A 72,089-nucleotide genomic window follows, 5' to 3' on the forward strand; every position below is an offset into this window, starting at 1 on the left:
AGAGACGAGAGAAGGATAGAGGGAGAAGAGATGAGTCTTTCTCCCCTCCTTCCAGAATGCCGGTAATACCTGACGCTGACAGTATCTCTCCTCACGGACGGTTCAGCAGGGAAGCGGCGCCTCTTCTTTTCGAAGCTCAACACTCTGACTCCGCCGGGGACTTTTCCTCTGATGTCCCATCTAGATAAACAAATGACTCTCTATTATTGTAAGGACAGAGGTGGTGCTAGCCCTGAATCAATTTCTCCATATGTGTGATCCTTTTTAGTGTAACTGCGTGCTGACAGGAGACATAATGGTAGCCTTTGTCAGACAGACTGATCACAGATGACTAATAACGGCTCGGTTTCAATATTTCAGAAAACTCTTACCTTGTATTGGATTAATTGTACAGAGATGTAGCCTTTTCTATGTAATTAAGCTGGGTTTGTAGGCCAGCTACACCTAATATACAAGGTTTTGACAACATAAACGTTAATATACAACATATTTGTAAAAAAGTTTAAATGTAACGTAGAGCTCATGAGACTGGATAGCCAGGACGATGGGTACAGACTGTTAGCCTGTTTCTTCTCTTCAAGATTATAGACTTGGCTGATTTATAGTATATTAGAATCATAGATTATATTACAGTGCACGGTACAGTGCAGTGTATTATTTGTAGGCCCTACTTACACAAATAATGTACTGCAGTACAACACAAAACAGGATTGGCTCATTTGAGTGATTCATCAAACCTAACTTGTTTAGTTGTGAGGTACATCCGTACATCTAATTAACAATACAATTCCCCTCTGTAGGACTGTATGTCTAACAAAAACATGGGTCCTGGCTTTATTTCACAGTCCTGTTTCAGCTTCCACTTGTTTAGTACAGTATTTACAACGAAATTGTGACAATGGATACTTTTTTAGCACTTCTCAAAAAATGAACTCGGGGCTCTATTAAATCTGTAATGCTGAAGCAGTACACATTCCGCAGTAGAAATGTGAAGGTCATTTCCGATTGAATTGACATATGCAGCGTCAGCTGTGAATGCAGTCTCCGCTAAAGCAGGAACATTGCCTTTACATTTCAATCACGCTGTAAAGCTGAACTTCCGCGATGCGGATTGAATACAGCCCTCCTGGTACCAAATTGCAGGCCTACATACTGATGTTGTAGTGCTTTCTTCTAATGAGTGATCAATCAAATGTATTTATAAAGCCCTTTTTACATCAGCCGATGTCACAAAGTGCTACACAGAAACCCAGCCTAAAACCCCAAACGACAAGCAATGCAGATGTAGAAGCACAGTGGCTAGGAAAAACTCCCTAGAAAGGCAGGAACCTAGGAAGAAACCTAGAGAGGAACCAGGCTCTGATGTGTGTGTAACTCTGTATTTCGCAGTCCAGTTTTAGATGGTTTCTGTAGGTTACAACTTGGATAGTAGTCAGTATTTTCTTTCAAGCATTGACTCAAGCTGTGTTAAACTCACATTCACACTGGATGAAAACAAGTCAAATTGTTCTGTTTTTGACCCTCAACATATAATCCTATCAACATAACTTTCACCACTACCAACGATTTGTATTGTAGTACATGTACTACAAATAGTAGTGGTGGTGGTAGCTAATAATAGTACAAATAACCTCATCAGGGAACATTCCAGAACACGTGGATTACAACCCATATAAAACATACCTATGTGACATTTTTACTCTTCACCCAAACACAGCAAACTTTAACCTCTAGGCCTCTGACTCCTGCTTGACCTTTGATCTTTCTCTCTCATGAAACCTGTCTTGAATTCCACTGAGGGGTTGACTAAGCTAGTATGCTCCACTCAGAAGGTACAGAACCACGGTACTGCTGTCAGAGCTGTAGCACTGGCTGGCTGATGGGTGCCTGATTAATGTTGGTGAATCTGCAGCCACCCCTATATTCCTCCCCCAGCCCTCATCCTACACCATCATACTTCAAGAGGTTTTGTTTACAAACAGTGGGATAGAGATATGCCATGCTTAAAAGCAGGTGCCAGGTTATCTCTCCAACCATATAGCGCTTCAAAGGGATCCAAAAGCCACTCAGAAGTGGGACGATGCCTTTGACTGTTGAACACATTATGGGCCTTGGCAAGCATTGCAAACAACGAGGGTTGCAGTGCCCAGTACAGAACATGTATATTGGGAAAACTCAAGTAACTTAAAGGGCCAATCTGCAGTTTATACATCCATTTTTGGACTTATACATTAATGATATGTACTCGTTGATTCTTGAAGAATTTAATTTATAAATGCCTCATGAGCTTAGTTCAACTGCTGTACCCGATCCAAAACCAAAATATAAGCTTGCTTACCTCCAATGTAAACAAAGTAAATGTAAACAATCACTATATAGCCTCAAAACATGGTTACATTTTTTTTAAATTAGAATACGTCCTTGCATCCATAGTTCTATAAATTTGAGAGTGGTTACATTTCTCCAGCCCCATCCCTCAGCTTTTTACATAAATTGCACATTTCTGCTTTAAAGCTGGTAAACACAGACTACCAGTAGGAAAGCATTGTATTGTACCTTCATGGTTCAATTTTCACTTTCAAAAGCAACAAACATTTGCTTTCTGCATTGACATGTCTCTTTTTTACCATTGCACATTTTCAACATTTCTCCCCAAAGAATGGGGCTTTGAGTATTTTTCCAAAAAGCATTCCTGTGAAAATGAAGATGGAAGGTCCCAGGTGGTGGGCCCACTGAACCAGCCTTCCAACAGCTTGAGCGACAGCCTTTTACGCTCCTCAACAGACCCTCTACTACTTTTACATTAGCAGCTGAGCGGTGGTGGTAGTGATAGTGGTAGTGGTACACAGCACAGGCAGGCTAGGTGCTCTCTAGCTCTGTAGGCCTCTCTCTCTCTACAGGTCACTCAGGCTGATTAGTGCAGGGCCTCAGCTGCTCCTGGCCAGAAAAATAGGCCATTTATACAGCCCTTTTTCTCTCTGTCTGAGTGTACCTCACACGCACACACACACTGATGGGCGCATAAAACACACACACACACACACACACACTGATGGGCGCATAAACATTTTGTGGACCAACAATCGATTCCCAATCAACATATTATTTTCCCTAACTGCCTAATCCATAAGCCTAAATTAGCCTTTTTACAAGTGAGGACTTCTGGTACTCACAAGTATAGTAAAGCGTGTACACACACACACGGCCTCAAATGCTGAGCCTTTCAGCTTTTCTGATCCCTTTAAGTGAGAACCATTGAGTGACTTCTATACAGTTTGCTCTTGAAGAGCCCAGAAACACATTCTGTTCCACCTATAGATTACACAAAGCTGATTCATCAGACCACAGCTACCTCCAGTCAAATCCAGACATAAATGCAGATGAAACTGATCTGTGACACAATAATAATTAACTAAAAACTCATCAATCTCCGACAAGTTAAGTCTCTCACTGTTTTTTTAGCTTCTTCTTCAAACAACAACAGTCAACGACAATCATGCCACGGTTCACACATCTGGTCTTCAGACACGTACTGTAAGTCTGCTAGCCTAGGAAGCTGTCGCACCTGATGGATTCTGTTGTTTTGCCCTTAGCCGTGAACCGAAGCAAGAATCTCAGGCATGCCAGTCTGAAGATGTCACATAATTGTTAAGAATAGATGGTTAGGGACAGGTTATTCTTTATACCAGGCCTCGATATCTCTGCCTGAAAGGCTGCTGGAATGCAGGTGCTTTGCTGAATGCGGCGGCCATGTATCATTAACATAAATCAACTGAAACCGATTCTAAAGGGCGCTGAGCGCTAGAGTCCATGTCACCACAACGCCTGCAAAAACAAAACCTGTGCCTATTGTTTCCCTTTAAACCTTCATCTGCCGCATTGGACTGTAATATCAATAACTGCTGTTGACAGCAGACAGCCCAGTCTGGCAGCTTAAGTGTTGTGTAATTTGTAAGAGTGCAGAGCATGTCCGATGTACATGCCAGTATTTAACATCTCCACTAGGGCCCCCCAAAAGGGGTTGAAATGGTCAATGGGAAATGGATACAACTTATTGTATTGTCACTTGAATGACTGTCACTACAATATAAGCTATATCTGTTTTTGAGTAATATCTAAAATGTGGATGGAACACAGTACACTCTTAGACTAGGTTTCCAAATGGGTTCTTCGTCCCCATAGGACAGGGGTCACCAACAGGTTGATAGCAATTGATTGGTCGATCTCCAAGGCATTTCTAGTCGATCGCCAAAGATTTCAATAAAAAGCCCAACGATAAAGCCTTCCTATTTTTTTTTCTTATGCGGTAGGCACATCCGATTCAGCAGCCCTGCGTGGCGGGTAGGTGAAGTGTTCCCATTTTGAACCATTTCATGTGCCTGAAGGTACAACCTCTCCCTTCCTGGCGGGCCCAGAGAGCAATTCAAGTGCACTATAGGCCAGTGGGGCTCCTCAGTGAATTTAATCATATAAAACAACTGTGAAACATTAAAGTTATCCTTTTTAGATAAAACTATACTTAATATATACACATCATCAAATAATTGAGTAAAACATTTTGCAATGAAGGTCTACAGTAGCCTCAGCAGAACTCTGTAGCATAGCACCATGGTATATGCGGAGGACAACTAGCTTCTGTCCTCCTCTGCGTACATTGATTTCAATACAAATCCTAGGAGGCTCATGGTTCTCACCCCCTTCCATATACTTATACAGTAATTATGACAACTTCCGGAGGACGTCTTCCAACCTGTCAGAGCTCTTGCAGCATGAACTGACATGTTGTCCACCCAATCAAAGGATCAGAGAATTAATATAGTACTGAAAGTATAAGCTACAGCTAGCTAGCACTGCAGTGTATAAAATGTGGTGAGTAGTTGACTCAAAGAGAGAAAGAAAATAGTTTAACAGTTTTTGAACAAATTAGTTTGTTCCAAAATTAAGGAGAAGTGAGAGAGAGCTAGCTATATATACACTGCTCAAAAAAAATAAAGGGAACACTTAAACAACACAATGTAACTCCAAGTCAATCACACTTTGTGAAATCAAACTGTCCACTTAGGAAGCAACACTGATTGACAATACATTTCACATGCTGTTGTGCAAATGGAATAGACAACAGGTGGAAATTATAGGCAATTAGCAAGACACCCCCAATAAAGGAGGGGTTCTGCAAGTGGTGACCACAGACCACTTCTCAGTTCCTATGCTTCCTGGCTGATGTTTTGGTCACTTTTGAATACTGGCGGTGCTTTCACTCTATTGGTAGCATGAGACGGAGTCTACAACCCACACAAGTGGCTCAGGTAGTGCCGCTCATCCAGGATGGCACATCAATGTGAGCTGTGGCAAGAAGGTTTGCTGTGTCTGTCAGCGTAGTGTCAAGAGCATGGAGGCGCTACCAGGAGACAGGCCAGTACATCAGGAGACGTGGAGGAGGCCGTAGGAGGGCAACAACCCAGCAGCAGGACCGCTACCTCCGCCTTTGTGTGGAGGAGCAGGAGGAGCACAGCCAGAGCCCTGCAAAATAACCTCCAGCAGGCCACAAATGTGCATGTGTCTGTTCAAACGATCAGAAACAGACTCCATGAGAGTGGTATGAGGACCCAACGTCCACAGGTGGGGGTTGTGCTTACAGCCCAACACCATGCAGGACGTTTGGCATTTGCCAGAGAACACCAAGATTGGCAAATTCGCCACTGCGCCCTGTGCTCTTCACAGATGAAAGCAGGTTCACACTGAGCACATGTGAATGATGTGACAGAGTCTGGAGACGGCGTGGAGAACGTTCTGCTGCCTGCAACATCCTCCAGCATTACCGGTTTGGCGGTGGGTCAGTCATGGTGTGGGGTGGCATTTCTTTGGGGGGCCGCACAGCCCTCCATGTGCTCGCCAGAGGTAGCCTGACTGCCATTAGGTACCGAGATGAGATCCTCAAACCCCTTGTGAAACCATATGCTGGTGCGGTTGGCCCTGGGTTCCTCCTAATGCAAGACAATGCTAGACCTCATGTGGCTGGCGTGTGTCAGCAGTTCCTGCAAGAGGAAGGCATTGATGCTATGGACTGGCCCGCCCGTTCCCCAGACCTGAATCCAATTGAGCACATCTGGGACATCATGTCTCGCTCCATCCACCAACGCCATGTTGCACCACAGACTGTCCAGGAGTTGGTGGATGCTTTAGTCCAGGTCTGGGAGGAGATCCCTCAGGAAACCCTCCGCCACCTCATCAGAAGCATGCCCAGGCGTTGGGAGGTCATACAGGCACGTGGAGGCCACACACACTACTGAGCCTCATTTTGACTTGCTTTAACCTCTTGGAACTCCCCATCCCGGATCCGGGATCGTGACTAAAGCCTCAGGCTCATTAGCATAACGCAACGTTAACGATTTCTGAAAATCGCAAATAAAATGAAAATAATGCGTCTGCTCTCAAGCTTAGCCTTTTCTTAACAACACTGTCATCTCAGATTTTCAAAATATGCTTTTGAACCATAGAAATTGACTAATTTGTGTAAGAGTATGCAAAGCTAGCATAGCATTTTGAGTAGCATTTAGCACGCAACATTTTCACAAAAACCAGATAACCAAATAAATAAAATCATTTACCTTTGAAGAGCTTCTGATGTTTTCAATGAGGAGACTCTCAGTTACATACCAAATGCGTTCCGTTCCGTTTTCTACATTGCGTCTGGCTACCGAAACGAACCGAAAATTCAGTCACCTACAACGTAAAACTTTTTCCGGATTAACTACATAATATCGACCGAAACATGGCAAACGTTGTTTGGAATCAATCCTCAAGGTGTTTTTTCACATATCTCTTCATTGATATGCAGTTCGTGGAAGCTTGCTTTCCTCTCTGTATCCCATGGAAAAATACTGGCAGCTGTCTTTTGCGCACCAATTTCGGCGCAGGACACCGGGCGGACACCTGGTAAATGTGGTCTCTTATGGTCAATCTTCCAATGATCTGCCTACAAATACGTCACAATGCTGCAGACACCTTGGGGAAACGACAGAAAGGGCAGGCTCATTCCTCTCGCATTCACAGCCATATAAGGAGACAATGGAAAACAGAGCCTCAAAAATCCTGCTCATTTCCTGGATGCCGTCTCATCTTGGTTTTGCCTGAAGCTCACGCTCTAGGGCACGCACAGAAAATATCTTGGTAGTTCTGGACACGTCAGAGTGTTTTCTTTCGAAAGCTATCAATTATATGCATAGTCGAGCATCTTTTTGTGACAAAATATCTTGTTTAAAACGGGAACGTTTTTCATCCAAAAATGAAATAGCGCCCCCAGAGCATCAACAGGTTAAGGACATTACATCAAAGTTGGATCAGCCTGTAGTGTGGTTTTCCACTTTAATTTTGAGTGTGACTCCAAATCCAGACCTCCATGGGTTGATCAATTTGATTGATTGATAATTGATAATTTTTGTGTGATTTTGTTGTCAGCACATTCAACTATGTAAAGAAAAAAGTATTTAATAAGAATATTTCATTAATTCAGATCTAGGATGTGTTATTTTAGTGTTCCCTTTATTGTTTTAGCAGTGTATATTTTTTGTTTAATTTTCACTTTCAATTAGCTGGCGAATGCAGCTAGCTAGTTTACCCTACACTCGGTTCAAACAGAGAGGGATGATATTGTAGCTAGCTGGCTATGGCTATCCAACACTGGAACTCTTCCAAGGTAAGCTTTTCGTTTTATTCATTTATTGCCACCGGGCCCCGCCGATGTAACTGCTAAACTGCTTTCTCACTGTACTGCATGATTGTAGCAGGCTTACTAATGCATTGGTTCTAGTAGCTATGTTGACTATGACGTGACAACGATGTAGGCTGTGTGTAGCGGTTAGCGTCATGATATGAAGGTTTGGCTTGGAAATGCTTTTAGCCTGGCCACAGACAGCTGATGTGTTGTGTCCACTGCAGTCCACAAGCGAAGGAAAAAAATGAGAGGATAAAAGCGCGTAGATAGTTGTGAGAAATAATTATATGTATAACGAGAAACACTCGCTACACTCGCATTAACATCTGCTAACCATGTGTATGTGACAAATAAATTTAGATTTGATTTGATTTGATTTTGAAAAGTGATCAAGCTGTTTTTATGTGGCTGCTATGAAAGTGAAGTGTGTGATCAAGGGTGTATTCATTCCGCCAAATCTGCTGAAAAATATATCTTAAACAGAAGCAAATGGAATGAAACAGGGATAAACATAACTGAATTTGTCGAATAGAAACTCTAGTTTGCAACTGTTGGACTAATGTTGGACTAGATCAGCTAGATGCATGCAAGAGTGTGCAAGGCAGTATTGAATGTGTCACTGTCTGTCACCTTGATTACTCAAAATGTTCTCTACCTGTGCACCTATGTTGTACACTTTCATTCATAGGCTAGGTTGTGACGGGTATAGGGGAAATGTGAGTGTCATGCAGTTGCCTAAACCTATCTATGTTTCATTGAGCTGAGTGAATAGAATATGAATGACAGTCATCCAATATGCTGTAATAAAAATAAGACCATGTCCATAAAAAAAGTAATCCTCCCTCATCTTAAACGGCACCAACCGTCACTGCTATAGGCCTATCGCTGGCCAATCAGATGGCTCAGATTCCCGTGTCTGCAGTAACATATCAGGCGTAAAAGAAAGCTACAGCAAAGTTGATACTGTGAGATTTCAAAACTTTTAAAACCATGACTAGAGGGAGACTTGTCAACGAATACAGCAAAGATCTGCAGTTTTTATGAGTGAGTTTTTATAAGTTCTTACTCAGCACTGTCAACACACAAAATGTGCGTTCTCCCTACTTCCAGTCACGCTACAACTGCCATATGAGAACCCTTTTTGGTTCCAGGTAAAACTTTTTTTGAATTCAGGATAGAACTATTTTAGGTTCCATATAGAGCCCTATGTAGAAAGGGTTCTACATGGAACCCAAAATGGTTATATCTGGAACCCAAAAAAGTTTTTACCTGGAACCAGAAAGAGTTCTCATATGGCAGTCATCAAACAGTCAAAATGAAAGCCAAGATCTACCGCTCACATTTCTTTAAAACATGACTTAAAAAACATAAGCCTATGCAACACTAACCTATTAATAACATTACTGTAGCCATTGTTTTTGCAGTAGGCTATAGTCCCAATACATTATCACTGCATATTGGCTTTACTTTAATTGACCTTCCAATGCACTGTTGTTCAGACCATTTTTTTGAGGTAGGCTATATGATCACACCAGAACTAAACGGGTTCTACCTGGAACCAACCAAGGGTTCTTCAAAGGGTTCTCATATGGGGACAGCCGAAGAACCCTTTAATATTCTAGATAGCATCTTTTTTGTAGTTATCACAATGAATTCCCTGTTTCGGTTGTCTGACAGATTCAACTCAAGTCCCCCTCCCTTCATCCAGTATGAACGCATCTATCAAACTCTTCCGGATCTCTTCTCTACCTTTGCCAAAGATTTTGATGGAACCATTAAGTCTTCCAGAGAGCTGAGAGCCCCTTGAAGGCAAGGGGATGGAGGAAAAATAAGTTTGATTAAGGACAAAGCAGACGGCCATGCTCGGTTTGCTCCATCGGGGCTGGGAGTAAACCAGCCGCGGCCTCAGATCTCCCCTCTCACAGCTCCCCTGAACCCCAACTGAGCCTTCCAGCACGGGGAAAGATTAGCACCTGCAGTACCGAGGATTGTACGTATTCTCCTCCCCCCCACACCCCACACCTGTCGGAATATAAATGCCCTGACGGATGAGTCCAAAGAGGCCAAGAGAGAAATGCGGTACAGGTATCTGTAAAATCCATGTGTCAATTTGTTTTTATTGGCTGAACAATGGCAGAGAGAGTTTAAATCTCCATCTAACTGTAACAAAGTAGCCCAACAGTGAAATATTTGTTAATGGATCTCGTATAGGGCCATGTGGATGGATTTCTGAAGGTATTCCGAGACCTCACACTCAAAAGTGTCAAAGGAGAATTTGGACGTCCATGTCAATGACTGTGTAAGTATGGAAAAAGAATCCTTAATAATTCTGACCCCCCCCCCCCCCCCTCCCCTCCATTATCGGGTCTTAACAAGAGGACCCATAATGTAAAGCTATCATTTATAGTATAAACTGCCAGAGGAAGATGTCCAACAGGTATCATCACCATCTATTCTTGGGATCTGGGCAGAGTCAGGATCTGTTGTTTGTCTGTAAACCAATGACTGGAGCCAATGATCTCAAACAGGCACCAGGAACTAACTCAAAATAGACTAGAGAAGGGAAGGGCTTCAAAATGGGGCCTATTTTCACAGGTAAGGTAAGAGCAGACGGACGTGGGAAAGATATGGCCTGTGCAGAGTAAGGATTGGTTGTTTGTCTATAAACCAATGACTTGGGCCAAAGATCCTGCCGAGCCCTGAAAAAAGATTCCAGAAGGAAATACCATCGAAAAGGAGCCCATTTTCCCAGGTAAGGTTAAATAGTCGTTTTTATTTTAGCCAACCAATTTGTGGCTTTGTATTAGTTACCATAATACATGGCATGGGGCTAAAGCTACCATTCATAACAGTTTGTCAACTAATTTACTGGCCCTCTTTACATCAATTATCTTATAAACTGCTACCAGACAAGGTGGTTGGGCACTAGCTAACAGTGACAATGCCTGCATAGGGTATTCTATGAGGCAGCACTTATTTAGATCATAGAGCATGGAGCATTTACAGTAACACCCTGAGGTGTCTAAATAATGGCTTTCCTCATGTCTCAGAACATAAACACGGCCCTCATTTCCAAATGACTGAACTAATCCCTAATCCCCATTAAGTTACATTTCCTGTGTTTACTAATTTAGCATTAGCGATAAACAGTCAAACGTATGAATATGGTCCCAGATTGTATCAGCGTAAACCAGTGATTTGCATCAACACAGTGTTTGATTAGTACATGTAGCTAACCAATGATGTATGAATTTAAGTATGGGATAGATCGTTGACCAGTATCATACAAACAAAAGACTATGGGACCTGGACATGTCAATCAAAAACTCAACCTGGTTTCTAGGAACAAATTAAATTTTATGCAGTAGTTCAAATATTCTTTCATACAGTGGTTAACAGCGTATGAAATAGGGCTCTATGCACATATGTGCTATGTACAGATGTAGGATCTTAATTTGATCCCCCGGTTGAAGGAGAACCTTCCTGCAATATATGTAATATTTGCTGTGCATTTGCGGTTTAAAAAGGCTTCTAAAGTTTGTCACTTCCACAAATGTATGACTTGAATTTCCTTCACGAAAAATGAATTAACCCCTACAAAATGTCTATTTATAATCCACATAATAATTCACATTTCCTGTTGCTGCAGGATTATTTTCCTGATGTAGCAAACTGGCTCAAATTAAGATCCTACATATGTATGCGCCTTATGTACTGTAACTATGATTTCAAAATCTGAATCCTATAACAAACTTGTACATCCAATTAATGAGTTTCATATTATACACGTGCCGAACTTACAGTACAATTGACATTGAGAATACAATGCTTGAAAAAAATCCATCAATGACCTAATGACTCTGAAAATCCTTTTTGGTTGAGACGTGACCAAACACTTTCCTGTATCCGAGCATCAAGAACGTCTGTTCTGCTTCATTTCACTTGTGTACTGTCTCGGGGTCAGCGATCAGTCATCCGATCCTTATCATGAGTTTAGAGGGATGATTAAATGTTTTACCAGAATATGTTGCAGACATTAGACCTAGACTGCTGCTGCACCTACAACCAACACATGAAGGGTTTCATTCCAAAATGCTATATATCCAGTTTCATAAACGTTGGTAAATTAGCTTTTATTGTTTAAAGAAATTATGAAAAAGATCTGTGTTTTTTTAACTATCTTATTATGGCATGTTCAATGACAGACGTATTTGTTTAAAATCTATCACTTGATGGTTTAATTCCAGAGACACAAATAATCAACCTTTTTTTTTTGCAAAATGCTGTATATCTGCCTCTCAGAGAAATAAGTAGCACTGCTAGGTTTTACAGTCAAATGTAACAAATAACTACATTTTTTATAAAGGACTGTACGAATTATACATTTGTGACATCAATATAAATAAGATAATAACATAATAATAATTCAATACAGTAATATGAGATCTGTATGTAAAACATTAACATTTTACATTTAAGTAATTTAGCAGATGCTCTTATCCAGAGCGACTTACAGTTAGTGCAATCCACCTTAAGATAGCTTTGTGAAACTACCACATCACAGTCAAATATACAGGATATGAACATTCCAATCCAGCTAAACAATGGATATATAGTGTTTTGCAAAAAAAACACATTCATAAAATCGACAAAATAAAACATCTGAGAACAGTAATATTTTACACACACATGAAGGTACCCATTGGCAATCATTTCTGATGAAATAACACAAATGTGAAAAATTGGTGGATATAGAGTTTTGGAAATAAACTCTTCACATATTTAAGCACTCAATAAATTCAGCCACGGTGAACTACAGACAAGTTATGACAGAAAACAACCCCACACTTGTCTTGCGTCAAGATAAACTTTGAGTAAGCCAACTTCATTCTTCTCAACTGAACCAGAAAGACTTCCTCTGCTGTGAATGGAAGGTGAGAAAATACAGACTAAGAAACTGCTCTTGACTTTTTGTGCGGTTTGTAAAAATGTAGACTGAATGTTACCCTGTCTCGCAACCTATATTACAACAAGGAAAGAATTGTCATACTTATGAGAACCACATTCACACTCATACAATTAATGTTTAAAGCTAGAACTGTCAGGTCCATAAGTTTGTGGTATATTTAAACAGTATAACTTGATGGATAATATCTGAAAAAATGAAAATAATCCTTCTACTGCATTAGCAGTTAGAGTACAGAAATAACATAAAACCACAAAGTGACCTCCACTGTTAATAGTATGTCCTCTATGGCCTAGACCATAGAGGACTGGAATAGGTGTCGGTACTATTTATATTTAGGGACAGGATCTCCACAATACTTTTGAGATAATATTCTATAAAAGGAACAGGAGCTCAAGCAGTAGAACATGTGAGGTGTGCCGATACACAGCTCCGGTGAGCTCCTGCCCAAGTCAAGCATTGGCCGAGACAAAGGCAGCAGGCCACAACACCAAGCATAGCTAACAGAACACTGTTTGGAAAAGCTACTTCAAGCCTTTCAGAATTTATTTGGGGTGTGCATACTCTTTATGATTCCTTCTAAATCAAAGTTAATCAAATTGTTGTATTTATTGTGTTTATTACAAATACATTTGTGAAAGTACAAAGTGAATGCAAACCAGGCCTAAACCCCCCATATACCTATGTAACATGTTATGTTAAATATTATTATCGAGGTCGACCGAGACTGATGATGACTACGGTACTGTCTGGGGACAGACAGGACAGGTGCAGACGCTGAGGACATGGACAGGATGTCTCACAACTGGAGAAACTCCCACAGTGCCTACCAAGACAGAAGAAGGGTGTGGCCCCCCCCCCCCCCAGTCCAGCCTGTCTCCTCACAAAGGCGCCGGGAGAATAAACACTATCATTTCTCTTTCACGTCCTGACACATTTTTCCTCTCTATCGGTGTGATCTGAACAGCTTGTTACTATTTCATCACATTGACCTTCGTGTGTGTGTGTGTACACGCGCGCTTGAGTGTGTGCGTGTGCCTCTGTCCTCCCTGCCAACAGCCATGCTATTTACTGTATCTACATGCATCAGATTCATCATCACGAAGGTTGGGAAACTGAGCGTTGGCCATCAGTGTTATGCATGTCATGTTATCACAACGAAACAAAATGAATAGTGGCTGCAAGGACACAGATCAAGGATACAACGCCACCAAAAGTGATGGAAAACATAACTCATTTATGAAATGTGAAAAGTTAAAAGCGTCGATGCCAACTCCTCTTATATAGATACAGTTGAAGTCAGAAGTTTATATACATCTTGGCCAAATATATTTAAACTCAGTTTTTCACAATTCCTGACATTTAATCCCAGTACAAATTCCCTGTTTTAACTTTATTTTAAGAATGTGAAATGTCAGAATAGGGGAGAGAGAATGATTTATTTCAGCTTTTCTGTCTTTCATCACATTACCAATGGGTCAGAAGTTTACATAAACTCAATTAGTATTTGGTAGCATTGCCTTTAAATTGTTTAACTTGGGTCAATTGTTTTGGGTAGCCTTCCACAAGCTTCATACAATAAGGGGTGAATTTTGGCCCATTCCTCCTGACAGAGCTGGTGTAACTGAGTCAGGTGTCTAGGCCTCCTTGCTCACACATGCACACACAGTTCTGCCCACACATTTTCTATAGGTTTGAGGTCAGGGCTTTGTGATAACCACCCCAAAACCTTGACTTTGTTGACCAAAAGCCATTTTGCTACAACTTTGGAAGTATGCTTGGGGTCATTGTCCATTTGGAAGACCCATTTGCGACCAAGCAAAGACCACTTCCTGACTGATGTCTTGAGATGTTGCTTCAAAATATCCACATCATTTTCCTACCTCATGATACCATCTATTTTTTGAAGTGCATCAGTCCCTCCTGCAGCAAAGCACCCCCACAACATGATGCTGCCACCCCCGTGCTTCACGGTTGGGATGGTGTTCTTCAGCTTGCAAGCCTCCGCCTTTATCCTCCAAACATAATGATGGTCATTATGTCCAAACAGTTATATTTTTGTTTCATCAAACCAGAGGACATTTCTCCAAAAAGTATGATCTTCGTCCCCATGTGCAGTTGCAAACCGTAGTCTGGCTTTTTACTTCCTTGCTGAGCGGTCTTTCAAGTTATGTTGATATAGGACTTGTTTTACTATGGATATAGATACTTGTGTACCTGTTTCCTCCAGCATCTTCACAAGGTCCTTTGCTGTTGTTCTGGGATTGATTTGCACTTTTCGCACCAAAGTACATTCCTCTCTAGGAGACAGAATGTGTCTCCTTCCTGAGCGATATGACGGCTGCGTGGTCTCATGGTGTTTATACTTGCATACTGTTGTTTATACAGATGAACGTGTTACCTTCAGGCATTTGGAAATTGCTCCCAAGGATGAACCAGACTTGTGGAGGTCTACAATTGTTGTACTGAGGTCTTGGCTGATTTCTTTTTTGATTTTCCCATGATGTCAAGCAAAGAGGCACTGAGTTTGAAGGTAGGCCTTGAAATACATCCACAGGTACACCTCCAATTGACTCAAATGATGTCAATTAGCCTATCAGAAGCTTCTAAGGCCATGACATCATTTTTTTGTAATTTTCCAAGCTGTTTTAAGGCACAGTCAAATTAGTGACCCAATGGAATTGTGATACAGTGAATTGTAGGTGAAATAATCTGTCTCTAAACAATTGTTGGCAAAATGACTTGTGTCATGCACAAAGTAGATGTCCTAACAAAACTATAGTTTGTTAACAATACATTTGTGTGGTTGAAAAGCAGTTGAAAAACGTGGTTGAAAAACGAGTTTTAATGACTCCAACCTTAGTGTATGTAAACTTCCGATTTTAACTGTAAGTAGGTTGTCGGGGCCTCCACAAGTTAGCCTGGTCCAGTTTAGCATAACAACAACCATAGAAGTTGTCTAAACAGCACAAACAGTTCTGGGACCAGGTTATCCACAGGTGTCATCGTCTTGTACCTTGTGAACCCCTCCAGATCCACAAACCAAACAGTGACATGTTACTACTGGACCCCCTTCCTCATAACAGCCTATAAGCTCCTTGTGAACGCTAAATAACTGTAACTGGATTAGGCTGGCTGGTTGGGCAAGGGTTGCCCCCACTGGTCCTCCTGTTGCCGGGTGGGGGGTGTTGATTCTTGCCTGACCCTCCAAAAGAGATGAACCCCAGCCAAGTCAGCAGGTATGAGATATACCTGGTGTAAAACGAGAAGACAAGCAGGTGTGTGTATGTATGTGTGTCATGCTTGAATATGTGTGTGTGTGTGTGTGTGTGTGTGTGTGTGTGTGTCATGCTTGAATATATGTGTGTGTCATGCTTGGACACCCGTATTTTTTTCAGGTTAACCTGCTCTTGTACCACCCCCCTCCACACCCACATTCATCCATGTTAATCATTGTTTCCTGGTTCATGTAGAGAGCAGCAGAGCACATTATGTTATGTCTGTGTGCTAAAATGAAGTGCTAATGGATTTGACGGGGACCAAGAGAGAGAGAGAGAGAGAGAGAGAGAGAGAGAGAGAGAGAGAGAGAGAGAGAGAGAGTGCAAGCTGTGTTTGAAGCAACCAGTTTGTTTGCCCTCTCAGCTGCCTTTTGTATGAGGCATTTCGTTTGTCTTTGTTGAAGATAAAAACAATACAACTCGTCAGTGTCCTCCGCAGACACGCAACACTGGGAACATCTGTGTGTAGGCCACAATAACTGGGGGAAATCAGTTGTGTGTTTAAAGAAAAAAACTGGAACACAATGCAATAGCCTCACGTCAAAGAATAGGTAACCATCCAGGCACAATGCAATTTCCTATGTTCGCAATGGAAATGGTTTGCTTCCTGGTTTGCGTAAGGTTTGTTGTCATATCACCCATTTTATTCATTGGGTCTCCACTGTGCGCGGTGTAAGTTAGTACTTAAACATTTTCCTGTCTTTCCGATTCAGTGTAAGAAATCTTTGATTTAAAGTTGTCTAGCTTTAAAGCATGAGCCTAAAGTCAACATACCGAGAGCAAAACACAAATCAAAAGAAAAGGAAAACAAATAGTCTTAACAGTGAGCACCGTTTGGCCCCCAGGGCATGTACACACAAGAGTTCGGGCACGGAGAGCAAGTTGCAAATGCATCTACTTGATCTCTAATTTAATCCCGATGAAGGTGGTGAAAGGGTGTCTGTGTAGCTTGGCGGGGCGGAAGGGCACCACGAGCAAAGACGATGATGATGATGCACCACCAGAGAACGCAGAGAGAGAGAGAGAGGGAGAGAAAGAGAGAGAGAGAGAGAGAGAGAGAGAGAGAGAGAGAGAGAGAGAGAGAGAGAGAGAGAGAGAGAGAGAGAGAGCTGGAAGGGATGGATCAGCGCCATGGGGTAATCCCCATATCAGCGGCACCTCATGAGCTCATGAGCAAGCGCCGCGACGCCCCTCTCATCACCCTTCAACCCCCTTATGGCTGACACCCAACACTAACAGGGCAAACAGGGGTTGCACAGGGATGAGTCTGTACGCTAACTCACATGTGGGTGGTAGGGTGGTGTAGCTTCGATGTGTCAATTACTTACCTTAGAGACCTGCCTCAGTGTGTATTGATAGGTATGAATGAATGGTACTATTTTACCAACAGAAAAAAGAGCCATACGGTACAAGGCATGAACATATTGGAGCTAGTTGGATGAAGAAGACACCTGCCTAAATAAATTCACACTTTCAATCTAAGAAATGGACAGCAAAAATGATATTGACAATGATACATACAGAGGCAGTGGTAAGGGGCCTCCACTGTCCTCAATGACCTGTCAAGGCTAAAGGACAAAGTGGTGAGGAGGAATGTAAAGGATGCTGCTGTGAGAGACGTCCTTATAGACAGCCACTCACCTGGAACTGCCATTCGTCCAAGAGAGGACACTTAGACGTCTGCCTCGAGGCTTGCAATGGAAAGTTTGGTGCATAAGAAGGGAATATTCATTTGCAAAATAATTTCATTGGAAATGTCTCTGTCGTTCGAACACTAGAATGTCCTAATCCCTCAACAGGCAATTAGCGAATAACAAGATCATCATCATCATCATTAATCATGTCTTGGCATTAAAGCTGATAATGGTCTCCAAGTTCTCAGTGACGCACATATAAAAATAGTTTACAGCTATTTTATCACAACATCAGTGCCCTCCACAGGTATCATAGCACTGCCATATCTCAGAGATCTTCAGCATCTAAACATGATAGGTAGTGACATCAGCCGTTGGCATCATGAATCATGCGAGTCAGAGAAAACCATGTGATTTGAGTGTAGTAGGGTCAGGTGATTGTTGCCGCTGCGTTGTGAGTGACACAACTCTAAACAAATGCAAGTGCCAGGAAATGGATGTCAGGGACGCATAAGCAAAAGTGGAGCCAAAAGTTGAAAACCAACCACTGTGAAATCCTATAGCATCCAACCTGATGGTGCCTGTGAAAAACTGTGTGACGTTCCCATAGAGCCCCACAGTGGAGGTGTCATAATACCCATGAAACCTAGCGGTCACAGGGAAATGGTTCCAATCATTTTTACACCATTCATTTTTTCGATAGGGGATTTTAGAAACACGTCAAATAAAAGCTGTATTTCATGTAGGCTTACCCTGGCGCAACGTTTTAATAACCGTGTATATCTCTCTTGGACAAGCTGACTTTTATCAATATACTCAGCTCTATTTTCTCTCAAAAATGGTAATTAGCGTCAAAGTAGACACCATGCAAAACTACAAATCCCTGCAAGCTCCTGCACGTATTCTCTAGCTGACACCTTGCCAACAAGTATTGTGTCAATTTAAAACTTGCACAAGACAGTTCACAGAAGTGTCAATTTAAAAATGTATTCATTGCTACATTTAGCCAACATTAGATGGTAAGAATGTCTGGATTAACTTTTGCCTCGATTCGGTAATCTCGTCCAGATCCGCATGGCATTTCTAGCTCTTTATGATATCCACATTAGCAGCTAATTAGCATTTCATTTTGGGGGGGTAAATACAGGCAAATATATTGATAAAAGTCACCTTGTCCTAGAGAGATTTACACAGTTATCAAAACGTCACGCCAAGGTAAGCCTACACGAAACCCAGACCTCATTTTAAGTGTTTCTTAAACACCCTATGGAAAAAATGAAGGGTGTAAAAATGATTGGAACCATTTCTCTGTTTGACTGCTAGGTTTTATGGGTATTATGACTCATACTCATCACTGCGGGTAATTGTCTTGTCACTCTTGCTGCGGGTGATTCTCTGATCCACCTCTACACAGACGATACCATCCTGTATACATCTGGCTCTTCTTTGGACACTGTATTAACAAATGAGCTTCAATGCCATACTTCACTCCATCCGTGGCCTCCAACTACTCTTAAATGCTAGTAAAATGAAATGCATGCTTTTCAACCGATCGCTGCCCGCACCAGCCCGCCTGACTAGCATCACTACTCTGGACGGTTCTGACTTAGAATATGTGAACAACTACAAATACCTAGGTGTCTGGCTAGACTGTAAACTCTCCTTCCAGACTCATATTAAACATCTCTAATCCAAAATTAAATCTAGAATCGGATTCCTATTTCGCAACAAAGCCTCCTTCACTCATGCTGCCAAACATACCCTCGTAAAACTGACCATCCTACCGATCCTCGACTTTGGCAATGTCATTTACAAAATAGCCTCCAACACTCTACTCAGCAAACTGGATGCAGTCTATCAAAGTGCCATCCGTTTTGTCATCAAAGCCCCATATACCACCCACCACTGCGACCTGTAGGCTCTTGTCGGCTGGCCCTCGCTACATATTCGTCGCCAGACCCACTGTTTCCAGGTCATCTATAAGTCTTTGCTAGGTAAAGCGAATTGCAGAAATCACAGAAGTTGGAGACTTATATCTCCCTCACTAACTTTAAGCATCAGCTATCTGAGCAGCTTACCGATCGCTGCAGCTGTACACAGCCCATCTGTAAATAGCCCATCCAATCTACCTACCTCATCCCCATATTGTTTTTATTTACTTTTTTGCACACCAGTATTTCTACTTGCACATTATCATCTGCACATCTATCACTCCAGTGTTCATTTGCTAAATTGTAATTACTTCACTACTATGGCCTATTTATTGCCTTACCTCCTCACGCTATTTGCACACACTGTATATACACTTTTTCTATTGGGTTATTGACTGTACGTTTGTTTATTCCATGTTTAACTATGTTTTGTTTTTTGTGTCATACTGCTTTGCTTTATCTTGGTCAGGTCGCAGTTGTAAATGAGAACTTGTTCTCAACTGGCCTATTTGGTTAAATAAAGGTTACATTTAAAAAAAAAATATATATATATATATAAAAAGAAAATACTTCTAATTCCTAAAGAAAATTTACTTTTTACTTACATAAGGGACTCACTAAACACAAATGCTTTGTTTGTAAATGATGTATGCGTGTTGGATTACGCCCCTGGCTATCTGTAAATGAAAAATGTCATAAAAATTGTTCTTTCTGGTTTGCTTAATATAAGACATTTGAAATTATTTATACTTTTACTTTTGATACTTAAGCATATTTTAGCAATTACATTTAGTTTTGATACTTAAGTATATATAAAACCAAATAGTTTTAGACTTTTACTCAGGTAGTATTTTACTGAGTGACTTACACTTTTACTTGAATGATTTTCTATTAAGGTATCTTTACTTTTACTCAAGTATGACAATTGAGTACTTTTTCCACAACTGTCTATATGCCATAACTGTGTCAATCTAGAAATTATATGAATAGGCTTGGGGTGAATGTCATCTGTTTTAACATAGGTAGCCTATGTTATGCAGTCGTGTCACTTCCTATAGGAAATATATCCCGTTGGTGATTGCCGTAAACATTGTTTTATTCAATTATATTCTTATATTCTAAACCCCATACATCAGAATAAGGGTAATCTTACCACACTCTCATCATTTCATAAAATGTTGATAAACTTTATTTTATTAGCATATAAAGAACTTTTTGAGACTTCATCCCATACTGCCTTAATGAAAGTAACTGGTGTTTCAGATCGAAAGATGAATAGAAAGAAAAAATACAGTATTTGTGAAGTTGAGTATATGGTTCAATAGAGTACCACTGTATTTTAAAATAAATAAAAAAACAACTTTATTAAACTAGGCAAATCAGTTAATTAAGAACTAATTCTTATTTACAATGATGGCAAGTAGGCAAAAATATAAGTAGTAGAGTAAAGTACAGATACCCAAAAAACTACTTAAGTAGTACTTTAAAGTATTTTTACTTAAGTACTTTACACCACTGCACATAGAAGCAAAAAATACAAAATTTAAAAGTGTACTTTTCTTGCAACAACTGAATTACTTTTGTAAGTTACTCTTCTGTTCGTTGATGCTTTTTAGAAAAAGGGTCCTGAATCAGATGGAATCTCTGTCTGTACACTGGAGAAGTATAAAATGTCTGTTTTCAGATCGGATGATAACTTCCCAGATCTAAAGTTAAGATAAAACCCAGTCCTGGCATTCGACAGGCATGTGACATGGAGGACAATTCTCCCAAATATGTAAACTGAAGAAGTCCTCTGGTGTCCAATGAAAAAGAGTGCCTCGTCTCCCCCTGCAATTGCATAATGCAAATACTGACATGCTCTGGTAGCTATAGATTAATTAGCACCACTGTCTTGTATCTGAGATTGTCGAACTTGGACACTAAAGCAGAGACTGGCTCCGTTCCAGAGGCACACCAAGCCAACCTGAAAATAGTGCCGAAACAGTCCCTCCGATTCTTTTGAAATCAAAAACCCCGATAAACCTGATGGATATAATGCCCGCAAGTCCATACAGGAGCACAATAGCAAATTAAGAAACCGTTCCACAAAGAAGATCCAAAATGGCTGTTCCTTATTTGGAACCTTCGCTAGTTTAGGTCTTGGAAAGTTTGTATACAGTTGCATTCTTTACTATCTCCAGACATTGCTGATGCATTCAGAACACATGGTTGTTTAGATGATGTAAAGAAACTGATACTTTATCAAAGCTACCAGCATGAGTTTTTTCCTCCCTCCATTTTGGCTCTGGTCCCACCAGTGTGAGAGGTGCCTACGTGCAGTTCTTCTGCAGTAGTGGTGTGAACTGGCAGTCAATATGAGGCTGACCAGGAGATTAGACTTTCAACAGGTCTAACCTGTACAGTTCGGCATCAGTAGCTTCTGCATTCAAAATAAACTTTTGGCGACCATATCGCTTCATGCACATTCTGCGCAGTGTGAGTAATGATCCTGCTAGCAGACCACAGACAAATGCAGACGAGGTATTGTGACAACCCGGTTCACGCCCCGGTGAAGCTTTTCCAGGTTGATAGAGAGGTTGGCGCCAAACTTGGGGAAACTGTACCAAAAGTACCAACAAGATACACAGTAGTTAAAGATGCAGTCCGGGATCTTAAGCACTTAACGATTCATAAGGGATGACGTATTACACAATTGTGCAACATTTTTGGGGACTATTTTCAAAACAACTACTTGCTGAAATTATAAAAAAAACTCTGGAGCATCACTTTAATGTGAACTCAGATACTGCCCAGCTAGCACAGCCCATTTGGTTCCTTGGAAGTTCTGGGAACATACGTTTTTGGTTTCCCATTGGTTCTGGGAACGATGACATCAGTTTCCTGACCAGTTAAACGTTTTGAGAACGGAAGTGAACTTTTAGACTGTTCTGGGAACGTACATTTTTAGGTTGCAGGTCGTTCTGAGAACGTTTTACTATGGTCCCGAAAGCTTTCCTGGGAGGTTTTAAGAATGAAAACTGTAGGTTATTTAGAGGGTTTCGAATAACTTCCTTAACACTTTCACTGAATGTTTCAATAAGACTTTTTAATAACAATGCTAGCTTAGGTTAATTGTTTTAAACTCCAAGCACAGATATGACACATGTAAATTAATTTTCTTAGGCATTAATCATGCAAACATGTTTCTTTTTTATTGTGGCACGACATCAGTAAGATTCTAACCTATGATTTTCTGTTCTCTATCCATGGAATTAGGCCACTGCGCCACCAGGATACTCACTCAAAGCTGTTAATTTTAGTCTATTAGGGTGGCAGGTAGGCTAGTGGTTAGAGCGTTGGGCCAGTAACCGAAAGGTTCCTAGATCGAATCCCCAAGTTGACAAGGTAAAAATCTGTCATTCTGCCACTGAACAAGGCAGTTAACCCACTGTTCCTAGGCAATCATTGCAAATAAGAATTTGTTCTTAACCGACTTACCTAGTTCAATTATAAATAAAATAGACCCCATTTCAAAGGAAAGAAGCACTCATTAAGATCAGGTGTGATGATCAACACACTTTAGAAGATAGAGAGCTTTGTTGATGCAGAGAACAGAATGCATATGTTTATATAAAACAAAACTCTCTAAACAACATTCTTAGAATGTTACTGTTTTTTATGTAATGTTTTCTTAATCTTCTGAGAACATGACTTTAAATAGAACCATGTGGAAACCTACTACAAATGAACTATTTAAGAACATTCCCAATGTCAAACAAGTTGGAGAACATTCCTAGAACATGACAATTAAAGACAAAAATGTAACCCATTTTCAACTATTTGGCAACATCCTGTTAAAATTATGAAATATCAAGCAAATAATGTTGTTTGGTTAAGTTCTTTAAATGTGCTGAGAATGATCCAAAGCCAATAAACTATCCTACACCATTCCCAGAATGTTGTGGGAAGGTTGTATGAAAAATAACCATAGGACAAGCACGCTCTCACCAAGCTCTGAGAAACATATGATTCTCAGAACTTTATGTGCTGGCTGGTTGTATACTTCCAAAAATCTGAACAAGATATAGGAGTAGTTAATGTGAATTCATGAAAGAAATTAAACATAAAATTGTTTTAGTTTGTTGATAGTCAGCAGATAAATGCATCACTGCCTCTGAATAGTTTGATGGACACTGAAGCCTGTGCGTTCCCAGAGATGTATGATTCAAACAATGATTATGTTATTTACAAAAAAGGCCAAGAAAACACTTACAGGGAACTATTTTGAATGATGGCATGACAGCCACTTGCTTCCACTGAAAACCTGACTCACAGGAAATACCCCTGTGCTCCTGGAACTATTGGGTAATATTTTGGTTTGGCACTCCAGGGGTGCATCTCAATTATCTAAAATGGCTTCCTTTCCTTGTATCCTTTCCATTTGCACTGATATGAAAAGACATTGAAAAATGAAAGCAACTCCCCAGTAAGCAATAGATAGCCTATCCATCCAGTATATTGCTTTCACATACCCTGCTTTCAGATCAGTGCTGATGAGGGATAGAAGACGAGAAGAGGGGACAGCTTTAGTCTATTGATATACTGTACACCCTGCGTTTCATACTGCTGTGTCCTGTTAGGATTTTCTGCTGTAGCTAGCTGCCTGAGAGGACACCAGCGCCCCCCAGCCACGAACCCTACCCTCAGGATGGCTCAGCTCAGGCAACTAATTCTGAGACGGCCCGATGCAGTGGGGTGATAAGGCCAAAGAGGACACCTTTCCGTGAGAATCCTTATCTGAGAAGGAAGCGAAAGCCAAAAATGTACTGTCTTCTTTAAGAGGCATGAAGCTGCTGGTTTAAGCCACCGCCTCCCAGATAGACATCTTAAAGTCAGGATATTGTGCATCGTTTCCGATAAGCAATCTGCCAGCTGCCATGCACCATGGATTCCACTAGGCTCATTTGATTTCTCCCCGTCTTGCACCCTCCCTCTTAGACCTCCTTCTGTTTTTGATCATCACCAAGTGGCCCACTAAGGAAAACAGCCATTAGTGCAGAGCCACATCTGAGTCACAGGCAAGAGGGAGGATGCATTTCATCCCAATATGGTGATTTATTTATATGCATGGACAGAATTTTATTTGCATGATGAAAAATAGAGATTTGCTGATTAAGCCTTGCCACGTTTCATCAACATTACAAGCGGGAAGATAAAAAAAAACCTGCAAAACAATCCCCTTGTTTTGTAATGGATACCCTTAGACTAGGTTGGGCCGTTATAGACTGCTCTTAGATTTAGGACACAAAAGGCTGTACTGGGTGTATGGATGAGGACTGTGTGATTCGTCTGGGTAAGTTCTCCAGCCATAGGGGCCATTAAGAACTCCAAGATGAAGGGAGAGCACAGATACCAGCTGTGCAGGGGGACTCCAACTAAAAGACAAGAAACAACAGAATCAGATACAGGCAATAAACCTGATAGAATATGTCCATACTGTAACATACAAATTCACTGAATATGTTAACACTGTGGTAGATTTTCTAAATAAACAGGGGCTTATAACTACCCTAAAGGTGTAAAAGGAGTCCATTGAATAATGTTATTTTTCCCATGCACAATAGACCATACAATTGATCCCACAATAAGAGCCACTTCTATGGAACTGGGCTTTGATATGTTTTGTTGATTTGCACAGTTGCTTAGATGATGTTTTCCTGCGTGGCCCCTTGCACACGTCAGTCTCCACATTATCCCTGCCGACCCACAGATAGCTGATTGCCAGAGATACCTTGGCTGATTTCAGCTCGAAGGCCTTTGATGGACCCGTTGTGATGGTTTCTCCCCTATTGTGATAAGCATCCGTTGTGATCTTCTTCTTGTTGTTCATTCTGATGAAAGTCGACATCGATGCCTAATGCACAGTCAGAAGGATGAAAGCTGTCTATGAGGACGGTAGTGTGATGGTAGGGTGGACAGGGGAAGTTGTATATTGACGATAGTATGGTGGACAGGGGAAGTTGTATATTGACGATAGTATGGCGGACAGGGGAAGTTGTATATTGACGATAGTATGGTGGACAGGGGAAGTTGTATATTGACGATAGTATGGTGGACAGGGGAAGTTGTATATTGACGATAGTATGGTGGACAGGGGAAGTTGTATATTGACGATAGTATGGCGGACAGGGGAAGTTGTATATTGATGATAGTATGGTGGACAGGGGAAGTTGTATTACGACGGCAGTAGAGTAGACAGGGGAAGTTGTATATCGACGGCAGTAGGGTGGACAGGGAAAGTTGTATTACGACGGTAGTAGGGTGGACAGGGAAAGTTGTATTACGACGGTAGTAGGGTGGACAGGGAAAGTTGTATATCGACGGCAGTAGGGTGGACAGGGAAAGTTGTATATCGACGGTAGTAGGGTGGACAGGGAAAGTTGTATATCGACGGCAGTAGGGTGGACAGGGAAAGTTGTATATCGACGGCAGTAGGGTGGACAGGGAAAGTTGTATATCGACGGTGGTAGGAAATACAGGGGGACAAGGTGAAGCGATGGTTACAGTTCAGAATGAGGATGTGGCATAACATAAAGGTTCTCAACCTTGAACCTTTCTGAGAAAGACCCACTCAGAATCTGTGTAAGTCGCGGGTCCCATATAACAGTCTTTAATATGCTATATAACCACTTTTTTGTAAGAATGGTACTGTTGAATCCCACAATGTTTTTCATCGAAAAAAATGAAGCATGGCTCAAGGTTTTTCTTAAAAGTAGCATGTCGAACAAGTAATTTTTTTTGCATAAATTGCGAAACTTTTTGCCTTGCTCCCAATATTTTTATTTATTTGTTTATATCCGGGCTAACAGATTACTTTAAAAAAACATAGCTTATTTTTTCTTGTCCTTGCCATTTCATTACCATTTAAAAGGACACCGTGACTCCATATCTACAGCGAGGGGAAAAAAGTATTTGATCCCCTGCTGATTTTGTACATTTTCCCACTGACAAAGAAATTATCCATCTATAATTTTAATGGTAGGTTTATTTGAACAGTGAGAGACAGAATATTAACAACAAAAATGCATGTCAAAAATGTTATAAATTGATTTACATTTGAATGAGGGAAATAAGTATTTGACCCCTCTGCAAAACATGACTTAGTATATGGTGGCAAAACCCTTGTTGGCAATCACAGAGGTCAGACGTTTCTTGTAGTTGGCCACCAGGTTTACACACATCTCAGGAGAGATTTTGTCCCACTCCTTCTTTGCAAATCTTCTCCAAGTCATTAAGGTTTCGAGGCTGACATTTGGCAACTTGAACCTTCAGCACCCTCCACAGATTTTCTATGGGATTAAGGTCTGGAGACTGGCTAGGCCACTCCAGGAACTTAATGTGCTTCTTCTTGAGCTACTCCTTTGTTGCCTTGGCCGTGTGTTTTGGGTCATTGTCATGCTGGAATACCCATCCACTACCCATTTTCAATGCCCTGGCTGAGGGAACGAGGTTGTCACCCAAGATTTGACGGTACATGGCCCCGTCCATCGTCCCTTTGATGCAGTGAAGTTGTCCTGTCCCCTTAGCAGAATAACACCCCCAAAGCATAATGTTTCCACCTCCATGTTTGATGGTGGGGATGGTGTTCTTGGGGTCATAGGCAGCATTCCTCCTCCTCCAAACAAGGTGAGTTGAGTTGATGCCAAAGAGCTCCATTTTGGTCTCATCTGACCACAACACTTTCACCCAGTTGTCCTCTGAATCATTCAGATGTTCATTGGCAAACTTCAGACGGGCATGTATATGTGCTTTCCTGAACAGGGGGACCTTGTGGACGCTGCAGGATTTCAGTCCTTCACGGCGTAGTGTGTTACCAATTGTCTTCTTGGTGACTTTGATCATAGCTGCCTTGAGATCATTGACAAGATCCTCCTGTGTAGTTATGGGCTGCTTCCTCACCGTTCTCATGATCATTGCAACTCCACGAGGTGAGATCTTGCATGGAGCCCCAAGCCGAGGGAGATCGACAGTTCTTTTGTGTTTCTTCCATTTGCGAATAATCACACCAACTGTTGTCACCTTCACACCAAGCTGCTTGGCGATGGTCTTGTAGCCCATTCCAGTCTTGTGTAGGTCTACAATCTTGTCCCTGACATCCTTGGAGAGCTCTTTGGTCTTGGCCATGGTGGAGAGTTTGGAATCTGATTGATTCATTCTGTGGACAGGTGTCTTTTATACAGGTAACAAACTGAGATTAGGAGCACTCCCTTTAAGAGTGTGCTCCTAATCTCAGCTCGTTACGTGTATAAAAGACACCTGGGAGGCAGAAATATTTATGATTGAGAGGGGGTCAAATACTTATTTCCCTCATTAAAATGCAAATCAATTTATAACATTTTTGACATGCGTTTTTCAGGATTTTTTTGGTTGTTATTCTGTCTCTCACTGTTCAAATAAACCTACCATTAAAAGTATAGACTGATCATTTCTTTGTCAGTGGGCAAACGTACAAAATCAACAGGGGATCAAATACTTTTTTCCCTCACTGTATTAGCACAAATCAAGCTGTAAATGATGCCCTTACGTCACAATACACTGTCCCAACTCAAACATGCAATGGTCTTTGAGAGAAACGTCATAAAAACGTCTTAAAAAAGACTAGAAAAAAACAGGGGTGAAACTGTAAGGTCCGGCAGAGCGTCCCGGCAAAATAAATAGTGGGGGTAGCCTACGCCGTACCGGTAAAACATGAGCCTATAACAATAATTAAAACAAAAGGACACTGTAGGATATTACAACATTATTTATCATTATCATGTCAGCCACATGAAACATTTGCGAATGGACTTAAACAGGTGGTAGCCTATACGCTCCAAAATGTAGTGTGGTTAGATGAGAACACTGAACATTTTCCAAGGCGGAGCCCAGCTAGCACATTTGGTTAATTGGAAGGTATGCGAACGTATCTTTTTGGTTTCCCATTGGTTATGCGAACGAAGCCATAACTTTTCTGGTCTGTAAAACTGAACGTTTTTTCAATGTTCTGAGAACGGAAGTGAAAATTGTACCTGTTCTGGTAATGTAAATGTTTAGGTTGCAGGGAGGTTCTGAGAACATTTTACTATGGTTCCCTGAAAGTTTTCCTGGGAGTTTTTTTTATTAACACAGAACAGAAATGATTTTTTTTAAGGTAATTATATAACATTCTGAGAATGTTTCAATAAGATTTTTAATAATTGCTAGCTTAGTTTAACTGTTTTGAACTCCAAGTACAGATAGGACACATTAATTTGCTTAGGAAATAATCATGCAAACACATTTCTTTATTATGGCACACTTCAGTGAAATTGAAAACTATAATCTTCTGTTCTCTATCCATGGAATTAGTCCACCATGCTAGCATGCCATGTTTTTTAAACTCATGCAAAGCTGTTCATTTTAGTCTATTCATACAGATCCATGTTAAAGGATAAGGCCAACACACTTAACAAGACAGAGGATAAAGAGAGTTTTGTTGATGCTGAGAACGGAATGTATATGTTTTTAAACAACATTCTTAGAATGAATGTTACTAATGTTGGGTTTTGAGAACATGACTTTAAATAGAACCATGAGGAAACCTGTAGGAAACATTATGCTGAAGTACTGAAATTCCCAAAGAAGAATGTTCTCTGAACTATTTGAGAACATTCCCAATGTCAAACCAGTTAGAGAAGGTTCCTAGAACATTACGAAAATTGAAATGAAATGTAACCATGTTTGAACGTGTATGAAACATTCTGTTAAAGTATTGAAATACCTAGAAGAAGAAAAAGTTCCTTAAATATGCTGAAAATTTACCAAAGCTAAGAAAACTATCCTGCACCATTCCCAGAAAGTTGTGGGAAGGTTGTATGCAAAATAACCATAGGACAACCATGCTCTCACCAAGCTCTAAGAAACATATGGTTCTCAGAACATTATGTGCTGGCTGGGAGATGACTGTCAGAGACTGATGCACATGGACAGCAGTAGACACATCAATTCAGGCTACAAGTGTAGGCATAATGACAATCGCTAATATGTCCTTACACTTTTTAGTGTTTGTTTCATCAAATGGCAGATGCACAGAGTACATTTTGTCTGCTGGAATTCATTTTTGAGTGGACAAACATGCGCGGGTAGCCTACATCTCACTGGGTACAGACGTCAGTTCAACGTCTAGTTTAGATTTACATTTGGTTGAGTTTTCAAATAATGTGAATTCAAAGTGAAACCAACAAAACATATGTCACCATGTCATTGGATTTAGGTGTGTGTGTGTGGAGGGGGCATGAAATGCTTTTATGTTGACGACTTTTTGCAAATCCTATCAGTTCTTACTACTTGGCCCACAGAGATCCTTTTAAAATGATAGGTTTTCTAGATGTAATTCTAATTGGCCTTTAAAAAATATTCACAAGCACATACACACATAGGGGTCCTGTACCGGGAAGAAATTAAATCTACTTTTGGCCCTGATAACAAGTAATACAAACGTATATCTGTAAAGAGACCAATATTAGTCCACAAAAGGGAATTTAACATTAAAACAGTGTGCGGAAAGTATGGGCAAAAACTGGTTGAATTAACGTTGTTTCCACGTTATTTCAACCAAAAAATGTGATGATGTTGAATCAACGTGAAAAACTGTTTGGATTTGAAAAAAGTCATCAGCATAAGGGAATTTCATATTTTTTCCAACAAGCTTTTAACCTAAATCCCATGACATGGTGACATTTTTTTGTGAGATCTTTGATAACTCAACCAAATGTAAATCAAAAGTAGACATTGACCTGACTTCTGTGCCCAGTGGATCCTCAGTGTTGCGCGTAAACAAGCACAGGAGCCTTTTAAGAGTCTGTGACCACTCCTAGGTCCTCCAGCAAGTGTTTAGAGGACGGGTGTAATGAGGGAGAAAAAAAGAAAATAACCAGAGATACCCATACAAACACGGGAGGGGAAAGTATTCAGTGCAAACTATGTGCTGATTACTGCTGAGCTCAACCAACGGACCTTAATTCTACCCTTTGTAATGTGAGACGCATCATAAACACTGCCAAACTCAGCAGGATTAGGCACACCTGGCTACTGATATTTACCTCAGCCTGTCACTTAGTACCTGCCTGGCTGACACTACTAAAGCTAAATGTCAATGAACTCTGGGCAATGTGATTCATTTTGTGATTAAGTTTAATTCGGATATTTTTTAAAGTAATTAGATTTCAGTTATTGTATTGTTTAAAGGCCAAGTGCAGTCAAACAATGTGATTTATATATATTTCCACACTAGAGGTTGGAATAATAGTGTGAAATTGCGTAAATTATGATAATGCCTTTTTAGTATATGTGGTGTTTGAAAATACTGCCTAAAATTTCTGCCTGTTTTGGTGGGATGGAGTTTTTCACCTGGTGTTAAATTAGTTAATAGACCAATAAGAAAGAGTTCCAAGAGTTTCCCTCTCCCCACTTCCAGACAGTCCTAGCTAAGTTCTTGCTTGAGAAATTGCTATTTTCTGTTAATTTTTTACCATTTTAATTGAAAACGATTACATCAAGTGCATCTAATTTACAGATTCAGAGCTGAAATAGGAGACACCATTGAAGTATCCCCCAAGTGGCACAGCAGTCTAAGGCACTGCATCTCAGTGCAAGAGGCGACACTTCAGTCCCTGGTTCGAATCTAGGCTGAATCTCATCTGGCTGGGATTGATTGGGAGTCCCATAGAGGGACGCACAATTGGCCCAGTGTTGTCCGGAGTTGGACGTAATTGTGAATTTGTTCTCAACTGACTTGCCAAGTTAAATAAATACAGATATTCAGGAATAAATGTTTCCGAAGTCAGAAAGCAGAAATTAAAATCTATCCCAAAACATCACTTCTTATGCACACAATAGCATTCTCAGTTTGTCCTTACAAAACATATCTAAAATTGTAGCGAGAGGTATAGTAAATCCAATGTTTGATAAACAATGACTGTGTGAACCAGTGACACATAGCTACTACAGTCACAGCCATGTTAGATATGGGGGTTTAGAGGTCAAACGGAAAATGCCTTGGGATACAGACCTTGAGGGCTCTATTCCCACGGGTGTGTGTTGAAAACCCACTAGGATCAGCGCTTTTGGATCCAGTCTGACACGCACTCACAAACACACATATTCACTGACACAGTCACACACACATACACACAAAAAGCCCCACGCAGCTGTGGAAGGCCCACTACTACAGGCAGGTGGAGGAACTGGGTGAATAGATAAGCATCGGGCGGGGGCTATTCTTCACCACTGGTGTGTGCTGTCAACTGCAAGCAGAGGCCTTTGAGCGCTGTAGAGTGTGAAGTGCTTGTCACTGAGCCCTGAGAGTGCTTCCCTTGTGGGTAATAACACGTATCTCAGGTGTTACCCTCTGCAGGGGTGATCTTTACCCCTTTACCCCAAAAAACAGCCCCCCCCAATCTCCCTCTCAAGTCAAAACCTTTACTTTCTTTCATCTTTTGGGGGTTTCAGCATGTGAAAATGTGGTAAGTTTACACTTAAGATCTTGTCACATATGGAGATTAAAGTGGGAGAAATGTCCACCTATTCCAAACAAACCCATTGTTAATGTTTTTGTCAACCATCATTATTTTACTTGATGTCCCTCAGACCATTACATTTGAAAGTGCCAACATTGGGAAAGTTGTTTTTTGGGGACAATTGTTCATTTTTATTATGATGCGTCCTGTTATTCACTGAGATGATGGATAGATTACCTGTTTTTGGGGTACTGCTAGTCAAACACTTCTTGCGGAATATGCGCTAGGCTATAGGCTGTAAAATGCAGATACCTTCTCACTACATGGCTTTTGTTGGGGAAACAAACATGGTCCATTTCATGCTTGAAGATGTTGACTTATTATGAACCAAACACTGTTTGCTTTGCTTAAGGTGCTGTACCTTTTGCTTGAAAGTCATCCAGGTCAGTGACCACCTTGCCCCGCTGGGTGTTAAGTGCCGTTGGAATCACTCCGTCTCCTCTCCTACGCAAGTGCAAAAATCACCTATGGCAAAACATCATTACTTTTACTGTGACAGTAAAAAAATACCCCACCAGATTTCCACTAGTCTAATTATTTATGGTAATGTGTGATGCCTTTTTAAAAATAAGAAACAAGAGTTAACCAATTAAATAAATCCAAATTAATTTAGTGTAAGTAAGTTTTATTCACCATTAGAAGACTTTAATCAAATTAGCAATACAAAACAGTACTAAAAACTATTTTCACAGACTGTTCCTTTCCCTATTTGTTGTCCAATCCAGATTTTTACAAGCTACAGTAAATTTACATGTGAGTTCTTCTGCTCCTTTGAGCATGGAAACAAAAAAGGGAATTGTAGGTTCCATGTAAGTCATGCTAAGGTTATGTTGTGTGTGTGGCCCTTAAAACCCCAGTGTCTCATGGAGGTGCCCAGGAAAAGTATGCCCCTATGAAACCCAATCCTCACATCTGCAGGATATCCCCCCCTTGACTGTAATGGTTAATGAATACCAATGCAAAACCAAATCATGTTGAACATTTCCCCGATTGATGGATTACTCCTGCATAGAGAAGAAGCAGATGAAAACGTGCTCATCCTTTTATTCACCCCATGCAGCTCCGGTGTTTGCCAAATTGCATGCTGGTTAATAGAGTGTTATGGAGGCACCAGGCTTATCAGAAGACAGGTTAATCAACTGTTTAAGTAATCTAATATATGTTATTAGTTAGTACATATGTAGGATCTTAATTTGAGCCAATTTGTTACAGAAAGAAAATAATCCTGCAGCAACAGGAAATGTGAATTATTACGTGATTTTATAAATAATGGACATTTTTGTAGGGGTTGCTACATTTTTCTTAAGGGAAAAATCAAGTGTGAAATGTTCAAATGTAAATTACAAACTGAAGCCTTTTAAACCTAAAATACACTACATGTTTTCAATTTCCTGCATTGCAGTAAAGTTATCCTGCAACAGGGTGATCAAATTAAGATCCTACAACTGTAGCACTAGGTAAAATTTACAGGTTTATGCTTGCCAAGTTGTCATTTAAAAACCAAGGTAATAATATATTTGAGAGGGAATAGTTTTTGACTGCACCCCTTTAGATTTTAACAAAACTTTCTATACATATTTGCCCATTGTAGAAGTGGTCAGAAAGTTACTTTTTGGACCTGAATGCCCAAACGTAATAGATAAATGTGCTCAATGGTGACCCATTTTACATACCCCACCATACCAAGAGACATCCATGTCTTCATCCCTGGAAAAGATGAACTGTTGAGTTTTATATTATTTAAAAGCTTACAAACAAGGTTGTCAAACTATTTTATAATTCCATGAAAAAAATATTTTAAAATCTAAATTGACATTTTTTACCTCAAACGTAAATTATCTAAAAACAAGTAAACTAAAACATGCATATGTTGTAGTTTAGACCCTATTTAATATAATCTGAGGTGTTTGTGTTGTGCCCGCCATCAGTTGAGACACAGCATACTCTTCAATATAGGGTGTGTGTCATGTTTTGGCTGATAAATGTACTCAAATGGGGATACAATTTAAATTTCAACGTTCAAATGGTAGCACAAAGAGGGTTGGAGAGAATATTGACACATCAGAGAATGTTGACATGAATGGGAATATAGGAGTCGTTTTACAATTTTACTGTCAATCTTCCATAGGAATGATAGAAATATAGATCATCGATTTTTATTCAATTTGAATAATGTCCCAGCTAAATTGTAGTGGTCTGAAGGCATATATTTATTTGATTGAGGTCCATTTATATTTATTTGATTGAAATGACACCCACCCTTTATTCAAGAGTATGCTGTGTCTCAGCTGATGGAGGGCACAACACAAACACCTCAGATTATATAAAATAGTGCCTAAACTACAACATATACCAGGGGTGTCAAACTCATTCCATAGAGGGCCTAGTGTCTGCTGGTTTTAGTTTTTCCATTCAATGAAGAACAGCAGGTGAGGGGAGTTCCTTGCTAATTAGTGACCTTATTTCATCAATCAAGTACCAGGGAGGAGCGAAAACCCGCAGACACTCGGCCCTCTATGGAATGAGTTTTTTCACGTGACATATGTGAACCCCAAAAAATCTGAGTTTATGCTTTTTTTTAGATAATTGACGTTTAAGGTTAAGACAACCCTGTTTGTAAGCTTTTAAATAATATAAAACTCAACAGTTTATATTTTCCAGTGATGAAGACATTGATGTCTGATGGTAGGGTGGGGTATGCAAAATGGGTCAACTTTGAGTAGCTCTATCTCGTAAATGTTTTGGCATTCAGGTCCAAAAAGTTACTTTCTGACCACTTCTACCATGGGCAAATATGTATGGAATGTTTTGTCCACATCGAACGGGGTGCGGTCATAAAGTGATTTGAATCAAATGGAACAACCCAAATAAGTATTTAAACTTTTCTTGAAATCCAGGATATATTTAGTTATTATAGATGTTTAAATTCGATTACATTTTTCACTTTGTTTCAAGCATATAAGATGGAAATAATATACAAGTGAATAGAAAAGCTTACATAGACGCCCTTATCAGAGGTGTTGTTTCATGGGGGTGGATGGGGAGTGAGGGAAGACTTCTCCTAGGGGGAAAAAGAATATCAGGGGAGTTATACACTGCTAATAAATGTTACAAATGTATCATAATACTCCATAATAGCTCTGCGCAGGTATATTGTGCCAAAAGGAATAGATCATCAACAGTAGACAAAAATATTTTTAGGTGAGGATGACCCATGACCATCTCTCCCAAGAAGTGTTATTACAACAACCTCATTAAATGAACAGTTTGAACAGAATTCATCAATTACAAACACTGAGACACTGAAGTGTTTCCAATGCGGAGTTACGACAATTCTCCCAATGTCGCCTTGACCGGAGAACCAGTATAGAGGGGGACTATACACTGAGTGTACAAAACATTAGGAACACCTTCCTTATATTGTGTTGCAGCCTCTTCAGGCCTCAGAATAGCCTCATTTCGTTGGGGCATGGACTACAAGTTGTCAAAAGCGTTTCACAGGGATGCTGGCCCATGTTACCTCCAATGCTTCCTACAGTTGTGTCAAGTTGGCTGAATGTCCTTTGGGTGGTTGACCCTTCTTGATACACACGAGAAACTGTTGTGAATGAAAAACCCAGCAGCCTTGTAGTTCTTGACACACTCAAACCGGTGTGCCAGGCACCTTCTACCATACCCCGTTCAAAGGCACTTAAATATTTTGTCTTGTCCATTCACCCTCTGAATGGCACACACACAATCCATGTCTAAATTGTGTCAAGGCTTAAAAATCCCTCTTTAACCTGTCTCCTCCCCTTCATCTACAGTACACTAATCGAAGTGACTTCAATAAGGTATCATAGCTTTCACCTGGATTCACCTGGTCAGTCTATGGCATGGAAAGAGCAGGTGTTCCTAATGTGTTGTACACTCAGTATATGTCCACGGCACCTGAGTCTTATAATAAAAAGGCAGACACTCCATCTCCAACCACTAGTCAAATAAAGGATGAAACTTCAATCAGTAGAGTGCTGCTGGTAGTCAGCTGGTGCTTCTTACTCAGAGAGCTCAGTCCATGCTAAAATCACTTAGAGGATGGGGATGTTAAAAAATCCATTTCCCTGTGCCTTTCCTCCTTGTCCCTTTTGACTGGTCTGTCTGAAGTGTTACTTTGGACACTGAGTGCCTCAGCCTGAGACAATTGGGTCCCTTGCTGCCACTGTCAGAGCCGTGTTACTCTGTTTTGCTATGATAGGTGAAAGAAACAATGGAATAGTGGACAAATTGATAAATATAATGTGACTGAAAATGAATGCTTTTCTAGAGGTACGTTTTGAAAATAATTATAGGAGGGTCAATATTTTCTTTGTTAGATTAGACATTTTAAATTATTTATATTGGGTCAGGAAACTGGCTCCTGTATTCCTTGTATTGGAAAACGTTACTGTGAATTTCAATTTGTGTATCACAAACCCTTGTGGATTGAGAAACAAACAACCGGTATACATTATCTCAGTACAGTTCCACTCCATGCCAACGACTGTATAATTATTTGGGTCCAAGCACAATGACCAATGGTGTGATTTTTACAAAATAGTTGTTTAAAGCTAGAGCCCTTAATTGAAACAAAAACAAAGTCCTCACCCCACCTTCGTTTCGGGTAAAAGCTGAGGAATGGGCCTGGAGAAATGTAACCACTTTCAAATTCATAGACAATCTAGGATATCAAAATTAAGTGTTTGTTTACATTTGCATTGTTTAAAAACAAGCTTAGGTTGGGTTTTTATAGGGTACGACATTTGAACTAAGCACATGAGGCATTTATAAGTTATATTCTTCAAGAATACATGGGATAGGGCTACCTATCATTAATTTAGAAGCCAAAAAATTATGTAGCAACTAAGGATTCTAAGGACTCAGCTATTGCGATGAGCGAGGTGCAATACCTCGCTTTCACACAGTATCTGCGCATGTGCATGGATTCGCTTTACGCTGTAGGGCGTGGTGGGTACTGCACCAAAACAGCTGAGAAGTTTAGCCTTGCGCGTCAACGTTCTTTAGTTGTTGGTGCATTGCCGCGTTGAAAACAACTGGGAACTCGGAAATCTCTGACTTCCGACTTCAGTGTGTTCAAGACACATGGAACTCAGAAAAAAAACGAGCAACAACTGGGAAAAATCGTTTTCAGCGTTTACTACAATTAGGAAGCTGTGTTTTAAAATTGCTTTCAAAACGGTTGCTTTCAAAACGGTTTTCGAAAAACATATGAAAAATAAGGTGCATGTCTGCATACCAGAGAAATTATTTTTCAAAAAAAAAAAAAAACACTTACTGTAGCAGTTTTGCACAGATCCACAAGCGGCATGCCTTCAGTTGATGCACTACACTTCCTCCCCAGTTACACTTACACACAGGTGTTCGGAGAATGTTAGATCACTAATTAACACAGGTGGCCACCACTGAGGTCTACAATGCCCACTAATAATTAGATATCGAACTGACTATGGCAGTAGGCAGATTATGCAATAGTCATGTAAATGCCTTTCTCTTTCTGAGCAATCTTTAGAATTATTAAAACTGTAAACGCCTTAATCGGTGTTCCAGCAGTGTATTTGATCTGCGCATGTGCTAGCACCAGCCGAGCTAGTCTCCCTCTTTTGCTGTGTTCGGAACAGCTGAATGTATGCGTTTTAGAAGTAATTTTCACACGCAAACTTTATATGTCCGAACTCCGAAACAAATATATTTCAGAAAAATAACATTTTCGCTGTGGTAGAATGTTTATTTTGATTGGTGATTTTCTGCATTTATCAGGTTGCCTGCTTTCAGAGGTGTCTGTGTAAACAGGATTATTGGGGAAATTGTTATTCTTGCAAAGCATTTAAACGTTTTAAAAGGAACTATTATATTAATCTGACAATCATCACATTATTGTGTGGAGGAAACCGCACTCTGTCTTCCATCTGTATTCAGTAAACAAGCAATGTAACATGGAGATATGACCCTGTGGGAACACTAACATTATAAAAGGTGTGTAGTAGTTTAACCTTTTGTTGAAAAAAAAACAACATTTATTGCTGATCTGAAATATGTTCCTTATGGTTTCCAAAAACGTACAGAAAATTATGTATGTTAATGTTTAGAGCCAGTGTTAGGGCTTTTAACAAAACTCCCCAGGTCAGGAGATAATTTCATCAATATGCGCTAAAGAAGTTAGCCTCTAATGCAGTAGCATCTTTCTAAACCTCCAAAGATCACTGACGTCATGATTTGACCTCGTTTTTTCCCTAGTTCCCAGTTGTCTTGAAAGCACCAATTGACCCACTGGAAACTCGGAAGAAAAGGAGCTCTGACTGGGAAAAAAATAGTTTTGAGCGGTCATCCAACTCGGAATTCCAATTCGGATATTCGGGCATCTTTCTAGAGGTCTGACCTGAAGATCACTGGCGTCATGATTTTACCTCGTTTTTTTCTTCAGAGTTCCAAGTTGTCTTGAAAATGCGTGTAATTGTAAAACACCGTGCATGATGAAGTCTACAGAAAATAATACGGCCTTCTATATTCTTTTTGAATATTGCCATTATTAAAAATAATTCAAACGTCGGGAACGAACTACACTTTTGTGCTTAATGGCTGGCAAGCACTTACCTGAGGGAACTGAAGGCGCAGAGATAAGCCTGAAAGGTTGCCTAGGTATGCTGCTCTGTGGGTGACAAAATATGTAAAGAATAATAGCGCCATCTGGTGGCAGCGGGGCTATGGTGAGGACTATTTTACTGGTATTTGGTTGACTAATTGTGTACTGTGTGCCATGCGAACGCAAATATAGAAGCCTGTGGTTTCGTCGGCCCCTGGTTAGCCTTGGTGGTAGGCCTCGACTCTGAAGACACACTCAGGCACGCGACAATAAGTCCCACAAACCATTGCGTTTCCACCTGACATCGTTGGTCTGTGTACGTTGCCAAGGAGAAGCGCCACACACCTTATCCGAACACTAAGGACGCCACTTGCATTTTATCTCAAGAAACTTCAGCGCTATCTACAAGCTCAGAAAACAGTGGGAGGAACAACACCCTAAAATGGTGAGTTCCGAGAAAATATTTTTAAAAGACAGGCAGCCAAGAAGAAACGTTTTGGCCAAGAAAGAGGGACAGTTGAGAGGACTTATTATGGGCATATGTCAACACATGTCCACACATGACAGAACATATAACGTTACTGTTGTGTAGGTTAATTCTAAGCCAAAAATAGGCCTGTATAATAGGCTATAATAATTAAGAGACAGAAGTTTGTCATATAATATTATTCAAGGTCTGAATATTCTTTAATCTTAGAAATGTGAAACACTTGATATCAGCATAGCTTCAATTTAAGGTTAGGTTCTAATATAATTTGAGTTTTATTCATTTGAAATGCAAGGCATCTTGACATATTGGGCCTGTGTCCAATTTTATCATGTCAGTGACAGTTTTACCCAGAAAAGACTGTCTCCCAATTCAAAACTCTAATTTCCTTGTGGTTGTTAGGTTATCCTAGCACTTTTGGTATCATAAAACGTGTGCATATTTCAGCTTCATCATCGACCTTCAGGAGCTTCTTAATGTCATGTGCCTTTAATACATCTTTTTAATTCCTCCTAAACCCCTCTCTAACAGATTACAATACTGCGAAAGCTTAGTGGACTCCAGCAATCTGTTACAGAGGCCCTTCCTTGCTCACCATTCCCTGCCTATTTTAGAGGCATATGGTCTTAAGAAAGGGAGTTTTGCTATAGACTGGAGCAAGCAATTAAAATCATAGAGAAGATAGAACATAATACTTTTATAAAGTTTTCTCTGTTTTCAGTTATTTTATAGTGATTTAGGGCAGACTTTTGTCTACTACAAGAAGAGTGCAAAGTATTTTCAAAATATTATTTTCATATTTGATGGAGAGCAGTCTCTTTCCTGTCTTGAAATTCAATTGAGTGGACCAGTCTTATTTAATCCTAGAGAATAATCTAATTCCGTGGCTTTGAATCGACTAGCCTAAATACAGACCCTAGATGTGCCCATTTTGTTGTTCAAATATGGCTGTTTAGAAAGCTGTTGGCGAAATGACTATTCAAATTTCCACTCAACAATGATCACCTGTAACTGCATCTGAAATCAGAATTAGCCAAAGAGACCAAATGGCTTCGTTAATCCTACATTGTCTAATTCAGATAAGAAATCTGGTTTGAGATGTCCATTTTAGTCTCCTTTATTGAACAAACTCTAGATTGAGGTAGACTTATGTAGCCTCTCTGTCATTTTAGTCTTTTGATAATGGTTTGCTATATTTAGACTATATTGTATCGTCCCCTCAGAATATAACACAAAGCAACTGGGGTCATAGCCTACATGGGTAATGCTGTGTCTCTGTCATAAGCATGACATGTCATGTTTACCTTAAACAAACCTCTATACTATAGCAGCCAACACTCTGATTACTGTTGCTGTGCCCCTTGAAATCGTATTGCCAGTCATGCAGGGTTGGGAGTTGGGAGCTTGGGATAGAGTGAGTGCTGGTAAGTGAGCATGGTGGTGATGTAATGCCCTATTTATATCCCAGTGGACCTAATCACCGGCAGGCCACGCCTGGCCACGGATGTGTCATGTCCCTAGGTACTGTGACGACGGCGTCAGCTCAGGCTCAAGCCCTGCTGTCACACACTTAATCCACCTCCTCAACCTCTTTCTCAATGAGGAGGAAGAGAGGACGTTCTCTACTTCTTTACTTTCATTTAACAAACCTTTCATTGAGATATTTAGGACTATAATTTGGGAGCTTCCACTACTGAAAGTCCTGTTTTGTTGTTGTCTTATGATTTCCTGTAGGCGACTGGTTACCTTAAAGTTGACAGTATTGTATTTTTTCCTGTGTTGTTGAAGATATGCCAGCATCAGGAAGGAGTGTAACATTTGGCTGACCTCCAGTGTGGCGATCAGGAGAGAGCAATGGCACCGTTCCTGTGTGACCTGTTGTGAATCCCACCAATGAAGAACATCACATATTGACATAGTGAGCGAGAAAGAGAGGACTGGTAGAACTATCATTTAGCAGAGAGAAGCACCCTGCAACTCCCCCAAGCTGATGATTCTGAGACAATGAATCGCTACACGCAGCTGAAGCAGTTGGGAGATGGCACTTATGGCAGCGTGCTGATGGGGAAAAGCAACGAGTCGGGAGAACTGGTGGCCATCAAGAGGTACATATAGTCCTACACTGGGGGCCATCAATAGATACGTATAGTCCTACACTGGTGGCCATCAAGAGGTACGTATAGTCCTACACTGGTGGTCATCAACAGGTACATATAGTCCTACACTGGTGGCCATCAACAGGTACGTATACTCCTACACTGGTGGCCATCAACAGGTACGTATAGTCCTACACTGGTGGCCATCAACAGGTACGTATAGTCCTACACTGGTGGCCATCAACAGGTACGTATAGTCCTACACTGGTGGCCATCAACAGGTACGTATAGTCCTACACTGGTGGCCATCAACAGGTACGTATAGTCCTACACTGGTGGCCATCAACAGGTACGTATAGTCCTACACTGGTGGCCATCAACAGGTACGTATAGTCCTACACTGGTGGCCATCAACAGGTACGTATAGTCCTACACTGGTGGCCATCAACAGGTACGTATAGTCCTATACTGGTGGCCATCAACAGGTACGTATAGTCCTACACTGGGGGCCATCAAGAGATATGTATAGTCCTACACTGGGGGCCATCAAGAGATACGTATAGTCCTACACTGGTGGTCATCAACAGGTACGTATAGTCCTACACTGGTGGCCATCAACAGGTACGTATAGTCCTACACTGGTGGCCATCAACAGGTACGTATAGTCCTACACTGGTGGCCATCAACAGGTACGTATAGTCCTACACTGGTGGCCATCAACAGGTACGTATAGTCCTACACTGGTGGCCATCAACAGGTACGTGTGTATAGTACTAATAAACTAGTCAAGGGTCTGGGTGGTTTGTTTACTCACATGGCTTTGTTCTGAGAGGCTAAAGGTGTCAGTTTGGCTTCAGCTAGGCGAAACCGAACGAGTGTGCTCACATACTCCCTTAAAAGAATATCGCTTGAAAAACAAGAAAAAAGCAGCAATAGTACTGTTTTGAAACGCCATAGCCAGTATACACTTCCCTCAAAATAGTCCGAATTAATCTAATATAACTCAAGAAATCTGTCATTAATTTTGACGTTTTTGCAGAGGAGATCTTAGTTGCGTAATTTTACATTAAATGTATGGTGCAGTATTTCTCAATTAAAAAATGTGCATGAAAACGAGTCGTCTCTTGTTGAAAGACTTCATTGAAGAATCCTTACTGTTGACCTATCATTGACGAAGGGGTGTCGACTTTGGCTACCGACTTTTGCTTGCCTCAAAAATGTTGTGTGCCCGAACAGCTGAAAAAACCCTTACCGAAGTCCAAAACTAATAAAAACATCACAAAATGTCACAAACTCTTCCGTACTGTTTCGGGAGGGAGGCATGCAGACTCCTTAAGTGTTCTCACAAGCGGCCATTTTGAAGCACATAAGTGCACTACAATCCTAAAATACACCTTCATGAGTCATGATGACTGAAACACCATGCCTGGCACAACGTAGTAACAAGGAAGTGTATATTCAGCCGACAGAAAGGGAAGGGTTAAGCATAGGGATCAATATTGGTTAAGTTCAGGATTAATGTTAGGCTTAAGGTTAGGTTTAAGGTAAGCACACTCCGGAACCATACACAATTCTCTGGCTGTATAATGCCTAACTACAAACAAATCCGGTTGAAGTCTCACTTTAGGTTTCCCCAAGACTAAGGCAAGCCAGCTTACAACTCTGCCTTTCATCATGGAGGGTAGGTTGAATAATGGATACGGGGAGGGGAGGGGGGGGGTGAATGCTTCGTTACCATGCAAAGTGATAGCCATGGTGACGGTGAAAGGAGTGAAAGTAGTCTGCAGTGTTGTGTTGCTGCGGAGAGAGGCATTGGAGGAGGAGTGTGATATCTGCAGGTCCCAGTGTCCAGTTACATAATATCAGATGGGAGTGTCAGAATAAAGGTCCTCGACGGGTTAGGTTGTACTAGAGTGTCAGTTATACCAGGTGGTGGACCTACTATCTACCAAGCATAGCAACATGTATTAGCTGACACGTAATGGACACCTCCAATGTTAATTGGGAATAAGGTTTAATTTCATGTACAGTACATCTGTAATTGACGCCCCGACGATGCACTAATGCCTTGTTTTACAGTCCTTTTTCAGTTAGTGTTTACCTAGCATTTATTGAAAAGATGTGGACACTATATAGATAGATACATTTTTGGCACTTTAACTGAAAGAATTAGGCCTAATAAGAATTAATATCTTAGCATTACAAATTTAGTAGTGGTGCTTGTATAGATTACAAAGAAACTGAAATGTAACGATTAGGATATTCTTATGTTATATATTAGTGTGGGATTTCTATGTAAATAGTGGGCTGCAGAGAAATAATAAATATAGTATGTTCCTGTAGAGTGAGAAAATGGTATTGAAACTGTAAACACCATGTCGTTTGTCTCGTTTTACAGAATGAAGAGGAAGTTTTATTCGTGGGAAGAGTGCATGAATCTGAGAGAAGTAAAGGTAAAGATTGGTACACAACACATGAATAACAGAATGTTTTAGGTACATTTCATGTTTCATACAGGATGATATCAGCACCAACTGGAAGTGCTTACAATTATCACTAACAACAATGACATCCGTGTCTTGCTTATGGAATTTAATGATTGAATTTCAGTTGATATTTTATGATGATTATATTCTGAGAATGTTTGTCACTATATTTCATTTAAAGACATAATCATACTTCATCATCTTGGTCTATCCCATGATGTATTTCCACAGTCCCTGAAGAAGCTGAATCATGCCAACGTGGTGAAGTTAAAGGAAGTCATCAGAGAAAACGACCATCTGTACTTTGTCTTTGAATACATGAAAGAAAATCTCTATCAGCTCATGAAGGACAGGTAAGGGCGTTTAATTTCAAATGACAAAACCTTGAAACCCTGAAAATGGTTTAATAGATAATGCTTGTTGGGGAAGTAATTTATTTAAGAGTGGGAATCAACAGGATTGTGTTCATTTGGCACCAAACTGAAGAAAATGGAAAAAGCCGTATTTTCGTTTTCCGTTACAAAACGTTTAAAAATGTTTCTCGTTCCGTGCCCTTATGAACACAACCCAACATTTATTTGAAGTTTCATATAGTCTTATCAGTTGACAATTCTATCAATTCTTCATTTGCAGAAATAAATTGTTCCCTGAATCAGCGATCAGAAACATAAGCTTTCAGATATTACAAGGCCTATCATTTATCCATAAACATGGTAGGTCTCCAGCATAAGAACCACTTGACTCTGTCCTCTGACACACCAAGGACAACTGGGGCTACAGAGGTCTCTGCTGTCACGGGCACTCCCATCATTCATAGAGTTGGCTATTGTCTGTAAACACTGACAAATATTTAGCCTTTCACACGCTAGCTAGCTAGCACCTGGCTGGCTGTCACCCTTGGTTAGACCTCCGTTGTCTTGCTGTTTCGGTGAACGGACATGTGGTACCTCACTTGTGCAACCCAGCGTTGAAAAGCACTTTAAACTTTGAGGTGAACAGGTTTCTAGTCCATCTGGCCTGTTAGAGCGTGAGTGACTTGGCAAGAGTTGTTCTTTTCTCACACCACGCTAACTCAGTCTGTGTTTGTCCAACACTGCCACGGTTTCCACTTGTCCTATGGGCTGCATACATCCTGGGAGCTGTTTCCCTATCTCATCTCTCTCTCTTCTTATTTTGTCACTTTTCTCCTCCCTCCTTTCTTTTTTTCCTCTTGTGTGCCTTTTCTTTGCGCTGCCAGGGAAAATAAGATGTTCACTGAGAATGAAATTAGGAACATCATGTTCCAAGTGCTGTCTGGTATGGCATTTGTGCACAAGCATGGTAAGATGCTTTGTCCTCCTGCTGCTCTTTTGTCTATTGTTTGCGTGACATTGCTTTTTGTAAATTAGCATACTACTCCATTTCGCAAAACCCCATATGATGCATATTAAAGGGATGGTTCACTCCATTTTTCTTGGGATTAAAGGGATGGTTGGTTCAAAGTTAGTCTGATATTTTCCTCAAAAGTGGTCTCAAGTCAAGCAAAATCCTTATTGTATGCTTGTTGTGTGTAGATCCCAGTATATTAGAATCCATCTATAGATGTCAATCCCAAATAAATGTACTGAACTTTCAATTTAAAGCCATTTGAATCTATTTTGACTGAATGATTCATGTAAAACTAAAATCCATAACAGTAATCAAGTATGACATGTGGTCTTCACCTAAACACTCCATGGTCAATATAAATATTTAAAACGTCCTTCTGGATGACCTGTGAAGAGGTTGAGCTGAGTGTTCTCCATGAACCCTTGCGTAGGATTCTTCCACCGGGATATGAAACCTGAAAACCTGCTCTGCATGGGCCCAGAGCTAGTCAAGATAGCCGACTTTGGATTGGCCAGAGAGATCCGCTCCCGCCCCCCATACACGGACTACGTGTCCACAAGATGGTGAGGTACCCTCCATAGTCTAGTGGGGACTTTTGGTCCCCTCTTATTTTAAACAATGCATAACGAAGTTGAAAAAACGCTGCGCTGTCGTCGTGTCCAGGTATCGTGCCCCAGAGGTGCTGCTCAGGTCGTCCATCTACAGCTCTCCCATAGACATGTGGGCAGTGGGCTGCATCATGGCTGAGCTCTACACACTTAGGCCTCTATTCCCCGGGAACAGCGAGGTGGACGAGATCTTCAAGATCTGCCAGGTTCTGGGGACAGTCAAGAAGGTAAGAGAGGGAAGAGCAACCAATCCTCTGTCTACAGAGAGATATAGTACTAGTATGTTATAGTTTAAATGATGGCCTGGTGAAAATGTGTGTGTTGGAAGTAATCCAGTAAACCAGCTATTCATGCTCATTTAAACTGATTAGAATAATACTGTTTTCTATTGACATTTGTGTAATGGAATCTGTTTCTAATCCAAATCTATTACAATTAGCTCTAATGGGTTTGAATAGTTGACATACTGTATTGCTTCCAATACACACAGATATTGTGAAGCATTGAGAGTGTTAATGAAACGTCATACAGTATTATTTCTCTAAATTAACTTTCCTCTCCTGTTCTACCAGTCTGACTGGCCAGAGGGATACCAGCTGGCCTCGGCCATGAACTTCCGCTTCCCTCAGTGTGTGCCCACCCACCTGAAGACCCTCATCCCCAATGCCAGCACGGAGGCCATCACCCTGATGAAGGACCTGCTCATGTGGGACCCTAAGAAAAGACCCACGGCCGTGCAGGTATTCAGTCATCACAGTGCTGTAGCCTGCTCCCAGATCTGTTTCAACTCCTATATGTAACTGATGGGGCATGATAAAAACTCATTCCTCAGCTTGAAATGTCTCTCCACGCCACCGAATTTCTAGCTATTTGGTGGCATAGCTAGCTAAGATGTTCCAGTGCCTGTGTTAGCTGGTGAGGGAGGAAGAGGTACGGTTAAGCAGCACCGTAATGCCTGTTACATAGTCGTTGGCTAGGTGTGCAGTGAGTCATGCCCACTAAGACTGATTACCCCAAGAGCCTCATGGGGCTCTTCTGTGTGCTGCTTACGCAATGCCTGTTTATGGCTGTTCAACATATGTCCTTTATGTTCTGGAGTCATTAATGATAAGTAATTCATCCTATTCATATCCCCATTCTGTGTTCTAGGCTCTGCGGTACCCTTACTTCCAGGTGGGTCAGGTGTTGGGGCCTCGGCCCGGGAGTGAGATACGCAAGGCCACGGTGAGGACTCAATCCCGAGGCTCATCAGAGCCCAAAGGTGAGCTGCAGTCCTCTTCAGGAGACTCCTCTGCCCGGACGTCTCAGGGCAACCACCCCAAAGATTCCAGCAGACACCAACAGCCACTCCAGCAGACAGACCATCAGATTGACCAGACATCTCCACATGACCAAGTCATTAACTCCAACACGGTGGGTGGCAGGACTGTGTCCATACAAAGAGATCTGAGGAAACATGGAATAGCTGCTAAACATGTTAAAAACAGTAGCAGTTATATAACAATTGTAACATTATTACACAGTCTCTCCTTGAAATCAAACTCCGAGACATCTGGGTATCTATTTGGACTTCGGAAGTTTGTATACACTTAGGTTGGAGTCATTAAAACTCGCTTTTCAACCACTCCGCAAATGTATTGTTAACAAACTATAGTTTTGGCAAGTCGGTTAGGACATCTACTTTGTGCATGACACAAGTAATTTTTCCAACAATTGTTTACAGACAGATTATTTAACTTACAATTCACTGCATCACAATTCCAGTTTAGATACACTAAGTTGACTGTGCCTTTAAACAGCTTGGAAAATTCCCAAAATGATGTCACGGCTTTAGAAGCTTCTGATAGGCTAATTGACATAATTTGAGTCAATTGGAGGTGTTCCTGTGGATGTATTTCAAGGCCCACCTTCAAACTCAGTGCCTCCGTCATACCGCTCAGGAAGGAGACGCGTTCTGTCTCCTAGAGATGAACGTACTTTGGTGTGAAAAGTGCAAATCAATCCCAGAACAACAGCAAAGGACCTTGTGAAGATAAAAGAGGAAACAGGTACAAAAGTATCTATATCCACAGTAAAACGAGTCCTATATCGACATAACCTGAAAGGCCGCTCAGCAAGGAAGAAGCCACCGCACCAAAACCGCAGACTACGGTTTGCAACTGCACATGGGGACAAAGATTGTACTTTTTGGAGAAATGTCCTCTGGTCTGATGAAACAAAAATAAAACTGTTTGGCCATAATGACCATCGTTATGTTTGGAGAAAAAAGGGGGAGGCTTGCAAGCCGAAGAACACCATCCCAACCGTGAAGGACGGGGGTGGCAGCATCATGTTGTGGGGGTGCTTTGCTGCAGGAGATACTGGTGCACTTCACAAAATAGATGGCATCATGAGGAGGAAAATTATGTGGATATATTGAAGCAACATCTCAAGACATGTCAGGATGTTAAAGCTTGGTTGCAAATGAGTCTTCCAAATGGACAATGACCCCAAGCATACTTCCAAAGTTGTGGCAAAATGGCTGAAGGACAACAAAGTCATGGTATTAGAGTGGCCATCACAAAGCCTTGACCTCAATCCCATAGAAAATGTGTGGCAGAACTGAAAAAGCAGGTGCAAGCTAGGAGGCCTAGAGACCTGACTCAGTTACACCAGCTCTGTCAGGAGGAATGGGCCAAAATTCACCCAACTTATCATGGAAGGCTTCCCAAAATGTTTGACCCAAGTTAAACAATTTAAAGTCAATGCTAACAAATACTAATTGAGTGCATGTAAACTTCTGACCCACTGGGAATGTGATGAAAGAAATAAAAGCTGAAATAAATCATTCTCTCTACTCTTATTCTGACATTTCACATTCTTAAAATAAAGTGGTGTTTCTAACTGACCTAAGACAGGGCATTTTTACTATGATTACATGTCAGTAATTGTGAAAAACTCAGTTTAAATGTATTTGGCTAAGGTGTATGTAAACTTCCGACTTCAACTGTAACTGAATGTCCTATGAAATGTATTGCGTTTGGCAGAAGCCATCTGTCGTGGTGGGGACTGGGAGTGAGAACAGTGCAGCGGTGGGTGTGAAGAGCGGGCGGAGGCGCTGGGGCCAGACAGTGGTAAAGGCAACAGAGAGCTGGGATGAGTCAGAACCTTCTGAAACCTCTGTGTCCCACTCCAAGAAACCCAGCCTTGGATCAGAGGAGGAGAAGGGCCCTAAGGACCATAGTAATGCGCAGTAAGATCAATGATTATATTACAGCAGGGGACCATTCTCCCCTTCCTCCCTGCATAGATGTCTCCTTGTATTGATTTACCTGTAACCTTATGTTTACATTTCATGTATTATGGCACAAACCAATTCCCTTTCTGTGACGACCGTTATACTATTTGTGCAAACGATGAGAAAGAAAAGTGGCCTTTACAGTTAGCTACCCTGTTATAGGTTGATTTACCTGTAGGAGGTTCATATTCAATCTAACTGAAATGGCTGAGATGAATCATCTGAGTTGTTCCTACTGTTTGATTTTCTGCCTTTCTTATCTATCAGATCCAAAGAGCAAAAACCGATATACTCCTTCAGCACTGTTACTAAGTTACCAAGCAATATTAAGAAAGGCCAAATGGACTCCAGTCTCCCGGGCTCCTCAGCAAGACAACATTACCTTAGTCAATCAAGATATCTGCCTGGTAAGACCAACTGAAAATTTGCTTATTTGTTTGTTTGTTTTAAACAAGAAGAATGTGAGATAAGCAAGTCATTTGTAGGAGGTATATTTTCTCATGTATCAACTGGTCCTCTTATGTCAGTTTCAGCCATCCACATTTTCAGACCCAGCTCTTCTTTCCTTTCAGGGTTAATCGGCAAGAACTCTGTAGACAAGGAGCCCAGTGGGCCGACACTCAGAGATCTGTGGGACAACTCCACCAATGTCAACAGTAAACCCCTCGGCCCCATTGGAGCTGGTTTGTCTGTCACCAGAGTCAACGCAGGTAACCCTTTGTCACTTTATATTACACACTTGCCCTCCTACTCTTATGCCCCCATATCACAAAGGGCCTACACGTCATATGCTTTAGTTCTACAATGCTCATTTCCTGATTCGCCCTGATCTTTTAGTGTTGGCTCGGCACAAAAAAAGGCAACTGTTTGGAGTATGCTACTGTGCTTAAGCGTCTGGGCCACTTTGGAGACGGGAGCCTCCATTATTCATTTGTCATGTAGACAGACACACAATATGTGCCTCTGTGCTCTCTCTCTGCCCCCCACTTTCCTTATTCATGAGATTAGAGGACTATTAAGACAGTTGCTTAGGATCAAGTGTCTCCAAGCCCACCCATCCTGCATCTTGAGTTTATGGACTGGATCGACCAATTTCTCACAGAAATCTACAGTAGCCTTCCTCATCTTCGTCTCTATTTCTGACTTATATTTCACTGTGCTTCTCTAATGACTCAATAAATTGTTGCATCATTTCACCAATTTCTCTCCTTTCCGCTCGGTCTTTTCCCTCTGCTTTCATGTGTGTATTGTCTTATCCCCCTGTCATTAACTGTGGGAGCAGAAGACACTGATAACCCTTCTGATAAATCTACGGATAAATCTGTTCTAAAAGAAAGAATACCTGATTCAGCTAAAGGTACTTTAATTGTAAAGGCTTTTAGAATTGAATGTTCATGTCTTTGTATGTTCATGGATTCCTGCTGTTGACCTTTGCTGACCTCTAGCTAAGATCTATAGTAAAAATTAATTGAAGTGGTTTATTATTAAGTATAATCATTAGCAATAATACCCAATTTTCATAAGCATTTAGTAACATGTTGTTACGTATCTGTTTTATGGTGGATATACTAAAGTGAAATAAGTGTTTCTGCTTATGCAACCATTTTCCTAATACTGTGGGTGTGGGTTAACATGTTGATGAGCCCAGCCAATTATGACACAGCAGGAGAGGAAGCCCAAACACACAGTGCTACACGAGAACCACACTCCAGATTACTAAATAGATTAAGATTACTGGAACCATGGTCATTTTTATGACCGAACTCTAAATAACAAATGAACTGCTGCTAAAGATGTACAAGTGAAGCGTTATTTTTTTATGAATAAAGTTTGTCTGTATTAAATCATTGTTATGAATAACATTTGTCAACATGTTTAAATCAATTAGTTTTTTTGTCTTTCAGGAAACTTTGTCAGTACAAAGTACAATCTGTCTGGAGGTTATGTTCCCTCCTTTCAGAAGAAAGAGGTTGGCTCTGTGGGTCAAAGGATCCAGCTTGCTCCTCTTGCCGGCCAGCACACAAGTAAGATCCTATAGTTACCATTTTAATTGGCATAAAAATGCTCTGGTCTTTGGACTAGATGGCACAGCAGACACAGATAAGGCCACGTGGAAGGGATTTATACCATTACATGCTTTCTCTTTTTCTGACATTTCGTCATTCTTTACTCATTTTCTATTATTATTTTTTTGCATTAAACTCCTCTCTTGCTGTCCCTCTCAGTTGATCTTGCTACTCCTGATAACAAAAATGTCAAACCAAAACCTTCAAAGACAAAGTCCACTTCCACCACGCCCATGAGTGAAAACACTGAAGGTAATGCAGTGTTTCAGTCCCAGGCTTATAATATCAAATACGCCACTTAGCAGAGGCTTTTATCCGGAGCAAATTACACTACAATGAGTGCATACAGTTTATGTGTATGTATGCGATCCCTCTGGGAATTGAACCCACTACTTTGGTGTTGTTACCATCATGCTCTTAATACCGACCCACACAGGTACGTACTGATGTAGGTGCCATTTGAAGTCTATTTATTTATAGCAATCATCTGTTAGTCAATAGCCTGCCCTTAAACCTGATAAGAAGCCTGTGATTCTTTGTTAGGCCACAGTTGGAAAGGGAGCCCGAAAACGCACCGTGAACCGGGGATCTGCATTGCTAAAGATCTGAAGCACTTAATCAACATTTACATTAATCTACATTACATTAGCTAGAGCCATTTTGATGCATTGTTATGAGCACTTATTGGGCTCAGTCAAAGTGACCAGATGGTCTCCCAGGGTTATCTGTCTCAAGCAGACAAGGGAGACGGTTACATTGAGGCTGGGGTAGACACGTTGTATCCCTGTCCAGAAACAACCCCCTCATACCAGTAGACACTATCCCTGTCCAGAAACAACTCCCTCATACCAGTAGACACTATATCTCTGTTCAGAAACAACCTCCTCATGCCAGGGCACTTGCCTAGATCTGAAAGGATTGGACAGGTATAAAAATATGTTGCTCCACCTTGCCAACTGATAAATTGCATAGAATATTGCATATACCTGCACAATACTCTGATCTACACACGTGCCTATATGGGTGGTAGGGGTGTTGTTTCATGATTGTACCTGGGTGTCTGTTAATAGAGGGAGTCCTGTAAATATGGAATAGTAAATTCAGCACATGGAGGCGTCACTCACTCAGATCTTTTTTCTTTTCAGATTACGATGGCTGGAAAAGGAGGACGGACAAGCCTCAAATGAAAGGCCAGGACTACTCTGCCCTGGGGAAAACCTCTGGCAACCTTCTGACTAGAGGTCCACCTGTACAGCCAGTCCATGGGAGGGTAGACTGGGCATCCAAGTATGGAGGCAATCGGTAGTGCATCAAGAGATAATATTAAACCAACTCACAGGTTTAGCCAGTCTTTGCGCTAAGGAAAACCTTTTGTTGCTCTGCTCTGAATTTTACTACCCTCAGTGAATGTACTTCTGAAAGACCTCCAATATATTATTACAACTAAGTAGCACATGTACTGGGATGTTCAAGGAGATATATACATGTTTGTTTTATACTGGCATCATTGGGTGATGTATGAAGGAAAGACAAACGCCAGGAGGCCCGATCCCTGTAACTTCAACAGAAGACCCGCCGTCATCTATCGCAGTGTTTTCTAACTTCAGTCCTTCAGTAACCTCAACAGTACATACTGTTGTTGTAGCCCCGGACAAAAATACCTGATTCAACTTGAATCAGGTGTGCTAGTCTTGGGCCACAACAAATATGTACTTGAGGACCAGAGTTGGGAAACACTGATCTACTGTATGGTAATTGATGATAGGGCTACTCTAAAGTATCCCTCAAAGATAACCATGTCCTGAAGCCCATTGGGTGTTGTCTGGATTGAGTCTGATGCCGAAAAATGACATTCGTCTTACAATCGGTTTTATGATACGATTAGAACCAATAATGGTGGATTTTGTATTTTAGATTTTTATAATGTAGTTATGTTTATTTTTTAACTTTTGTTTACATTACTCAACTCCAATGAAATTATATAAGGAAATGTTTCCTATCAATCATTGTAATCTCTTGGATAGCCACTTACTGTATCAGTGGCTAAAGAAGTGTTGACTTCAGTTATGTATTATGACAATCTACGCTTAAGATGCAGCTATTAAACACTGGCCATTTTTTAAAACCTTTTACACAACTTAACGGTTCATTCATGTAATGACAATCTGTGTAACAATATGAACAAAAACATGCCATCCTTGTAATTTTATAAACAAGAAAATCCATGTTAAATTATACATTTTTACAAAATAACATCCACATATGACTGATGACCGGTTGTGCCTGAATAATACAAGACAATGGAAAAGAAAGAGGATAATGATTTTTTACATCAGTGTCTGAAAGTGTTCATATCAGTGTATTATGACTCCTGGGGCTTCTGCAGCAGCATTCCAACACTGAGCTTTCCCACCATAAGGATACTAGAGAAAGTAGAGAAAATAAACACGTTAAGTACTGTAAGATCATGTACTGTACCATCTACATGCATACCTATGACCTATTCCTGAAATGAAGGAGTTGGTCATCTCAGCTACCTTGCTGCTGCCATCATTCCAGCAGGCATAATCTTCCTGGAGCCGTAGAATCTCTTTCCCATCACACCTGCCAGGGCTCCTGATGTGACTGTGATACAGGGGGGAAATGACTCTCAGTATAGTAGGACTATTGTAGACCTACTCAATAGTGGACCATCATGGTCTCCCAGAAGCTTGGCTGGTGCGTAAAACGCGCAAATTCAGACAAACCAAATGTGTAATGGGTCCACACTCAAAAAGATGTTGCACGTCTGTGTATGCTATCCCCGACGCAGTGAAAATTACAATTGAAAAGTGAAGTAAGCTTTATGTAACATCTTTTTGAGTGAGGACCCATTACATATTTTGTCTATTGTAAACCTAATCATCATGAGTATCTAGTTAGCGGTGATCAAAAGAGGTCTGGGCAATGGGAGGCCTGTTGCAAGAGTAACCGATGTGAAATGGCTAGCTAGTTAGCGTGTTTCAGTCGGTGACGTCACTCGCTCTGAGACCTGAAGTAGTTGTTCCCTTTGCTCTGCAAGGGTCATGGCGCGATGGGTAACGATGCTTCATGGGTGTCAGTTGTCGATGTGTGCAGAGGGTCCCTGATTCAAGCCCAGGTAGGGGAGAGGGAAGGAAGCTATACTGTTACATTGGTGGCGTGACTCAGATCACTGGTTGCTGCGGAAAAGGAGGTCAAAGGGTGGTGAGCGCTAATAGCGTTTCAATCGGGTGACATCACTCGCTCTGAGACCTGAAGTAGTTGTTCCCTTTGCTCTGCAAGGGTCATGGCTTTTGTGGCGCGATGGGTAACTGTTGTCTGTGTGCAGAGGGTCCCTGGTTCGGGGCGAGGAGAGGAAGCTATACTGTTAACACAAGCATGTTTTCACATTCATAAAACAGTAAGGGCCAACACCTAAGTTCACCAACCTAGTGACACCCAAATATTTTTGGGATCTTGTGATATCTGGTAGGCACCAACCCCAGCTAGGCCCCCAAATAGAAGACCTGCTGCCAAAGAGGGGACACTGCCTGGAGATACAAAAAGAAGTACAGGGTGAGTGGTAACTTGGTTACCAGTTTATTATCAAGTATGGGCAAGCACAAGAGTAGAAATATGATAGAATAAATTAAACTCACCTGTAAATGGCTGCATAACTATATAATTGAGTAAACCCGGATGGCACAATAATAAACTTACCTGCTTTGACATAGCCCATCGCTCCCCCGGATGCAATGAGGGCTGCATACCCATATCCAGCCCAATCAGTCATCTAGATTAGAACACATAACGAAGTAATGAGGGAGAACGTTACTATCGCCATTCCCCACACCCACTGCAGAACAATTGGCAGTGGGCACGTGCAGACGATACAAATGTAGCAAATTAGTAATAGAAGATTAAACGATCATTTTGTTGCGCTGTGCCTGTCATTTTTTTACATAGTTGCAAAACACAAATGACTGTACATACAGTATGAATGTGGTAAAAAAAACGTGGGCAAATAAATGGTATCTGCAGCTAAAACTGTTCTTCCATACAATAGCTTATCCTAGTTTAGCTAAATTCCTCAGGGGAACACCGTGGTTCATTTCCCCCACGTTGATCACATATTTGACTTTCTTCGGTACATTTTGTGTGTCGGTTGGGTAACTAGTAAGCCAGTCCCACAAGAGTAAGTCAGAGCAACATAGCCTAGCATCAATGTTACGAGAGCAGTACACCAACAGTAGCCTACATGCATACTAGAATCTCGACTAGCATGCATGTTTGCTACCGATATTAATTTATATGCAGATACGTTATCAAACTCTGAAACCATTTGGATACTAAAACACTCGTTTGTGTACAACCTTGCTGCTTTCGATACGTCCTTTACCGCTGCTTCGTAGTGACAACCGAGCCACCAATGATGGCGCACACACAACGTAAATCGTAGCAATGACGCATTGCCAAATAACTGATGGGAAGTGAAGTTTTTCTCAACATGGCAGCCAGTATACCATCAGCTGTCTGGCACACAACTAGAACTCGTATCCCATTTAACCAAACCCAAAACGTTGTAAAAGTGACAACATAGAGAATTATAGAGGCCTCTGGTTGCCAAAAGGCCCATTTAGCATGGGCAGCGCCATTGAGGGCATTCACCATGCTTCTGCCATTTTAAAGTAGTCAAAGTAGTCAACTGGGTGAAGATTCCTGTGGGTTGTAGCCCCAATGGAGCTGCCCATGCTGTCACAGCCGCTATAATGGCACAGATATAAAGATGATGCTGCGTTCACATGCTAGTCGGAACTAGGAAACGCTTAAATCTACAACTTGCAAACTGGTTGTAGTTATATATGTGCCACGTTCAAGTGGATAGCAAGTCGAACATTTCTGAGTCCCGACTAGCATGTGAAGGTAGCATAAGTCCTCTTCTATCTCTATGACTGACACCCTTTCAAAATAGGAGCGTTTGAGTTGTAAGGCTAAAGCAACCGATGGTAGATGAATGTGGAGGAGTGAAGTCGGGGGAGGTTTTCCAACAGCAAGGCTCAGATCCAACATGGCAGTGTTGCCATTGTTGATAAAGGTTTTTATTTATAAAGTCAAAATAAACATGTTTCCAACCCCAATATCACACACTCACAAACTGAAATCAAACAATATGTGTGTGCATTGTACAATCAATTAGTGAGAGAGCTTCAAACATCACATTCATTTCTAGGCCTACATTTATGAAAAGTAATACATTCATTACATAGCATTGTTAAATACAAGTGGTGGGCCTAATGTGTCACAATACATTCACTGAAAATAAGGTTCCACATATATCTTTACTATCAGTTATTTTTCATCAATTAATTACAGTCCTTATATTGTAGGGTTTCACAATTCATTGTAGACTTTTAACAGAGCTTGTGTGACTTTAATGCTATTTGGCGCATTCCGGCAGATCACTTTTGTCAAGTCGGTGACATGGTCGGACTACTGCATTCGCACCCACCCATAGTGAAGAGAGAGAAATGTGCCGTTTTATAATGCTATTCTACACATTTTGTCATAAGGCTAAGATAAAATGTTGCAGTTTAAAAGAAAATTTCCGCAATTCTACACTTTTTGCCATGGGGCAGGTATTTGTTGTTGTTGTGGTTTTATAGTTAATCTCTTGATTTTGTTCATATTTTGCCATTAGGCTGATAAAACATTTTGCAGTTTCAAAGCAAATTTCCTGCTATTCTAAATATTTTCCCATGAGGTTGAGAGACAATTTTGCAGTTTTAAAGCAAATTTCCTGCAATTACACACATTTTGCTGTCATATGCTATCTGGGAACACTGCGTGCCCCTTTGGTAATCCGGCCCTGGTCAGTCACCACCTTTCAAAGTGTGTTGCTTTATGGGGATAAAAATTGTCCGATTTGCATCTACTGCAAGTTTCTGCAGTTGCTCTTCAATGACATCCTGCAGCCATTGCCTGCATTGTGGGTGGCTTTATTGTCAACAAATCAATTTTATTGTATTTTTAACTCACACGAACATGAACCAACTTTGCTGTGAATCATGAAGTGGAAACATAAGGCCTAATACTGACAAGAATATCCTCTGTCAGAGATACGGCCAATATGAGTTGAATTTGAGTGTTTGTAAGGTGTTTTAGATTGACATATTTTCAGAATGGAGCACTATAGCCAACTAGATATTCTGCCAAAACAGAATAGGTCTATCAAGTACCTAAGAAAGAGAAATATGTAATAACTGTCCAGGTGAATTGACTACGTTTTAGTTTGGGAGTGATATGGTCCCTTTAAATTGTATAATTTCAGCCAGAAGATGGCGCAAGAGGATCAATTAAGATTTATGCCTGTTGACGTCTGTGTCCAGATTGGGCCAAATCTGAGATGATTATCATTATGAAGGATTTTAGGTTGAGATCAAAGGGTTAATTTGAAAGAAGAATATGTGTTCGATTCCAGTATAACGCATAAATCACTCTTATAGGTTATTGATATAACATAAAGTTAATTTTGGCATATAGATTATTTTTTTAAATTGTATTATCCTTGCAGTGATATGAAAACTCATGTTGCGAACTGTACTGCACAGACCTGGTAGGCTTTTGGCTTACTATTTCTTCCTGTATTTCCATTTGAGTACATTTGGTTTCAATTACAGTTGAATTTGAAACTTTTTTGCCTTTCTGCAGCGCTTTTCTTTCTTTTAGAACTTGATGGCGCCAGACCACAGTTTATTCTTCTGGGGATCATAATTTGAAAACCAACGATTGTTTTATCACTTGAAACGCATAGGGTAGGCCTACACAACCAGAAATCCAGAATGCATAACATTATGTGAGAGGCCTCTCTATAGATTTGCGGAGGAATATAATATAGGCAAATTCTGTGTAAATGATGTTTTACTCCTGGATAATGGTAAATACCTTGCAGCGGAGTGATTTTATAGTGCTTCAAACCATTAGATATTTCTTTACTTAGCTATACGGATTAGCGTTTCATCACTCCTAACTTGTTAAATAATGAATAAAGTAATGCGCCAAAGTTTGGACAAATAAGAATTACGCACGAGGATGCGTTTCTCTAGCCATTGTAATATTTTATGACATGTCGTGTTTTGAAGTAGACCATTTATTTAGCGTAGGACTAATAATTCAGTAAGCATCTGAAATACTACTACTATTACTACTAATAATAATAATAAATCTTAGATGTTATTGGCTAAATGCATTGCGCATTATCCTTGCTAAATTGTGAGATATATCAATGCCCAAAAGGTGCAACCAGTCGTTTCAGTATCGTTGCCTATTAAACATCTTGTACGGTTTTATGATGCTTAACTGAAATTGTGCCTGGGGCTCCTGGCAGGGGTGGAAGTGGTTGAAACCAAGCCTTAGACAAACAGGTTGGATATTCACATGGAAACGGATCCTGTCCAGAACTCTTTAACACTTGCTAGCGTTCCCTGTGCACAGTACTGCAGTAAGCTACACCTTGTTGCTCTGAATATATGTTTTAGATTGTTCTATTTTATCTGTATTCCTGCCTGCACTTTTATTCTTTTCAAATCGATTGTCTTTGAAGACAAACATTGAGGGAATATTAAAGTTTCCCAAATATGTATAGAATACAAGTTTATAGACCGCACAGTTGCCAAACACCACAGTCAAATGCAAGACAAAAACAAATATGTAGTCTCAAATATTTCAATATTTGCCCAATTGTGTGACTGTAATTCAACTGAGCCGTGTTTTCTCAGGAAAAGGCCTGTTGTTTAAAATAGGCTATATATCTAGACTATATAGCTTATATAGCACTGTTGAATTTGAAATGGAACACTTATCGTTATGGTTTATTTGTCATATTTATATCAACTAAATAATACATCATAATTCAAGCCAGATATATCTTTCCATTCTGAAATTGACAGTGCTGTGCAACCATGTTGTGGAGCGCCCCATAGGTAGACTCGACATGTGTCCCGTTAGAATTAGAAAGAAAATACGTTTCGACCATCATTACCATTAACACCTCGGTGAGCGCACGTGTTGCTCTTTTTATTTTTTGGTGTGCTTGGTGAAGAGCTGAGCTCATTCATTTCTGGCCTGAGGCGTCTTCATAAGTATGTATTAGAAATAAACAGATGATAAATAAACCATGACCCCAATACACGTAAGGGAACCTGGTAGATTGTGTTTAAGTAATGATGTTACAGTTAACCTTCAGATTTTACCTTGACACAGTTTAATCTTTAATGTGAATAAATATTTTATAATCAACTGATATTGACATGATGTTGATATTCAATAATATATAGATTTTTCATTTACTTTTGTATTTTACGTATATAAATGGTATGCAAATGATATTGTTATATTGTTGTATTCACAACAGTTAGCCCATGGATGAAAAAAATCCGATTCTGTGCGAAAGTTTCGTCCACACACTTTCCAGCCATATGTTCTCATTCACAATTGAACGCAGTAAGCCCCAAAAGCATATTCACAAAAGAGCATTACCTCAACTTCAGGTAGGTTAACACATCCGGTCTATTGCGCATGTGCCACCAGGTGGCCCAGAGGGTTTTTATGGCCAGGTGAGCTGATCTCGTTCACCACAAGTAAAAGCAAAAATTGGCTTATGGACGGAAGCCTCAATGAGATAACACGACGTGTGATCTACCATATCCAGGCAAATTGAAGAAACAATGATGTCAATAATGGGCAAAATGGGGGATTGGCAGGTATGTGCTGTTTATTTCAAGACAAAGAACGTGTAGGTTAGTTGTGTAATATATGTCGAATATATGGCCACAATTGGTAAATGCATTGCCATCAACTTTTCAATGTAGAATTAGTAGGCAAGCACTATATTTATCCTAAATATTATACAGTTATTCAATAGTTTTAATTATTTTTACTTTGACAGTGTTCTTTTTTCTCGCAAAAGTCGATAATGTCCCTATTTACGCCAGATTAACAATAGCGCATTGGCTCTCGTAATAACTTGGGGAAAGCAGGTGTAACTTGCATAGAAGGCTACGTCACTTTATATATCATGCAATTTAAGACTATAGAAAACAGTTCCTTATATAGAAGCAAATAATAGCCTATAGAGTTTCCTTTAGGATATAAAATGTATTGTTTTGCTATAGACTAGTGTTTATTGAAATGTGAATAAAATCAATAAATAGCGCAAATCATACATAGTATGCTCCAACTTATCATTATAGATGTTAATTCGTCTATGATATGATAAATTGCATCTCATACTAAAGTTATAGCTCGCCCGGAAGTTGTGGTTCTTGTCATCTAAAATGTCAAAACAAATCTCTCCGATGTAGGCCTATTACTTTGGAGGGTTATGTTGGCCTAATGCAATTGATTTTTAAAGAATACTTTCATGTCGATTGTAAAACAGAACTTTCTAACGCGGTGAAACTGGAGTCGGTGAAACGATCCAAGCCATGGTGAGATTGAGCCTTTTCGCTTCACTCTCCAAAAGCACACAAACTCTAATATCCACACAGCAGCATATAGAAACACATACAGACCCACACACCCCACGATGTATTTTTTAAGGCACCTTTACCCCGCTGATAGTTGTCATTGTGATCTAGATTCATGGGCCCTCTCATTAATAACAACCGGTTGTAAAGGTACCCCACCAAAAATGTAAATCTGAACTAGGAGAGGCCAACGCCTAGGAGTTGGCGACCTGGTTCTTGACCCGCCCAAATACTTCAGACCCTCATTCACATTAAACAAGCTATGTTGTTGTGTTAATTATTTACATTACAAAAACGGCGCTCTTACATGTCGTCAATGGAGCTGTATACCTACTTTAGATTGTTTCCTCTTTTGCATGACAGTGACAGAATAGCTTTTCATGGTCTCAACTCTCAATACGTCTAAAACAACAGTTTACGAAAATCAGTTTGGCAACAAAGTATGAAGAGAGCACTAGATAGAGTATTTGCGTGTGGCACGCTCTTCAGAGCAAGTTAACCATCCTAAAATGTAAGAACAGACAGATTGTACCATAGGCCCATATAGGGTGTGAGATGATGGAACTTGTTTGTATGAAGCTGTTACATAAACAGTTGTTTTTATGAAACCACATTTCCTAAAACGAATATGCACGACAAAGGAAACAAATTAATACATAACATGTATTATCCAATTATTTGTTTTATCATAGCCATCAAATGAACGTTCACACCCCCAGGTGCAGGGTGTGTTGTTGCCTTTTTGTCATAGAGAATGCTTATAAAATGTACGCTCAATGCCTGCTGTATATTCTCATTGAATGTGGGAGAAGTAAATACATGTGAAATCTCGCTCCAGTGTTACCTGTGTTGTCCATTGGTGTTGGGCAGATGGGAATCAAGCGGCTGTTGATATGCTAATGAGGGAATGCGAATGTTATTACAGTGGTGCGCGAGCCTTTTACTTTCACCATTAGAGGGAGATCTCAGAGCGCAGACAGCCAAGCTCAACTAAAATAGTTTCCGCTAGAGCACAATTCACTGTGTAAAACAAGGAAAGGCGCTCTCAATATCCACCACAACTCATGAAAATGCTTTGGAAATTAACTGATAATATAAAATATGAAGATTGCGAGGTAAGAGGCTCATATTTGATTTATTGCTGCTTTCATGTAATTAATGGGGTATACTGCTTTATTTTCATTTTGTCCATCTCTAATTGTTTTGACAGTTGTCTGGGAACATATTTAATTCATTGAAGGATATACAGATGCATATTGGTTTATTTCATATGTTAGATATTTTTGCTATTTTGATATGGAGTAATGCAATTTTTAATTGTGTAGAAAAATACATTTTACACAGTTTCAATATTAACAGTGAAAATAAAGTAATAGCAATAATAATAATACATTTTCACATCAATAAATTAAAGTAATACATGGCAAACCCATAGGAAAACATTTATGTATTTATACCATTTTAAACGTAATTGTATAAAATAGGATTTCAAAACTCACTGCTGAAACATGCTAAATGTACATAGAAAGTAAGAGAATGTACATATGGAGACATACCCAAAATGCATGTGTTGACTGTATCATCGAAAAAGAAGTATGTTTAAAATAATGTGTTTAAATAATATGATGCCTATCCCTTACATTCTTATAAAATAAATCGGTGCATTTTGAGCCCTTAGAGGTGTGTGTGCACTGCACACGCTGTGTGATTGTTATTATAGAATATAAAGTTTGGCAGTCATATCAGGGAGTTGTTTAGGAGTGGTGCAGCCAGTTGAACGTGTTTTAACCGCGTCTGGAGAATACGCATGCAAAGAGCAGGGAAGAAACGCTGGGCTGGATTTCGCCGCCCGTGTTTGAATTTGTGATTCTCTCATTCAAGTTTAGTTTACGGTTAGGCTAATAGACCTGTTTCTGTTTTTATCGAAATCAGTGTTAACTACCGTGTTTTCATAATGGTTACTCTTTTGCTGTTTTGTCAAAATGGTCGCGTGCAAATAGGTTAGAAGTGGAAAGTAGATGTCATAAGCTTGCGTATCCGTATAATAACTTTTGAATATATTTGCTCGGAGTGAAAGTTAGCTCGGCTGGCGTGGTTTGAATTCAAATGACCGTGGATTAATTCATTCGAGAGACTGGGGAAGGGCCATGGAAAGCGAGGCGTCGGAAACTGAAGTGAAAAACAAAGGGACATGGCGAGCAGACAACCGCCCTCTGAACAGTAAAAATGTGCCAGCCGAGATGCCCTCAGCGTTTGCTGGATTTTCACACGAATCAGAGGTGCACATTGTTTCCGTCCATGGCTCTTCCTCTATCTCTGGTCCCCCCTTCATTCTGCCTTTCTTTCACTTGTGCTTGCCTTCGAACCTTTTAAAATGTTCCCCCCTCTCTCTGATTCGTCAGACGCAAGAGAATGTCCCTCTTTTTGTCTCCCTCTCTCTCTCCCCTTCTCACTCACTCCCTCTTTCTCTCCCCATCTCTGATTAGATAGATATACTGATTCCTCATTCAATGGACGTCATTTAGTGCAGACTCTGCCTTGAGTTGCTTCCTCGCTTCACGCTCGATTTCCGACCATTCTTCCCTTATTAAGAATTCGTGTAATATTAATAGTCATGAATATCTGCTATTAGGAGTCCAAGGAAAGAAGCAGCTCTTTGCTAATATGAGCTCAGTCGAGGGAACAACACAGTGATAGAGACAGAAGACGGAACAGGGATACAGGAAACTTTAAACATAAATCCGCAAGACCAAACATTGCATTTTAGAATCGAATGAAGGGCAGTGGGAATTTAACCAAATTCTGATGGATTATCGTTCTTCGGTGGTGCTTATCTGAACATTGGGCTCCGTGATCTTTCAATAGTGTTGTTGCTGGTATTATTTTGTTTGCTCGTACATTTTCGTTGTTTTATCAACGTTTTTCTTCTGAAAATTCTCTTTTGAATCGCTCGAAAATCATCGCAGATGTTAGTGCACAGCTTTTCCGCGATGGTAAGTTGGACTCTGTGGCAAAGACAGTTATAGCCTACTTCGTGCAGCAATCAGACTCCGATTATTGCCTTTTTTAGTCAAATAGTTTTGCTAAACTATCATACAAAAAAGAAAAAGAATGCAAGATTGCTCTCACATTTAATTTCAGTAGGCCTATCTAAATATTTCAACTGTAATCATTTTCCCCCTGAAAATGATCAAATAGGCCTACGGGTGTGTTATTAGCCTACAGTAATTATCACTGTTATTATTGTTAGCATTATTATTATTATTATTATTAGGCTATTATTGCTGCGTTCAACAGATAAATGCTGTTGATTTTATTTCAACCAACGACTTTGAATAGACATTCAATTATGGTAGGTGACAGTCCATAAAAGCCCCGGTGAAAACGGGTAAAATGGAGGGTTGGTGTATAGGTTTAATTTCTCCGATTCTTTTTTCCTGCAGGATCGTCACGACGGTACCAGCAATGGGACAGCCAGGCTACCTCAGCTGGGAGGCGTGGGCCAGTCTCCATATAGCGCCCCTCCACTCTCCCATACCCCAAACTCCGACTTCCAGCCACCGTACTTTCCTCCGCCCTACCAGCCAATCTACCCTCAGTCTCAGGACCCATACTCGCACGTCAACGACCCCTACTCCCTCAACTCCCTGCACGCTCAGCCGCAGCCACAACACCCTGGCTGGCCGGGCCAGAGGCAAAGTCAGGAGAGCAGTTTGCTGCACCAGCACCGTGGCTTGCCCCATCAGCTCTGTAGGGAGTACCGTAGAGAAGTGCTCCTGCCGTCGGGCCACGGAATCGATACGGGACTCTCAGATTCTATCCCAATCCATGGAATACCTCACTCTTTAGAAGATGTTCAGGTAATTCAGCATTATTTGGTAATTATATTATTATTACTATTACATTTTTACTATTACGTTGTTGTTGTTGTTATTATAATAATAATTGTTGTTGTTATTATTTTTCTTATTATTATATTGAAATTATTATTAGGCCTACACACGTAGCCTTCTATAGCCTAAGTGTTTGTTGCTGTAAATTGGCAGCTCTATATGAAATGTCACGGCCTACATGTAATGACTCAGTGCATGGCATGCAATTTTATAAATGCAGAAATGGTCAAAGATTATGGCCATAACCATTGCATTGAATTGACAGAGCCCTTTTTATGTAAATGTTCCAACAGACATTACATTTTACAAACGGCTCTCGAGTGAAACACTGTATAAAAGCCTATTTGCATGGATTATTCAGTCTATATTCTCGAGCTGTGTTTGCACTTTATTAGCCGTATTATTTTGTTGACCCCCTCCCTCCACTGAAAAGATGGATAGTGTTATAAACACTTGCCTTAAGCAAACAGATCAAAGCTGAAGCTCTGAGAACTATAATATGATCTGCAACCCCTCTCACAAAATGGATGGTATACCGCGCTTGTTGATTAATAATCCCTGTCATTTTTGGACATAATTCTGGATATCCTCCCTTCATCTTTAATTTAATTGTGCTCATTGAAAATACTCAAGTCCCGATATGAGCGGGAGGCTGAGAGCAATAATAAAATGTCCACTCGGGAGTTTTGCACATGCAGGCACACTATGAGCACCATGTTTTAGATTAAGTTCCATCGCTCTGCAGGTAATACGAATACATCAAATAAGTAAAGGCCTGTACAATGATGCGTTTTTTTCTAAAACAAATGCCTAATCCCCAATTAGTGTGCACGACGTGTAATACCACCTTTATTCCGAATACAATTTGGATTCATAGTTATTCGTAAGTATCCACTCTGCGGATGGAATGAGGTCACGATTATTGGGCGACAGAGCTTCATTATTTAAGTCTGATATGCATGACGCGCACTGCCCAACAGCTGTAGCCAATATCACCCTCATTGAAAATAATAACAGGCCCATCATATATTTGGGTTGTGGGCTACATGCCAGTCTTTTGCAAACAGCATGACATGTTAAATTAATTTCATTGTATTCCATATTAAATAGTGTATTTTGCATCTGTGTGTTGCAGCATGTTGAGGATCAAGGAATTCACATCCCAGATCAGACTGTAATTAAAAAAGGTAAGCAATTTCCTTCGAGATGCCATGTATGTTTCCACAAGCTGCACACCACACCACCCCTCTGCTCCGGAGCTTGTGCGGTAGTCAGCGCCTCACTGAACCAAGTGGATTAATGCGCAGTGTTTTTTATTACGTGAGCTCGAGTGCATCAAACTAACTGCATGCACCTTTTCATCAATTAATGCCAATGTCAGCATTTCAGAGTAGGCATAGTCAGATGCGAATATGCCCTATATAGGCTATGCTGTTTAGGCTATTGGTTTTAATGTGTTGACGCATCTTTTCGCTCTATATCGTAAATATAGGCCCGTTCGGGAGCAAATCTAAAATGGCAGTTGGTGATGCTCTATGTATGAAGTATCAGAATGATACCAGATCCTGCATCAAAGGTGGAAAAAATATACGCTGCAAAAATAGGCAAGGTCTTTAAACCATTTATAGAGTCTCATTCCATCAGTGTTTGGCTTCGGTTGATTATGGAATAATGCGTTCAGTGTTGCATTATCATATATGGGCCTAGCATAATTGCGTGTGAATTCGATTGTTTACTCCTACAAGACCATTTCTGGCGTGCTAGGCCTACTCCATGGTCAGGTTGAACGTTACCCCTCTCGCCATGTGGAGTCTTTTGTCAGTTCAAATTAGATGCGCAGGGGATAAATCTTGAGAGATGCTCTTTCCGCATCAACATGATAATTGGCTCTTATATTAGTAATCTCAAGAGTTCGTTTAACTCCTATCGTCTCTATTAGCCTCCCCTGGGCTATTAATGTCACAAGTGATCTATCCAAAAGCGCTAGTCCCTTTGTCTCCGGTTACAGCACACAAAACGGTAACCCCTGCAAAGTGAAATCACACGCGCGACTGTATTTTTGGGGAGACCATCGATATTTGAAAAAAGGCTTCTCTTCGCGTGCTGTGTGTGTGTGTGTTTTAAGTATTGCAACATGTGTGCGCGCGCGTCTGCAAAAGCGTGCGATGTTTCAGAGCTCAAATTGCATAGATAGCCTACCCTAAACAAATATTGGGCCTATACGAGGCCTACAATATGGTACAACATTTTGCAATGGTTAGGCCTTTGTGCGTAGGCCTAATAACCAAAATAAGAAAACAATAAATAGGCCTATATTATCATTATTCATGTTTATTATTCGTGTTAATATTATTATTATTATTTGGCCTGTCATACCCTATGCCAATTGTTTTAATTGTGTGTAGGCCTCTACACCCACACCGCGTTTGATATGAATGTCATCTGATTAATGGTCTACATTGAATAAGATTCACAGAAATTGCTTTCCTTCTTCCCTAGGTCCAGTTTCTTTATCCAAGAACAACAACGTCTCCGCCATTCCGATAAATAAAGATGGTCTTTTTGGCGGTGTGGTAAACCCCAACGAGGTGTTCTGCTCTGTTCCGGGTCGCCTGTCTCTGCTCAGCTCCACATCAAAATACAAGGTCACGGTGGCGGAAGTGCAGAGACGCCTTTCGCCGCCTGAGTGCCTCAACGCGTCACTGCTGGGCGGGGTGCTGAGAAGGTGAGCCGGACTTTAATGTCGCTCCTCATTCTTTATCCCAGGTATAATTAAAATCGACCAAGCGTGATACCTCCTGCATTTAAAACAGCCCAAAAGGCAGACTGTTAAATTCCATATTAACTTTACACTCACAATGTAGCCCACAAATGAATGTAGGCCTTTTGGCCTTACCCTCAACCCTGTAAGACTAGTTTACGCACATCATATTTCGGCCTACACCAACAACAGTAAACTACTTCAGTTTTTAGTCTATAGATTCCAACCTCGACACAAAGCCAGTATTTTGGGTATACACTGTGCATTCAAATAAAGTAGTTTCAGTGATTTGAAAATACATAGCCTATATTGACACACACATAGGCCTGTAGCCACCGATAGTGTTATAGAAGTGTATGGAAGGAAGACGATGCTATTATGGCATTGTTGTTTTTTAAATCAAGATAGCTACCTAATCTTTGATTCAATAATATGATTAATAACATACTTATTCATTCAGACCTTTTTGGATCAGATAGTGTGTAAACAATGATGGTAAAAAAAAAAAAAAACATGCCATTTTACAAATTAGCCTATTCATACAACCTATTTTTCTGTTCTTGTCACAGGGCCAAGTCTAAGAATGGCGGAAGGTCCCTCAGAGAGAAATTGGATAAAATCGGATTAAATCTACCTGCAGGTAGACGCAAAGCCGCAAACGTTACCCTGCTGACGTCACTAGTCGAAGGTAAGTTGCATTGTAAATGATCTGAGTTCCGGTTCCCGGGATAGCAGGTGCTTTGAACGGTTTCAGGGGGGACATTCGAAATCAGTATATCCGCTCATCCATGTAATTTGGACTGACTTTGACTTGCAAACCAGTCATGCATGAAGGATATATGTGTTTTTGAGAGAGAGGATGATGGTAATAATTTTAAAAGGCTTTTCGCAACATTGGCCTGTGTATTTAGCCTTCGTGTGTGGAATCCTCTCGTGAAAGTGGTCCTAGAATAGACTACTACAGTGTGAGGTGGGTTCGGTAAGCCTGGCTGGCCTAGTTTGTACCAGATGAACTAGGCTCCTTGTTGAAGCAGGGTTATGGGCATTTGCTTATTTATTGTTTAGCGTGAGTTTGGAGCTGTTTCACCTCTGGCAGAGGTGGATCGATTGATTTATTAACCCTATAGTGGCTTGTTATCATGATCATTATTATAAGGCCTATATTAGGCTAGTAGTAGTAGTAGTCGTAGTAATAATCATGGTAATAGTAATAGTAGTAATAGGAGTAATAGTAGTGATAGTAGTCGTAGTAATAATCATAGTTGTAGAAGTAGTAATAGTAGTAGTAGTAATCATTGTTATAGTAATAGTAGTAGTAGTTGCAGTAATAATCATAGTTATAGTAGTATTAGTAGTAGTAATAATCATAGTTATAGTAATAGTAGTAATAATCATATTTATAGTAATAGTAGTAATAATCATAGTTATAGTAATAGTTATAGTAAAAGTAGTAATAAGTAATAATCATAGTTATAGTAGTAATAGTAGTAATAATCATAGTTATAGTAATTGTAGTAATAGTAGTAATAATCATAGTTATAGTAATACTAGTAGTAGTAGGACCACTAGCCAACAGCTACAGCTACTGTTATTAGACTTCTATTATTCACACATGCAGGGACACTTTCTGTTTCTCTGTGATTGAAGTGGAAGTGACCTATGGAAGATCTATATGTTGTGAGACTATTAAATAATAAATTAGGTAATTGTGGCACACTATGAGGATGCCATTGCTATTGAATAAATCCATTTTGCTTGCAAAGTTGAACCCTATTATTCAGTGCGGTGGTATTTGGTGAGCTGTGGATTTTAAAGGTGAAAGCCTGGGACGGTTCATTGGTTCCTGTTAATCATTACAGCCGTGGAGCGACTGCAATATTCATTGTACTTCATTGAAATTGGGTGCTGTATGGTAATGAGGTTGAAGAAATATATGATTCTTTGCGATAAAGTGTGTGTGTGGGGGGGGACACTCGGTTATTTAGTGAAGAGACACTGCGTTTTTCTGAAGTGCTGTTATTGTTTATGATCCGCTCCATTTTATGGAAACGAGTTTACTGGACTTGAGCTTTGATGCTAATTGGCGCATGCGTTCTTCCGGAGTTGAGGCTTATGGCAGGAAGCCCCGCAGTAAAAACCCAACTGTTTCAGGAAATTAAAACCAAAGACTTGAAAAAATCTACAAAAAAAGCAGACCTCAATGGAATGAACCTAAATTCTCATGGCTAAAGTTTGTAGGAGCGAGATTTGCATATAGCCTTTTAAAATTGCTTTCGTTGTATGATCTGCTGGACGTTCAATAATGTTTAGGGATGGCTAAGCAATGACATGGTGATATGCATGACGCTACTTATGGCATTTTATATTGCTTCCCGGATATTTAACTCTTCTCACGGAATGGGGGCCTGACTCTTATTGATAACAGGTAGCCTAGCGGTTATGGGCGTTGGGCCAGTAACCGAAAGGTTGCTGGTTCAAATTCCCGGGCAGACAAGGTGAAAAATATGTAGATGTTCTCTTGAGCAAGGTACTTAACCCAAATGTCTCTCTGCGTAACAGCGTCTGCTAATTGACAACAACAAAAATAAAATAGTCCATCATCTGATGGAAGGTACAAGTGCTAGCCTATAGCCTACTGATTTAGAATTTGATGCAAAGACAAGGCCTTCACTTTGGCAGAGGACGTTCATTAGATGAATCATGTGTTAAATGGAAGTGTTAATTGGTCTATATTTAATGTCCAATTTAGAGCAATATAGTATACTCAATCCATTCTTTCCTTCTCAGGCGAAGCCGTGCATCTTGCCAGAGATTTTGGTTACGTATGCGAGACTGAGTTTCCAGCCAAGGCAGTAGCTGAATATACAAACCGTCAGCATTCCGACCCAAACGAACAAGTCCAAAGGAAAAACATGTTATTGGCAACGAAGTAAGTGTCATATTATCACATTTCATATGTCAAAAAAAAATGATTCTCGTGTTTACATCGACAGTGTTTGCAAACACAAATGGATGGTCGTGGTCAATTCTATAAATTCGTTTTTTATATTTTTTTGTAGGCTTTTTGATAGGCCTATATATTTCACATGCATTTCTAAAGTGTTGATTTATGGACTCGTTATTTGTGTTACATTGTAGTAGGCTATTGAATGGATGTGACATTAAAACTGACCAAAAAAATATTGGATACAAATTAATCGACTAATGTCCAATTATTTGTCCTTCTAATAAGCCAAATAGGTCATCAAGTGATGTTATGCACACGACAAAATGCCACAATGAACAAACACTTCTTGAATTCGACACTTTCAACTAATATTAGACGTACTGAATTTGATATCCATGCTCTGTATTCGATTCATGCCAAGCATTTTGGCGTTGCGTAAGCATTGAATAAAACACGTACACGAATAGCCTATCTGAGACTATCCAATATGGAGTTTACTGTAATTGGTCGACTGAACAGGCCTCAGATTCATCCATATGCAACCATTTTGTTTGCTGTGATTGGGATTGCATTGAAACATAGTTGCTTTTACTCCAACGTCAACCTTTCCCCACTGCATTTTAACATTTAGACATAGTACGACACTATACTTATACGTTCCTTTGAGCAAATATGCGATAGGCCACATTCTAATGTTGTAGTACTAACTACATAAAATTAATAGGATCTTTGAACATGTCTTGTATAGGCCTATACGTCATATTAGGGGCAGACTGGCATTATGATTGTAATTAACATATATATTGTCTCCCCATTTTAGGCAAATCTGCAAAGAATTCACAGACCTGCTTTCCCAGGACCGTACGCCCTTGGGGAATTCTCGACCACAACCTATTCTTGAGCCAGGGATTCAGAGTTGCTTGACCCATTTCAGTCTCATTTCTCACGGATTCGGGACCCCAGCCATGTGCGCGGCCCTCACCGCTCTCCAGAACTATCTGACCGAGGCGATTAAAGCCATGGACAAAATGTACCTGAACAACAACAGTCACTCAGACAGCGGCACTAAAGGCGGAGACAAAGACGAGAAGCACAGAAAGTGATTCCCACCTGAAAGCCCAATATAAATATTATAAATACATATAAATACTATTGATCAAGTTAACGTGCCACTTCCTGATCTCGCGATGATTTTACATGTTTGTTTTTAATACCATTCAACTTTGGATTCACGGGAAGTGATGCGCAAGATCCCCACAATAATTAAAAAGAAAAAAATGCTGAAAGGCGCAAAGAACAGATCCAGAGAGGGAAAGATCTCTGCCACATCTATGACTTTTTATGTACTCCCTCTTTTTATGAGCTGCAACGGACTGAAATCGAGCGACCCTTATATCTCTCAATTTACGATTGTAGCCATGTGACAAAAAGAAGCGAAAAGAGGATGAATTATTATCAGTATTGTGAATAATAAACTTGAAAAAAATCCACAGAGTTCCATGTCATGACTTCAGTTGTAGACTCTCACTCCAAGCGACCAACTTGAACTTTGAATTTCAACACGATTCACGGTTATATAAGGGAATCTGTGTTCATGTATGTATATATTTATTTATGTGTAATTTAATGGGAATTGTAAATATGGTGCGTCTGTTGAAACTTATTTTTTATTTATCTGGTGCCTCCTGTTTTAGTGGGTTTAAATATTCGGTTAGTTCTTCATGTGGTTTTATGGTTATTAGAAAACAGAAGTTTGGGGTATTTTTTCTCTGGGATATTTCAATTCAGCCCTCTTGTAGCATGTTGAGGCGACATTGAAGCAAGTAAACAAATTTAATATAGAAATAAACCTCCATTTC

At 40.4% G+C, this 72,089-nt stretch overlaps 3 protein-coding genes across 14 annotated transcripts in view; 2 read left to right on the forward strand and 1 right to left on the reverse strand.

Moving 5' to 3' along the window:
• The first annotated feature begins 10,219 nt into the window (after positions 1–10,219).
• On the forward strand, positions 10,220–53,242 carry mak (male germ cell-associated kinase). 5 transcript variants are annotated; one of them, XM_064941513.1, is made up of 15 exons: positions 10,220–10,466; positions 40,993–41,309; positions 43,699–43,753; positions 44,018–44,139; positions 44,420–44,499; positions 45,585–45,717; positions 45,818–45,989; positions 46,335–46,502; positions 46,912–47,175; positions 48,789–48,994; positions 49,307–49,446; positions 49,612–49,749; positions 50,944–51,063; positions 51,265–51,357; positions 52,251–53,242. In XM_064941513.1, exons 2-15 carry the CDS (start codon positions 41,209–41,211, stop codon positions 52,409–52,411), a joined length of 1,953 nt encoding a protein of 650 aa, XP_064797585.1. In that variant the 5' UTR covers positions 10,220–10,466; positions 40,993–41,208; the 3' UTR covers positions 52,412–53,242. The 5 variants fall into 5 exon arrangements, with proteins under 5 accessions (XP_064797585.1, XP_064797584.1, XP_064797586.1 ...); XM_064941512.1 differs by lacking the exon at positions 10,220–10,466 and adding an exon at positions 38,901–39,162; XM_064941514.1 differs by lacking the exons at positions 10,220–10,466; positions 51,265–51,357 and adding an exon at positions 38,902–39,162.
• Positions 53,243–53,295: 53 nt separating this feature from the next.
• tmem14ca (transmembrane protein 14Ca) lies at positions 53,296–55,577 on the reverse strand. Its single transcript, XM_064941518.1, has 5 exons — positions 55,479–55,577; positions 54,826–54,898; positions 54,555–54,656; positions 53,643–53,730; positions 53,296–53,528 (listed from the first exon to the last, which is right to left on the reverse strand). Exons 2-5 carry the CDS (start codon positions 54,896–54,898, stop codon positions 53,468–53,470), a joined length of 324 nt encoding a protein of 107 aa, XP_064797590.1. The 5' UTR covers positions 55,479–55,577; the 3' UTR covers positions 53,296–53,467.
• A 4,135-nt stretch (positions 55,578–59,712) lies between these two features.
• The window catches only part of tfap2a (transcription factor AP-2 alpha), a 13,284-nt gene continuing 907 nt past the window's right edge, over positions 59,713–72,089 (forward strand). The window contains exons 1-7 of one of the 8 annotated variants that reach the window (XM_064941522.1): positions 59,713–59,864; positions 64,073–64,507; positions 65,658–65,709; positions 67,022–67,247; positions 67,853–67,971; positions 70,071–70,212; positions 71,051–72,089. The exon at positions 71,051–72,089 is cut by the window's right edge and continues 907 nt beyond it. In XM_064941522.1, the coding sequence (XP_064797594.1) occupies positions 59,829–59,864; positions 64,073–64,507; positions 65,658–65,709; positions 67,022–67,247; positions 67,853–67,971; positions 70,071–70,212; positions 71,051–71,333 (1,293 nt within the window). In that variant the 5' untranslated portion in view covers positions 59,713–59,828 and the 3' untranslated portion in view covers positions 71,334–72,089. The other 7 variants (XM_064941525.1, XM_064941521.1, XM_064941523.1 and 4 more) reach the window with 7 other exon arrangements.

The sequence above is a fragment of the Oncorhynchus masou genome, chromosome 28 (assembly GCF_036934945.1).
Source record: "Oncorhynchus masou masou isolate Uvic2021 chromosome 28, UVic_Omas_1.1, whole genome shotgun sequence".
Taxonomy (NCBI): domain Eukaryota; kingdom Metazoa; phylum Chordata; class Actinopteri; order Salmoniformes; family Salmonidae; genus Oncorhynchus; species Oncorhynchus masou.

What these genes read in the sequence shown, in the direction of transcription:
- mak (XM_064941513.1), top strand. Translation starts at nt 41,209, where the DNA reads ATGAATCGCTACACGCAGCTGAAGCAGTTGGGAGATGGCACTTATGGC. An exon ending in TTCTGGGGACAGTCAAGAAG is followed by an intron (nt 45,990 to 46,334) that starts GTAAGAGAGGGA and finishes CTGTTCTACCAG; the next exon opens with TCTGACTGGCCAGAGGGATA. An exon ending in TCAATCAAGATATCTGCCTG is followed by an intron (nt 49,447 to 49,611) that starts GTAAGACCAACT and finishes CTTTCCTTTCAG; the next exon opens with GGTTAATCGGCAAGAACTCT.
- tmem14ca (XM_064941518.1), bottom strand. Translation starts at nt 54,898, where the DNA reads ATGACTGATTGGGCTGGATATGGGTATGCAGCCCTCATTGCATCCGGG. An exon ending in GATGGGCTATGTCAAAGCAG is followed by an intron (nt 54,657 to 54,825) that starts GTAAGTTTATTA and finishes TTGTATCTCCAG; the next exon opens with GCAGTGTCCCCTCTTTGGCA. An exon ending in GGAATGATGGCAGCAGCAAG is followed by an intron (nt 53,529 to 53,642) that starts GTAGCTGAGATG and finishes TACTTTCTCTAG; the next exon opens with TATCCTTATGGTGGGAAAGC.